The sequence below is a fragment of the Populus alba genome, chromosome 17 (genome assembly GCF_005239225.2).
Source record: "Populus alba chromosome 17, ASM523922v2, whole genome shotgun sequence".
NCBI lineage: Eukaryota > Viridiplantae > Streptophyta > Magnoliopsida > Malpighiales > Salicaceae > Populus > Populus alba.
This window is the reverse complement of record NC_133300.1, coordinates 9,845,218-9,917,306: the sequence shown is the minus strand read 5'-3', so window position 1 is coordinate 9,917,306 and position 72,089 is coordinate 9,845,218. Positions and strand designations below refer to the sequence as shown.

General features: G+C 35.6%; 3 protein-coding genes across 9 annotated transcripts; 2 read left to right on the top strand and 1 right to left on the bottom strand.

Annotated features, from left to right (window-relative positions):
- Positions 1 to 5,692: 5,692 nt before the first annotated feature.
- LOC118052487 (sister chromatid cohesion 1 protein 2) lies at positions 5,693 to 14,587 on the bottom strand. 4 transcript variants are annotated; one of them, XM_035063469.2, is made up of 13 exons: positions 14,341 to 14,586; positions 12,006 to 12,270; positions 11,871 to 11,908; positions 11,651 to 11,697; positions 11,325 to 11,428; positions 10,474 to 11,183; positions 9,911 to 10,022; positions 9,160 to 9,296; positions 8,421 to 9,088; positions 8,241 to 8,274; positions 8,120 to 8,141; positions 7,897 to 8,029; positions 5,700 to 6,954 (listed from the first exon to the last, which is right to left on the bottom strand). In XM_035063469.2, exons 1-13 carry the CDS (start codon positions 14,462 to 14,464, stop codon positions 6,853 to 6,855), a joined length of 2,496 nt encoding a protein of 831 aa, XP_034919360.1. In that variant the 5' UTR covers positions 14,465 to 14,586; the 3' UTR covers positions 5,700 to 6,852. The 4 variants fall into 4 exon arrangements, with proteins under 4 accessions (XP_034919359.1, XP_034919360.1, XP_034919357.1 ...); XM_035063468.2 differs by having other exon boundaries at positions 5,693 to 6,448; positions 8,120 to 8,274; positions 14,341 to 14,587; XM_035063466.2 differs by having other exon boundaries at positions 5,701 to 6,954; positions 8,120 to 8,274.
- Positions 14,588 to 22,114: 7,527 nt separating this feature from the next.
- LOC140954780 (uncharacterized) lies at positions 22,115 to 63,993 on the top strand. The gene is made up of 9 exons (XM_073405535.1): positions 22,115 to 22,170; positions 26,513 to 27,722; positions 28,245 to 28,495; positions 28,929 to 29,403; positions 42,742 to 42,906; positions 43,027 to 43,622; positions 48,269 to 48,439; positions 56,666 to 56,705; positions 63,805 to 63,993. The coding sequence occupies exons 1-9, from the start codon at positions 22,115 to 22,117 to the stop codon at positions 63,991 to 63,993; spliced, it is 3,153 nt and encodes a 1,050-aa protein (XP_073261636.1).
- A 2,239-nt stretch (positions 63,994 to 66,232) lies between these two features.
- Positions 66,233 to 69,566, top strand: LOC118052493 (transcription termination factor MTERF5, chloroplastic). Of its 4 annotated transcripts, XM_035063480.2 has the most exons (5): positions 66,281 to 66,421; positions 66,675 to 66,723; positions 66,835 to 66,884; positions 67,616 to 67,798; positions 67,916 to 69,566. In XM_035063480.2, the coding sequence occupies exons 4-5, from the start codon at positions 67,714 to 67,716 to the stop codon at positions 69,046 to 69,048; spliced, it is 1,218 nt and encodes a 405-aa protein (XP_034919371.1). In that variant the 5' UTR covers positions 66,281 to 66,421; positions 66,675 to 66,723; positions 66,835 to 66,884; positions 67,616 to 67,713; the 3' UTR covers positions 69,049 to 69,566. The 4 variants fall into 4 exon arrangements, with proteins under 4 accessions (XP_034919367.1, XP_034919368.1, XP_034919371.1 ...); XM_035063476.2 differs by lacking the exon at positions 66,675 to 66,723 and having other exon boundaries at positions 66,233 to 66,421; positions 67,558 to 67,809; XM_035063477.2 differs by lacking the exon at positions 66,675 to 66,723 and having other exon boundaries at positions 66,234 to 66,421; positions 67,603 to 67,809.
- The last annotated feature ends 2,523 nt before the right edge of the window (positions 69,567 to 72,089 follow it).

The following is a 72,089-nucleotide window of genomic DNA, read 5'->3' as shown; positions in this document are numbered from 1 at the left end:
GAGAGTGATTCTTGCATTCTTCAGTTCTTGAATGAACTGAATCTGACTTATCGAAGATTAACTGGCTTCGTGGCGTCATTCTACTCATTCCAATTGTGTTGGTGCCTTGGGGCAGGTTTCCATTGTGTCGCACTCATATCAGACCTATTTCGGCTTTCCGGGATCAGATCTCAATCTTGATTGTGGGTTGCGTGATCACGAGGTTCGCATCAGTGGGGATGATGTGGACCAGCCTAGAAACACCAGCAAGGACCCATTACATGTTCCAAATGGTCCAATGACTCGGTCCAAGACAAAGACATTGAAAGAGGCATTGAATGCATTGGTTTTGAAGGTTTCAACCAAGTCAGAATTTAAAGGTCCATTGGAGTATCAAGAGGAGATCGTAGTACATCTTATCCATGTGCAAGAGGGATCCAATGCAACCTTATTTGGGCCATGAGGTGAGGACAGAAAAGGAAACAAAAGAATCCTACTACAACTTGGAAACAATATAGGTGACTACCTTTTCCTGTTGTTTATAGGATTAAAGGGCTGCATGGAAGACTATAAATAAGCCTTGAATCAGTTCTGTAATATTTAGTTCATTATCTTCTTCTCATGGCAGAACATGGATTTAATGGCCTTATTTTATTTTGTTAGCTACAGCCCAAGGCTTGTTAGGGCTTAATTAAAACTTTGTTTTAAGCTAGGATCCAAGGCTTGTTTGGATTAAGTTATGGGCTTTTTAGTTTAGGGTTTTGGATCAATTTTGAGTGGACCTCATATAAGTCCACATAAGGGGTCCATTTCTCAAAAACTATTTAAACTCATGTAACCAAAATTTTGACAGCTTTGATGATTATTACTTTTGAATTTTTCAGTTTTAACATGTGAGCATGATTCTTGCATTCTTCAGTTCTTAAACGAACTAAATCTGACTTATCAAAGATTAACTGGCATCATGGTGTCATTCTACTCATTCCAATAATGTTGGTGTCTTGGGGCAGGTTTCCATTGTGTTACACTCTTATCAGACATATTTCAGCCTTTTGGGATTATATCTCAATCTTGATTGTGGGGTGCGTGACCACGTGATCACGAGGTTTGCATCAACCCCTTTGAATACTTAAGTGAGAAGATAGTTGAAGAGTAGAGAGAGAACTGAAAACATGAAAAGAGGAAGGGGATAGAGGGCTAGTTGGAACAGTGAAGGAAGGAGAGAAAAACCAAAAGGAAGAGGAGGAAAACCAAACCTTCCCCATATCTTGTCCAAAAATCATGTGGTAAGAGCAACCTCACTCTTTTACTTGTTATTTTGAGAATTTGAAGCAAGATGAGAAGGAAACCTCAAATGGAATGACCTAGGGTTCTTGCACTTTTAATTTGGAAAGATTAAATGGAATGACTAGAAAATTAAGGATAAAAAGGATGTAATTTGAGAACCTATAACAAAAGAAATTGATGCATGTTGAAGAACAAACCTAACTAAAGTCTGGTATATTGAAAGAATGAAAGAAGCATGGAATGATGAAATGTGTCAATTGTGATCTTGTCATGCTCTTAGGAAAATACTTGAGCTCCAAAAGAATTTTTACATATGCCAATATCTTGTTTTACATCACGAATTGAAGAACTTGCTTGATTATGGACTTGGAAGATTGATGTGTGAATTGATGCATGATAATATAGACATGTTTATTGTGAAAATGATGATTTACATGAGTAAACTAGAATGGGAGAGGATACCATGTTTGGCCAAGAGGAAGAACAATGAAGGAAGCATTTGTATGATGAATATTGTTAGAGAAACATAATAAATTATAGAAATTGAACTCATGTGTGATGTGAAATTAATTATTAGCTTATGTTTTATGATTTGGAATGGAATAATTAAGAATGATGAAATGAACGCTTGATGTCAATGCCTCATGTTTCAACCCCATGGAAGCTTGGATAGAACCCTTGAAAAGTGCATGTTTGAACTTAATTGTACTACTTGACAACATTGAAATGAACTTGATGAGATTATGAAAATGAATATGATTCTTGAACATGCTTGATATGACTTCATAAGTTAGAATGCCTAGAACACCTTATGACATGCTATAATGAAAGATAATTAATGATATCACATGAAGAACTCAAAGTTTGCTTATTAGGGAAGTGACATAGGCTTTGACCATCTTAGAAGAAAATAACAAAGAAAGACCTTCATGAAGATAATGGTGATTAATAGGTTCTCTTTATTAGTTGATGAATTTGTGATATTGTCATAGCATAGAAACATTACATGTTACCCTCGCTTCATAAGCTTTGGAAGTGAATTTAGTTGTGATATATGTCTAAAATTAGGTTGAAGTATGGTCTTTAGTTGAAAAACCTGGTATTGACCATATACATGAACTTAGGGAAAAGTGACTTAATTTTGTTGATGATTTTTAGTGTTAGAATGACTTAGTTTTCGATGATGATTTTCAATGTCAGAATAACTTGGGGCACAAGTATTTTTGAAGATTGATTTAAGGTCATGATGCGAATCTCGTGGTCAAGCAACCTACAATCAAGATTGAGAGATCAGATCTCGAAAATCCAACATAGATTTCATAGGAGTGTGACACAATGGAAACCTGCCCCAAGACACCAACACTATTGGATTGAGTAGAATAACGTCATGAAGCCAATTGATATTCGATAAGTCAAATTTAGTTTGTTCAAGAATTGAAGAATGCAAGAATCACTCACACATTAAAATTGAAAAATTCAGAAATAATCATCATCAAAGCTGCCAAAATTTTGGCTTACATGAGTTTAAATAGTTCTTAAAAAATTAACCCTAATGGACCCCTTATGTGGACTTATAGAAGGTCCACTCAGAACTGACCCAAAACCTTAAACTGAAAAGCCTATAACTTAATTCAAACAAGCTTTGGATCCTAACTGAAAGCAAATTATTAATTAAGCCCAAACAAGCCTCGGGTTGTAACTAACAAAATAGAATAAAGCCCCTAATATTAAATCCATGTTCTGCCATGAATGAAGTAAAATTTTACATAACTGATTCAAGGCTTATTTATAGCCTTCCATGCAGCCCTTTAATTCTAGAAACAAAAGAAAAAGGTAGCCACCCATGTTGTTTCCAAGTTGTAGTAGGATTCTTTTGTTTCCTTTGTTGTCCTCACCTCATGGCCCAAATAAGGTTGTATTGGACCCCTCTTGCATATGGATAAGATGTACTAGGGTTTCCTCTTGATACTCTAATGGACCTTTCAATTCTGACTTGGTTGAAACATTCAAAACCAATGCATTCAATGCCTCTTTCAATGCCTTTGTCTTAGACCGAGTCATTGGACCATTTGGAACATGTAATGGGTCATTGTTGGTGTTTCTAGGCTAGTACACATCAGGTCGGGTACCACCAATTAAGAATTAAGAAACAAGACATTCAGAAGACGGCTTTCAAGACTCATTATGGGCACTACGAGTTTTTAGTAATGGCTTTTGAATTAATGAACGCTCCAATAATGTTTATGGACTTAATGAATAGGGTCTTCTGACCGTATCTAGATAAGTGTGTGGTAGTATTTATTGATAACATCCTAGTTTACTCCCATTCCCTAGAAGAGCAGGAGTAACATCTGTGGATAGTATTGGAAATGTTAGGAAGGAATCAGTCGTATGTGAAGTTGAGCAAGTGTGAGTTTTGGCTATCCGAAGTGGTATTTTTAGGCCATATGATATCTAAGGAGGTGTTCTATATAGACCCTAGGAAAGTAGAAGTCATTTTGAAATGGGAACAACCCACAAATGAGATAGAGATTTAGAGCTTCTTAGGATTGGTTGGGTACCATCAAAGATTTATCGAGGGATTCTAAAAAATAGCTTACCTAATGACCTAATTGACTTGTAAGGGAGTTAGATTCAATTGGACAAGGGAGTGTTAATAGAGTTTTCAAGACCTTAAGAAAAGATTGACTTCGGCCCCGATGTTGGCCCTCCTAAAAGGATAAGAAGGGTTTGTATTATATAGTGGTGCTTCTAAGAAAGGACTGGGGTGCGTACTAATGCAGCATGATAGGTAATTGTCTTCGCCTCGAGAGACAACTAAAAACACACGAGATGAACAATCTAGTACACAATTTAGCATTAGTCGCGGTTGTATTTGTCTTACGGATTTGGAGACATTATTTGTACGAGGCTCAAGTTTACCGACCACAAAAACCTTAAGTACTTGATGACACAGAAGGAGTTGAATATGCTCCAAAGAAGGTAGCTAGAACTAATTAAGGATTACGACTGCATAATTGATTATCACCTAGGAAAGACAAATGTCGTAGCTATTGCCTTAAGCTAAAAAAGCAAGGAAGTGATTAATGGGTTAATAGTGCGAGATTTTAGGGAACTTTTGGAGTTGGGAGGTTTACTAGTCCAATTAAATATAAGGGTAAGCGGCTCGCTATTGGCTAACTTGAGGGCCTAACTAGTTTTTTGGGATAAGATTTGAAAAGCATAAAAGCAAGATGTGAATGTACTTAGAGAGAAGGACATGATGAAAGGGAGTAAGGATTCATTGTTTAGAATGATAGAAAATGGAATAGTAAGGATGGGAAATAGAGTATATCTACCCGATAACAAGGAGCTGAAGGAATAAATACTTAAAGAGGCTCACAAATCGAAACTAGAAATCCATCCGAGTAGTACCAAGATGCATAGATATTTGAAGAGTTTTTATTGGTGGCCTAATATGAAAAAGGAAATAGTGGATTTTATGGCTAAATATGCAAGGTGTCAACAGGTAAAGATCAAACATCAAAAGCCTACCGGCAGGTTGCAACCTCTCCTAATTCCGGAATGGAAGTGAGGGGAGATCACAATAGATTTTGTGATGGGACTGCCGAAAAGTAAGAAAGGAAATGAAGCAATGTGGGTGATTATAGATAGACTAACAAAGTTTGCTTTATTCCTACCCGTAAAAATGACATACTCGGTAGATAAACCGACCAGGATACATATGAATGAGGTGGTTAGGTTACATGGTATTTCAATTTCTAGTGTCAAACAAAGACCCACGATATACTTCTAAACCATGGCCTAGTCTTTAAAATGCCCTAGGTACAAGATTGAAATTGAGCCCGGCTTACCAGGATACAAATAGATGGTCAATTAGAGAGGACCATTCAGATATTAGAAGACTTATTAAGGGGGCATACATCCTAAAATTTAGAGGACATTAAAAAAATCATTTACCCCTGGCGGAGTTCACTTACAATAATAGGTACCAAGCCACTATATTGGTATGGAACCATACAAGGCCTTATATGAGAGAAAATGTCATACTCTAGTGTGTTGGGATGAAATTAGAAAAAGAAAACTATTAGGACCGGAATTTGTTCAAATCACCACTGATAAGGTGAGAGCTACAAGGGAGAGAATGAAGGAAGCTTATGATAGGCAAAAAAGCTCTTATACTTGTTCGCAATGGATGGGGGTTCATTTCCAATAAAGCTAGTATTTTTATATTATATTTTTATCAAATCTGATTTACTTGGCTTTTTGAGAATTAATATCTTAGCATATGAGTTGCTTAACAATGTTATCAAGACTTTTGCATCACAAATTCCATTGAATGATATGTATTCTTATGGATTTAGAACATGGATGCACTCAATTTTGTGGAGTCCAGCAATAGCTCACCACCATAAACAGTAAGATAGCTCACCACCATAAACAAAAGAACCCATTGTCAATTACAGAGGCATTGAATTGGAACAAACTAACAGCTCAAGTAGCAACAATTGATTGCTACAAATTAAAAGATGAATTTATAAATTGGAAATTAATATTAACTACAAGCTCTTTATGCGTCCATGGACCCCTACCCTAAGAAAACAAAAATACTCTCCTTTCCATGTAAAGCTTCATTACAAGTCACCAATAAACTAAACAAACATATACACGGAAACCCATATCCATCTAATAAATGAACAATGCGAAAAAAGAAAAAAGAAAAAAGAAATGAAGGTTGAATCAAGATCATTCTCCTGAAAGAACAAGCAGGTTGGAATCCATCAAAATTCGAACAAGCGGATATCCGGTTGATTTGGATACCATTGTCATCCAAAGGACAAGGGAACTTTAGATGCACGCCCATCTATATGTTTGCATCCAAAGTCTTCAAATTTTTTAGTCTCAGGATTTTGAAGATCTCGCCTTCTAATCATGTCTTCAGAGATTTTTTTTATGCTGAAACGGTAAGCCGTCTATGTGCTGATTAAGTCAATTTCTTTTTTCATTTATAGCGGCTGAAAAAGGATCCATGAAGAAAATTTGGTATGAAACAGAGGCAGGTGACATACATGCTTGCCAACAGCCCCATGTTTCGCATGGGTAACTTGTTCAGAAAAGGCAGACCGCGGTGTACTCTCATCACATCAGGTTCAAAATATTACAAAATCAGAATCTCAAAAGCCTACATTTGAAAAAATAAATTACATATATGAAACACGCAGACCAAAAGAATTCTGAGAACATCTACTAGTAGTTTCGGTGGCTTAACTGCTGATGATATTTTGCAAACTAGGCAGCAATTTGGTTCAAGGAAAGAGAAAAGGAGATTCATTCTTTCAAAGGAAAGCTATAACTACTTAAAGATCAGTCGAGGCTTATTGTTTTGACAGCAATCTCTCTTTCATTTCACCTGTCATTACAACGCCCTCTGCTCTTCTCTTTCTTTTCCTAGCATGTAGGCTGAATCACTCTAAAGAGAGAAAAGAAGAGCTATTCCTACAAAATGAAACTACTACATCTGCAGAAACCCTACAACCTAAAATGATTAAGATCTGTGAATAAATTCACACTCCCGAGAAATTACATTTACGATCTACAAGCTTGGTCCCATTGAGGGGTTTTCCAGATGAGAATGTCACCGTAAAAATTTTCTTCCTTCACGTCCACATATCCTTTACTTTTTAATACCTACAAGGTTAATTACAATTACGACTTAGCTTTTGCTTCCACCTTGCCAAAGATGTTTAAAGTTTTGACAGTGTAAAGATCTTTCTTGCTTGCGTGGATAACCCAATATCAAAGATTTAAATAGTCAATACCTATCCTCTCACAGATTATCTAAACATTGGTTTAAATCCCTTTTTTAAGTAGAAAGCAGCAAATATCAGTTCTTGACAATGAAAATCAGTTGATCAGTTTACCTACAATAAATTCACAACATGATTTTCTCCTCTACAAATATTTAATCCCACTAAGTGTATTAAACTTGATGTATATGACTACTTTTTTCGAATTTGCACTTGATTATTAACCTTCTCATTCAAAAAGAAAAGGCCAAACCAGAAAGTAAATGCTTAAAGAACACAGGATATATTTACACAGCACCCACAACAAAAGAACAAAAAAAACTTACATGAACGATATTTCAAATCAGATTGCCTAATAAGCAAATAAAGGAAACATAAGGGGCTCTTTGGATTGTGGTTATGAAAACAAGTCTACGTAGGATTCCATAACTAGAATTATCAAACAATTTATACAGCAAGAATTTTAGGTAGAGGCTTTTGGTGTTAATTTCCACATGCTTCTTAGTTTTTACTACTATTACTTGAGAAAAAAAGGCAAAACAGTATTTCCATAAATTTTATAATCTATTCATTTTAATTAAACATCATTTTTATCATTTAGAAAAACAAACAAACAAACAAACAAACACTCTCAATGACACATTACCGAACTATTTTCACACCCATGCCACAACAATGACTACAGCAACAAGCAAGACAAAAGCCAACATCTTTTGGACCAAAGTGCTATGTTTGAAAAAAATTTCATCCTACTCAAAAAAATGACAGACAATATAGCCGTGAGTCAATCAGATAAAGCACTGGAGAGCACTAAGGTACATACCAGTATCTCATAGAAGAGCCTGGCACTCTCTCTCTTGGTTCTTCCTTCCAAAATTCGCAATAAATTTAGAACTTCCTCCTGTCTTCTTTTCTTCTGTATCAGAAAACTTGCATGCAAGCATTTCACTGCCACTCTGTCAAGTAAATTCAATGGAAAAAAATTGAAGCAAGAATCAGACATTGACGCTTCAGATGAATGAGAATATTGCAAACCTTTATCATACCTGGTTCTTTCTGACCACCCATCTGCAATACATACAAAGATGAGAATCCCATGTGTGGTGATCTGAATGGTCAAAACAAAACAAAAAAGTGGACAAAAAATTGACTTGTCATAGTTCTTACAATGCTCCTGGTTATCTCCAGATGTATTCATGTCCTGGAGAAAATAGAAAAAATATAATATATCAGTTCAATAAGCTTACACCCAGATGTATAAGAATCTGAGAAGGATATTAATGCACATAATGCCTGGCATGATATTTTGACTTGTCTTCGTAAACTTTACCATTGTCACTGCTTTACCTCATTAAGCAGATTGAAATCAAGTTCTTGATCCAGGCTACGGCAAATTTCTTTCTCAACAGTTTTGGACCTTAGTCCATCTGCATCATAAATATCAGGTCTCTCAGGGCTCTCAAAAGACCTCACCAATGTTGTGCACTGAATAGGTGTTTCTGGAGCAATTGCCATTTGCTCTAAAGAGCCACCAGCAGCGGGAGATTCTGCTATATCTAACTTTCCAGGACGTTCCAAAGTTTCAGTAAATCTAATAGCAGAAGGAGATCCAGACACATTTGACTTCTCTAGAGTCTCCACAGTTTCAACTGATCTTCCAACAGTATAAGATTCTGACATGTCCGAAAGTTCCATGGTCTCAACCAATCTAGCACTAGTAGGATATTCAGACACAAACTTTTGTGGAGATTCCAAGATCCCAGCTGATTCTTGAATCAACATATTTTCTGCAGTTTCCACAGTTTCATCTAATCTGCCAACAAGAGGAGATCCTGAAACATTTAACTTTTCCAGATGCTCTGTATTTTCCACTGTCCCTCCAATGTTTTGAGACTCTGAAGCATCCAACTTTTTGGAAGGTTCCTCGATTTCAACTGATCCACCAACACTCTTGACTGTTTCTGGAATTTGTAATTTCTTTGTGCGAAAGAGGGATCCAAGCTCTAGTGAAGCACCTGTTCAAAACAAAGTTAAAGAGGACAGCACAAGTACTATGCTACAGAGGAAATGACAATGCTTAACTTACAAGGAATCAGAGGTTCCAGGAAAAACTTGTCATGATTGGAAAATCGACAGGCTTTCCAGACAGCAAAAGCAGTACGAGGAAGCTTTCTTCGTTTGGACACCAAGTCACCTGTGTTTTCTATGCATTCCTTAATTACGCTGTAAAGTTGAACAGGAATGTTATCCACCCTAACATTGGTCATTTGACTTTTCAGCAACTTAATTCCTCATAACACTCCCATTGTGTTCTTAAAAGTCAAGTTTTAAGTGTGCAATCATGTCTTTCTAATTGATGGTGTTAAGTTAAACAGAAATGGCAGGACATAGGACTAAAAGTAATATCATTTTTTGTTCAGAAACATATTATATAATCAGTTCTACATGGATACCCAACTTAAATTGTATGACACACATGAAAGCTTTAGAGCTTTAACTATGGAAGAATTTAGTTGATGTGAGAACAGCCTTGTAAACATTCGAAATCCATACCTCCTACATATTAAAAACCATCATTTAATATACTGCAACATAATATTTTATTGTACCAACTTGTCTCACCAGAGCATGATATTTGTGTTCAAAGGAAAAGGAGTAGCCATATTCAATAATGATAATCCATATTTTCTTTCATGATGTAATATAGCAGAAGACAATTGATATGGACAAGGCATTGAATCAGACAATAACTCTAGTCACATCCATAGATTAACAATCAGAAATAACCTCGATTGAACACATGAAAAAAATGCAAGTATGAATGAAAAATGACATACTTATTAGGAAACACTACCACATCATCAAAGAAACACTTTCTTTTCCTGAGAACACGAGCATGCTCCTTAGCAGCCGGTGTAGAAATAACCATAAACTCTGGTGTGTTAGCTCCTGCATGGAGGAGATTTTTTGAATAAACATATTTGTCAAGAACTTAGCCAACAAAGATATACTATAATTGTGCAACCATTTTCACCTAGATCTGCAAACTACCACCCACATCCTCTTCCCATCTCCCAATCTACTCCACCACAAACAAAAAGGGTAAGCAAAAAGAGTCCATCTATGCTATAACAGGCATAAAATATGTGATTTAAGACATACAACAATCCAATTATTAATGCTGGTAAGTTATTTATACCTCACATGTTCACAAAATAAATGTTGCAAAAATCCCAGCTCAAAAAGATAAGATTAAATTGTGTATTAAAATTGTTAGGCAATTATAGAAAATTATCAGTTATTCCTTCCCAATAAATTTTTTATTTCTATCAGGAAAAAAAAATTAGAGGAATTAGATCCTGAAAGGTTATGAGAAACATGAACTCAAAATCCTCTTCACCTGAAACATCTTTGAACTTGGATTGAGGAGTAGCGTCAAGTTTTATATACAATGGGTGATCTTCCGAGACAAGTTGCTGCTTTCTTTTTCCCAATGTTGTTGTTTCTGGTAAACTTGTGTTCCCTGCATTGCTCTGATGCTCTTCATTAAATGGTCTAGCATGTTCTGGAGGCTCCTCAGCCGCAAGAAATGTATTAGCATCCATACATTCTTCTTGAAAAAATCTACTCTCTAGAAGCTTCTCTATGGATACTTCTACATCAGACACATTACCATCATTTAAAACACTTTGCGTTTCATTTTCTGATTGTTCCACACCAGGAACCTCTTTTTGCTGCTCCTCAGATTGGTGATATAGCTTAGCAAGCTTTCCAGGTTCTTCCTCTACCCCACCAAACATTTCAAGGTTCAGAGATGCTTCCTGACAGACACTGTCATCACATAGCTTCAGCACACTCATTCCTGTATGTGTTTCATCCGAACCTATCTTATCTGGAACCTTTGAGTCCTCCTCATCAGTTAGATGATCTTCAACAAATGATTTTCTAGTGTTTGTAGGCTCCTCCTCAACCTCAAGAAACATTTCAGGGTCCTCACATTCATGATGAGAGAGCATACTGCCTTGAAGCTTCTCCATGCTTGCTTGTAGAGTGCTTCCACTACACAATGTGCCTTGCTCCATAACATCCACCAAATGAGATGAAAAAACACTGCAACATGAGTATAAAGTGAGTAAATGTTGAAAACATTGTAACATCCTAATTGACATATGAACAGGGGGTGGGGTGATGGAATTGCAGGAAGGCATCTAGAACAACAGAAAAAGGAAACTTTAAGTTCAAGTTTCATACTCTTCATTCATACTGTAACCTGCAGACCAAGTATCTCCACAGACAGCAAATTCCTCACAGTGATCCTTCAAATACGATAATATTAGTATTATAGGTACACAGATCTGTAGGAATTTAAAAGAGAAAGTAAATGTACAAATCTTATGAAAACTATCAAGTTGGAGTAGTAATGCTGATCAGAAAAAATTTACAGCCTTTAAAAATCGTTAACACAAACAAAAAGAAGCACCTTGCAAGAAGCCAAAATGGAAGGACTGACCTATAGATGTTAAACGCTCAAAATTCAGATATAATCTTTTAAGATAATCTGATTGTCTAGCAGATACCTGGTTTAGAGAATATTTCCCTACACCCCTAGTTTTCCACATGCCATCTGTTGCATTAACAATTAAAAGGGTTAATATCTGAAGTAGAAAGAAGCATAAGAATTAACTAAACTAAAACATTCAAAAATTTTAAAGAATTATTTACATGGAGATTCTCACTGATGTTATGTAAACAACTGAAATAGACTGAAGTATTAATTAAACAAGGAAACTCCAATACCTTTAAGTGTAATTTCTTCACGGGGCATCACATTGCCTCTGGGAGGTAGAAGAAATATGAATATAAAAACCAATCAATAGAACAAAGAAATGATTAAGCTCTTCAGCCCACAGATAAATAGACCATATAGCTTACCCACTAGTATCTTCAATAATCTCCAGATCAAAAGCATCAAGTTCAAATCTTTCTGGTAGAGTAATAGAGAAGTAAGGTGCTTGCAAGGTTTCCACAAGTATCCCATCTTTATTACAGAGCACAAAGTCCTTGACGTTAAGAAGAACTTTGTTGCAGTCATCAAACAGATATTCAACTTTTTTGGAGTATATTCTGACTACACCAAGAAGAAGGTAGGCCAGTACTCTATATGTAACAACATCAAACCCATCTTGCAAAATTTTATCTGTTTAAAAAGACATAATGGAAAGCCAGGATGTTATACAGAAATAATGACCACAATCATAACTTTTGAGACCAGCATTCAAACAGTAACTGTCATATCTACAGCCATATTCCAAATATGTTATTTTGGGTTTAGTTTATGAAGAATTTGTTATTTTACGACCACATATTTAGGAAGAAACTTGAAACTTAAATGGAAGAAAATTTTTCCTCAATATATTATCTATTGGGTTTAGCTTTTTTCCATTTTGGCACCTAATATAAAGCAGCCTAATTTAAAAAATAAAAGTTTGAAGATAGGGTTCTTATTCTTTAATCAAATAAATAGAAATTTCAGTATTTTTTGGTTGTGTTGTGTTCCTCATCACTTGGCTCTATGCTAATATCAGCACACAGACAAGGTGCTTTTACATTAGAATCAATGTCTTGTGAATGTCTACAATCCTGCAAGAGATACCAAAGGATATTCAACAGATTTAATTCTAAACAAAATCTGACTCACCTTAGATTTGACCACTGCTATTTGCATACAAACAACAGAATATGCAGCTTGAAAAGATAAAAAAATGAAATCATATGAAAAGGTAACTTTTAGCTTACATTTACAGCAGCTGATCTTATAGGCTTTTCCATTCAATAAAATTTAAATGCGCTTGGATTTGCTTTTTTCCTTTTTCCTATAGATTGCTTTCTGATTATAAGTTCTCAAAAAGTGGGCATGTGAAACTGATTGCACCAGCATTTAGACCCCAATATGAATTGATTAAAGCATAAACTCATCCAGGCTTCAACTAAGTGCAGAATAGTTCACATTTTGCCTGTTCATGAACTCAGAGACCTATATATTGAGGTTGATCTATCTCTAGAGCGCTTATAAATTCTCACAGATACTGAACATAGCTTGAAGTTGAGCATATAAGCATATAACTTCATAGTCATACCAATATATAGTGATCCCCATTTGATTACCAAGGCTGCCTATGGACCATTATTGCCTAGCCTACAATATCTCCTCTTTAATTTTGGTTCACTACACTTGGTTATCAACTAGACCACAAACCAGACACTTTTTGAGCATGCTTTGGTCATTGAATCCAAACTTGCTGCCCTTTAATCCTCAAATATTTAAACATGTAAAATGTAAAATTGTGCATGCCTGAACCAAATATTTACTCTTCACTCAATTTGATAGGCTTCTATCTGCTACAAAGTACAAGATAGTTGGAGTAACTTTACATTATAATTCTCCTAAATGAAAAGTAATATAAGAGCATAGAACACCATTTTAACTAGCATAGTCCCAATCCTCTTTTGGTGGACAAAAATCAGTTTTATATGAAATGTGGATCATTGCAGTCTATTATTTATCTCTTCGCATGACAACTATCCACAGCTTGACACAGATAAGAGATTAGCAAAGTCCAGCGGCAAAGATAAACCTTTCCATATTAAACATGTTCATTGATATTGTCCAACATCATCTCCCACACTCTTATATCCACTTCTCTAGGCAGTACCAAGAAAGCAAACAAACTATTGCGGGTTAAATTGGAAGGCAAAAGGCATTTTATTTATTTATTTATTTTGGAACCAATTAAATTACTGAATTGAAAAATTCATTTTAATTAGCATAATCTACAAATATAGAATTAGGACTGGAAAAACCTCCTGTAATTTAGAGTAAGAGAAACACCGAGAAGCCAAAATAATGATAACCTAGATTGCAAAATGTGAGTTTAATTGCCCCAAATCAAAATCATGAGCCAAAAAAAAGTTGTTAAAAGCCCCTAATTCAGCCATTAGAAACAACAACTTGTACAAGTCAATATTCTAAAATGGACACATAAATTGTGGAATAGAACAACAAATAAAGAAAGAAAAACAAAAGATCCCACATAAGCAAAACCTTCCTCATTGTTTTCTCGAGAAACAAACATAAAGTATCAAGCTTTTACAAAACATAAAGTAAGCCCATTTATTCTCTCCTTATAATTATAATTGAGACAAGAGAATATTGTGACGGAAGAGGAAGTATATTAAAATAGTAATATAAAAAGGGAGGGTTGCTTACCAACGGAGGAGGAGATATCAGTGGAAGTGACTTGTGCTTTTTTAAGCTTTTTGAAGTAGTACGCAGCAACCCAAATGGAACCTAATGGACCTTTCCTTGACAGAAGGCAGTGTGAGTAAAACATTCCTTCCCTTCTCACTCTCTATCCACTTGAGATTTTGCTATTCAAAATACTAATATTATTACGCAGAAAGATTGTGGTCAAGAAGAAAAAGAAGAGAAAACGTACGGTAACTGCAAGAAGAAAAAGAGCCGTCTTTCTTTTAAAAAATATCGGTTTTTTATTAATAATAATAATAGTAATAATTATGAGAAAAATTAAATGGTGTAGGAAATCACTGAAAATCCAGAGAGTTTTTACCGTGAATTACATTAGTTTTATTTTTATTTTTTTATTATTTTTCTATATGTTTTTTCTTTTGCTTTTTTTTCTTGACAATTAAATAAAGAATTTGCCTCTTTTTTTTGGGGTCAAATTAAGTATGTTTATCATACCCAAATACCTTAGATCTCACATAATTGTTGTTGTTGTTATTATCATTATCGTTATTATTATTACTTGAGTTATGTATGCTTATCATATCAAAGTAATGTGAGTCTTTATTTTCATTATTATTATTACTTCAGTTAGGTATGTTTGCCAGATCAAAGTAACGCAAATCTAGTATATTGTCAGACTCAAGTAAACTTGGGTTTGGCATACTTGCCAGACTAAAATAACGTGATTCTAGCATGTTGCTAGACTCAAATAACATGAGTCTGGCATGTTGTCAAACCCTACTAAATTTGAGTATAGCATAATTGTTATTATTGTTTTTATTGTTGTTGTTGTTCTTATTATTATTATTATTATTATTATTATTATTATTATTATTATTATTATTATTATCATTTTCGTTATTATTATTACTTGGACCAGGCATGGTTGTCGAACCCAGGGGTATAATTGTTGTTGTTGTTATGATTATTCAAGTAAACTTGGATCAAGCATATATGTCAGACTCAAGTAATGTGGATCTAAAAATTATTTATAAACAACAAATCATTATAAAAATCTAATTTAACGTTTTAGATCTAAAAATTCAAATTATATCTTCCTATTGAAATAATTCATTTTTTATATTTATAAATTTGATATTCCTTCAATAGAAAATCTATCTTCTTTCTCCTTTTCTCTTTCTTTTTTTTTCTTTCTCTCTCTTTTAACTATGATTTTTTAAGTCAATGCTTGGGTCTAGCATAACCCAAGCACCTAGGCCTGACAACCATACCAAACCCAAGCATCTGGGCCTGGCGGCCATGCTAGATCCATGCGACAGGTCTTTAGGTCATGCCCAAGAGACTTGGGTCTTATATTTTTTTTTTTTAAAAAAAAAAAAAAAACCTCCTTTGCAACATAAGTCCACATAAAGAGTTTAAATAAGCATGATAAAAAGTTAAAAAAACTACATAAACTGTATAATGAAACTAAACATATATAGTCTAATATTGTAAAAAAAAAAAAATAAGATGATATTGTCGTCGGTTAAAAATCACGAACAACCACCTATTAAGTAAATGTTTTTTTGTAATGAGTTTGAGTTAAAAAAATATATACAAATGATTCAAATTCATTTAAAAAGAGAGAGAGAGAAGATAAAATCTCTATTGAAACAATAATGAATTCATAAGCATAAAAAATTAAATATTTCAATAGGAAGATATGATTTAAATTTTTAAATCTAAAACATTAGATTAGATTTTTGTGATGATTTGTTGTTTATAAATAATTACTAAACTTGAATTTTTGTTTAGGACACTTCAATGATAGTTTACATGTTTTTTTTAAAAAAAATTAAAAAAAAAATAATAAGGATTTTTATTTAGGATACTTCAATGATAGTTCAAATTTTTTTATATAAAAAAATAAAAAAAATATTTATAAAAATATTAATTAGACATGACTACTAGACTCAAGTCAGTTAGGTCTAGCAAGGCTATTAACCTAAGGCAGTTGGGTCTGTCATAACTGTCGGACCCAAGACTCTTGGATGTGGCATGATTGTTGTTGTTGTTTTTGTTATTTGTATTATTATTGTTGTTGTTGTTATGATTATTCATTGTTATTATTATGATTATTGAAGTAAACTTAGGTTAGACATGTTTGACATACTCAAGTAACGTGAGTCTAAAAATTATTTATAAACGAAATATAAATAATTTATAAACAATAAATCATTAAAAAAAAATCTAATTTAATGTTTTAGATCTAAAAATTCAAATAATATCTTTCCATTGAAATAATCTATTTTTTTATGTTTATGAATTTGTTATTCCTTCAATAGAAATTCTATCTTCTCTCTTTTTTAACTATATTTTTTGTCAATGCTGACATTATCCAAGCGCCTGAGTTTGGCAGCCATGCCAAACCCAAGGCTCTTGAGTCTAACATGACTACCAAACACTCTTAATTTTTTATTTTTTTTTACATTTTAAAAAGAAAATGATATTGACTTGCTGTAGAGTATGAACCAATATACTAGTAATTTATATATTTAGAAACATTTTATTTGCTCTTTTATTTTCTTAAAATTTGTTGAGGAAAAAAAAAAGACAAGAACAAAATTTATGTGAGGGAATGACAATAATGTCTTTTATTTTATGTTCCTGCCCTTTGATGGACATATGAAGTTTGATTTTGATACGGTTCAGCCATGTGATACGACCTAAGTAAGGTCAGATTCGGATTTTGGCGTAAAAAGCGCAACAGTCCAGGTTTACGAAACAATTATAATTCTCAATCTGACTGTTGGATTGGGATAATATTTTATATGGACTCTCTAGACATATCTTACTACCTTAGGTTAAAAATTCAGGTCAATCGGAGTTCGGGAAGGAACCGCAATACTGGTCAACGGAGGCTGTACGGATTTTGTTATTTACTTCCATTTGACTTATGGACTTCCTATTTTGTTAGGATCCTTTTCCTACAAGGATGTGGCAGTTGGCTTTGGGAATTTCCTAGTTCCATTAGGATCTTTAATGAGCTGCAATATAATCTACAAGTGTGGTAGTGATTCATTAATGTTTCAGAATCCTTTTCTTATAAGGATTCCTTATTCATTCTAGCTACACAAGGAAAGAAGGGCTGGTAGTATTTAATGACATATTAGTTATTTTTATTATTTTCTTTAATGTTTGGGCTTAATTAAAACTTTGTTTTGAGCTAGAGTCCAAGGCTTGTTTGGATCAGGTTATGGGCTTTTCAGTTTAGGGTTTTTGGCCAGTTTTGAGTGGACCTCATGTAAGTCCACATAAGGGGTCCATTAGGGTTAACTTTTCAAGAACTATTTAAACTCATGTAAGCCACAATTTCGGCAGCTTTGATGATTATTATTCTGAATTTTTCAGTTTTAACGTGTGAGTGATTCTTGCATTATTCAGTTCTTGAACGAACTGAATATGACTTATCGAAGATTAACTGGCTTCGTGGCGTCATTCTACTCATTCCAATAGTGTTGGTGCCTTGGGTCAGGTTTTCATTATGTCACACTCATATCAGACTTATTTCGGCTTTCTGGGATCAGATCTCAATCTTGATTGTGGGTTGCGTGACCACGTGATCACAAGGTTCGCATAAGATTTTTTGTTGTAAGTAATTTATTTGTATCATTGTTGATTTGTTACTAGGTGAGAAATTTATCTAGTGTTTTGCCTATGTTTTATATATAAAATGTCTTGATATTCCTTATTTTATGTTTTGAAGGCACTTTTGAATATATGATTCAAAAAGATGTAAATTGCAGATAATTGGCAGATCTGACCCCCGATCAATGTTTGTGTAGAGCTTAAGCTCTAGAAGTTGAAATGAAGTGATTCTAGTGGCATTAGAGAGCTAACATCCATACCTTTTTATACATAAATGGAAAGAAAAATAAAAAAGAGAAAGAGCATGGAGATCACAGGCTTCAAAGTCAAATCTTGTATTTTACCAGTGTTGAACTTCGGCCATTCCGACTTGAATATCTTGAGCTACAGAAATCCATTTGACGCAAACTCAAATTTGTTAGATTCTTGACTCGAAGGCCTATCAGTCTACCAAATTTAAGTAGAACATGAGCTCACATGAGAGAGATATGAGTTTCTAAGATGACACATGAATTATACCATTAGACAAGTTTTGTGATGAAACGTGTCCAAATTATATCCCAAAGCATCCAAAACAACATCCAAGTCTTTATTTCGACAATTTAGCTCCTCTAAGTCAAAAGTGAAAGCTTGAAGATTTTATACAAGGCTATTTCTTATTTTTTAGAAAAATAGTTATTTAAATATAAACTGTCTATTTATAAAAGGACTATTTTGAGAAAATGGATTAAGGTTTCCTAGGATATAAAAAGAAAGAGAGAACGGCCAGCCAAGAGAGAAAAACACATCCCTCAAACAGAACCTAAAATCATGTTTTCTTCCTTCTTTTTGATAAATTATTCAGTAGAAATATAAGGCTAAACTCTTTTTCTTTGTTGCAAGGACATGGAAACCTTTAAATTTCAAGAATTGTGATATTTATTTTACCTTTTATTTTTTTTTTATATGATGAATGAATATGTTTATTCTTTTATACTTATTTTCTATAATTGTTTATTTTAATTGTTAGAGCAGACTTTAAGTTATTATTGTGAATAATCTATTGCTAAGTTAGCTATCAAAACCGGAGTTGTGGTATATAAACTTGGGAAGCAACTAAGATTAATAATTTTGGTGGATCAAGATTAATTATCTTAGGGAGAACATTTGATTGATCAAATCAAACATGGTGATGCGGACCAGCCTAGAAACACCAGTAAGGACCCATTACATGTTCCAAATGGACCAATGACTCGGTCCAAGACAAAGACATTGAAAGACGCATTGAATGCATTGGTTTTGAAGGTTTCCATCAAGTCAGAATTGGAAGGTCCATTGGAGTATCAAGAGGAGACCCTAGTACATCTTATCCATGTGCAAGAGGGGTCTAATACAACCGTATTTGGGCCATGAAGTGAAGACATCAAAGGAAACAAAAGAATCCTACTACAACTTCGAAACAACATGGCTTGTTTGGATTAAGCTAGGATCCAAGGCTTGTTTGGATTAAGTTATGGGCCTTTTAGATTAGGGTTTTGGGCCAGTTTTGAGTGGACCTCATGTAAGTCCACATAAGGGGTCCATTAGGGTTAATTCTTCAGGAACTATTTAAACCCATGTAAGCCAAAATTTCAGCAGCTTGGATGATTATTATTCTGAATTTTTCAGTTTTAACGTGTGAGAGTGATTCTTGCATTCTTCAGTTCTTGAACGAACTGAATCTGACTTATCGAAGATTAACTGTCTTCGTGGCGTCATTCTACTCATTCCAATAGTGTTGGTGCCTTGGGGCAGGTTTCCATTGTGTCACACTCCTATCAGACCTATTTCGGGTTTCCGGGATCAGATCTCAATCTTGATTGTGGGTTGCGTGACCACGTGATCACGAGGTTCGCATCACATGGATTGTGGACAATTATGTTGTCTAGATTAATCAACTCATCTAGTTCTTAAGGCTACCATTGAATTAAATTACTAATGCGAACACTGTGGTTGTTTGATGGTTATGATTAGTTATACAACAGATCTGTTAATTAATCAACATGAGAAAAGATAAATATTATGGGTATAAATTGACATTTCATTTCCATAATTAGTTCTGATTTCTGCATGTGGATGTTTACTTGCGACCAAGGTTTGTTTTTCTTTGATTTAGCATTGAATGCTTCTTTTTGTTTATTATAGCATATCATATATAACTCCAAACCCCCCCTCCAAATTGCATATCATCTAGCATACAAATCTGACTTGGACCTTCATCGTGAGATCAACCCCTTGCTTGCTTTATATTATCTTGTTTATTTAAGCCAGAGTAATTAATTTGTAAGATTGCGACATCGCAACATAATTTATATGGATTTTGTATGTTTAGTAAGATTGATTTGAAAATTGGTTATCATCAAAGTAAGATGAAAGAAGGGGACGAAGGGAATAATAACTTTAAGACTAAATGTACATTATTTGAATGGTTATTTATGTTGTTTAGTCTTGCTATTCCACATTGTAATTTAATGAGATTGATAATCATAAATTGTGTGCATTCATAAGTAATTTTGTTCTTGATTAAATTAATGATATTCATAGTAAGAATTTAGAGGAGCATATTGAGCATTTACCATTTTTCCACATTATAATTTAATGAGATTGATAATCATAAATTGTGTGCATTTATAAGTACTTTTATTGTTAATTACATTCATGATATTCATAGTAAGAATTTAAGTGAGCATTTACCATTTTTTTTAAATATGCTACAAAAGAAATCGACATGTGCTATTCTATTAAATTGGAAAAATTATTCACTATTTAAAATATTTTATGGTTTAACTCTATTATATTTGAATTTTGTACCTGTTGATGAAAGAGTTTGTCTTACTGGTTATCATGGGGCGTGCGCAGGGCGTCAAGCGAAGACAACAGGTTTACCTCCTAAGAGTGTGTGTTGAAAAAAGGTTTTGAATATAATCATAAAATTATGATTATAAGATTCAGGAGTTGTGTAAACCCCGGGAAAAAATAAAGGTTGCTTAAATTGCAACCTAACTACATAGAAAATAAAAGTGAAGAAATTCATGCATAGCGTTAAATAAAAACAAGAATTTATAAATTTTTGGATATAAATTTTTGATCAAAATAATTTGAGATGTTATAAATCAACCTGATAATGTTGAGGGTTGGATTTAATTGAAGGGTGGAGTTATAAGAAATGAAAAGAATAAAGCTTGATTTTAAGAAGAAAAAAAAATATATGGGGGTAAAAAAGTAATATACTTAAAGGAAATGGGGCCTAAGTACAACTAAGAGAAATTATAGAGTATAAATACTCCTCTCCTCACCAAAAATCTGCAACAACCAAAAGGAAAGAAAAGATGGAGTTTTTGTATTCATTCTTGCAAAATCAAGAGAGAAACACTAAAATTTCAAGAACCCATCCAAGATTAAGGGTTTATAGATGAAATAAACACTTATGGGCAAGAGATTAATAAGAAAATTGAACAAAAAAGAAGAAGGACCCGATTGTCATAAGAAAAGAAAAGAGGGAGTTGAAGATCTTTAACTAGTTGAAGATCAAAATCTTAATTCGTACCGGGTAAGGTGTTCTAAACATGATCTTATAATTCATTTTAAATTTGATAATAAATTGATGCCTTGATGTTGAATTACAGATTAGGGTTCTTAGACTTGATTGGGAAAAAAAGTATTTGTTGTTAAAATTAAGTTAATTCATGTGTGGTATGTCATTGGGGACGTGAAACCATGATAATATATCCAAAAAATATAGTTTGTGAAAGTAATATGAGAAGGGAAGGGGGTGACAAATCTGGACAGACTTGTCTCCTGACTTTTGGTAAGATTTTGGATAAGAGGATGAGGGAATGAGGACCAGGTTCCTTCATAGAAATTGTAGTTTTGGATGTTATCGAATTAAAGAAATTGGTCTTGTTCAATTTGAAGCTGTAGAACTCCAATTATGGGTTATCAACAAGACTGGGTCATCACAAACCCTATAGGGTAGTAAGTCTAATTTCTTGATGAGCAATTTTAACTATCTTAGAGGCAGAACTGGGTTCTCCTTCCTTCAAAGGACTTGTAGCCCCATGTCATAGCTTTCCAATGTGACTAACCTTCCTTGAAACGGAGTCCTAGAACTATAAATAAAGTTAAAAATATGAGGGGAGGTCGAAATGCGACCTCTGCAAGGAGTAATAGTTCAATGTCTAGACAGTATGTAATGACCCAGCTTTTTCAAGGCCAAAATCAATGGATTTTTTTTAGTCCGGTTCTAGATGTTTTCACCCTATCATTTTGTAGATTTATAATTGCATTCCATTCATTAATAAGACATAATCCATGTAGGATAATGTCAATCAATGTTCCCATAAAACGAATTCTTAATACATGGGCATATTTTATATTTTCATACTCATAGGTTTACATTACATCATATTGACATACTCACAAATTCACATTCCTATTCAAGTCTCACTAACATAACGAGTTCATACAAAAGTGTCAAACAACAAGTTACACAATTAGTAATTTTGTTATCCTGATCTCATGTAATCTCATGTAATTTCACAACATGACATCCTCATAAAATTAATACCTCATATGTATATGTATATTCATACACATCATATCAACTTGTTTGTACATTCACATTTGTGTTCCATTTTAATTTTTCGTTACTAGTTTCTACAAAAGGGGTCGGACAACTAATTTAGTAATTAACACGTTCGTTCATATAGAACTCATATCACCCATAACATGCGAACATATAGTTCTTTTCAAAATGTGATCTGTGAAATGGATTTTCGTACACACCATGTTGGTATGATGTCCCTATTATAGCAGAAGATAATTTTAAGCATTATAGGCAATTTAGGGAAACATAATAAAGCAATATTAGCATTACATTTCATTCATGGACCAAAAGAGCGTAATTCTATCATTTCTCCTTACTTGTGTAAATACCACCATTAATAATTCATCAATTACCGAGGCTAATTACAATACTCAAACCCGATCATTCATCTCGAATATCGGTGGCCAAACTAACATTATTCTCTGTTTAAAGCATAACAATCATAGTTCTTTCGTATACTTACTATATACAAAACCTAGTATACATGAACACATCAATTGTTGAAAACTAATTTATAACTCTCAAATTCTGCTATCCTCTTAGGATGCCATTAGCCAAAGTAAATCATTTATTCATCCCGGTCCATCCACTTAGTATGCAATGCTGGTAATTTATTTAGCCGAAGCTAGTCATTTATTGATCATAGTCATCCACTTAGAGTGCCATTAGTTGAAGTTATTCATTTATTCATCCGGGGCATCCACTTTGGATGCCATTAGCCATTGTGATGCGATCCAACCATCAAAGGATCCATTGGAGGTTCCAGTTGGTCCTGTTACTAGGCTTAGGGTTAAGAAGTTCAAAGAAGCTTTTAATGGACTTCTTCAAGATACATGAGCTAATATGGACTTCAAGAGGATTTGTAATAATAAAGAGCAAGCCTTGATTAATCTAATTCATGTTCAAGAGGAGCTTGTTGGTGGAACTGACACGACCAAAAGATTGATGTCTTCTCCGAAGTGTAGGAGTGTCAAAGTAATAAATAACCTGGCAAGACTGGGGTCGAACCACATAGAGGTTAACTATATAAATATAACAACACAACAACAACAACAACAATAATAATAGTAATAGTAATAATAAAGAGGACTTTGAGATGTAAGATTAATATGTGAGGATTAAACAATGATAAAAACAAATGTTAAGGTTAGGGGATCTACTAATGGTATTCCAAACAAGTATAGTATAAACTTTTATTACTCAAGTGGAAACCACACACAAAGGAGGTTCCAATCAGATTATAAATTGTTAACATGATTACATTAATTATCTTATTCGAGTAATGCCAATACTTGTAAATATTATCAGGTATTCATGGTGATAACTTATGCTAACAACGAATCAAGTTCTTTTCATAGCACAAGTGTCGGTTATACCATATAGTTGGGCTATGAAAGTGCCAAGTATTTGTTGTACCAAGGGTTGTTCAACACAAATCTATATTAACCATTTAACAAGCAAGGCATTAAGAGTGAGCAAGATAATAAATATAAAACATATTAGTATCAAGCATTAAAGTCCATGTTGAGTTTATACTATACTTATTCTTACACCATTAGTGTAACCTTTTCACCTTGACATAATACATTTAGCTAAACATAATGAAAGAGAGAAACATAAATAAACAAGATAAGAACATGAATAATATATAAGTTAACTAAGTAAAGGAAAGGAAATGAAAAGCATAAACATGAGATTATGATGCGGACCAGCCCAGAAACACCAGCAAGAACCCATTACATGTTCCAAATGGACCAATGACTCGGTCCAAGACAAAGACATTGAAAGACGCATTGAATGCATTGGTTTTGAAGGTTTCCACCAAGTCAGAATTGGAAGGTCCATTGGAGTATCAAGAGGAGATCCTAGTACATCTTATCCATGTGCAAGAGGGGTCCAATACAACCTTATTTGGGCCATGAGATAAGGGCTTCATTTTATTTTGTTAGCTACAGCCCAAGGCTTGTTTGGGCTTAATTCATACTTTGTTTTAAACTAGGATCCAAGGCTTGTTTGTATTAAGTTATGGGTTTTTCATTTTAGGGTTTTGGGTCAGTTTTGAGTGGACCTCATATAAGTCCACAAAAAGGGTCCATTAGGGTTAACTTTTCAAGAACTATTTAAACTCATGTAGGCTAAAATTTCGGCAGCTTTGATAATTATTATTCTGAATTTTTCAGTTTTAACGTATGAGAGTGATTCTTGCATTCTTCAGTTCTTGAACGAACTGAATCTGACTTATCGAAGATTAACTGGCTTCGTGGCGTCCTTCTACTTATTCCAATAGTGTTGGTGCCTTGGGGCAGGTTTCCATTGTGTCACACTCCTATCAGACCTATTTCGGCTTTCCGGGATTAGATCTCAATCTTGATTGTGGGTTGCGTGATCATTTGATCACGAGGTTCGCATCAGTTGGTATCAGAGCTAGGCTCCGAAACAAGGTCATATCATTCTGTTATTTTCGTTTTTTTTTTAATGTCCCTAAAGTTTTTCAGTGTTTGCATCCATCTTCTTGTTCTTCATGTTTGTGTCATCTAAGAAAAAAAAAAAAAGTTTATATTTCATCTTGTTACTGTCTCTAATAATCATATCAGTTTGTTAAAAAAAAAATCAGAAAGAAATAGAGAAAAGAGTGATTAGTTGAAATTTGAAGGATCATTCAATTTGAAACACAAATCTTGGTGAACCATAAGCAAACCACCTCGGAATCAATTTAAACTTCATATTCAGTCTATTGGGGGTGGGATCGCATGATATATCAAAGTTGGGCTTATTTTGATATTATTTGCTTGAGGTTTTAATTCGAGTTTCAATTCTGCCGCAAAACACTACTCTTAGTGAACCCTAGGTAAAACACCTTGGAATCTATTGAAACTTCATATTATGAGTATTGGGTATGCGATTGCACCACATATTAAATTTGGGATTATTTTGATATCGGTTTCTGGAGGTTTTAATTGGAGGTTCAATTCTGCCGCAAACTGATTATACAAGGGGTTTGGGTACCTAGACATAAGAGAACAACCTATAAATTGTTTATTAGTGTTTTCATAGTCTTGTATTACCAAATATTGAATTTGAGGTCATTTCGAGATCGTTTTCAATTCTGTTACGTAAAAATTGCGTAATAGGATAGATTTGCGTCAAGTTTAATCTTTTTATTTCTATTATATTTGGGTTATCTAGGAGTCAAGTAATTGTTTTCGCTAATATTCGCTTTTGTTTTATTTCGTGTCTTCGTTTCGTCCACAATTCGCACGAATTTGCATTGCTACTCGCAAAATCGTAATCGTAGTTTCGTTCTGGTTTGTTTTCAGTATATTGTTTTGCTTCTTGATTCTGAAAATTATAATTAGAGTGCGCCGCGAAAGCTACTGACTTTGATTTGTTGATTTCAGTTCCTAAAGAACCAAAAGAAAGCAAGTTGTGAGGTAAAAGGCGTAGAGAGCTTAATAGAGTGAAAAGCCTTGATTTTATTTTGTGTGATACACGAGAGGAGTGAGGATATATTTGTGCTACTGACCAAATTTTGCAGATTCAAAGAATGTCTGAAAACAACGAATCAGCGACACAAAACGTTGACGTAGCTTTCCAATTGCGATCCATAGGCCAGCAACTTGAGCTGTTGTCTAGGACATACAAGGATCTGAAAGATGAGGTGAATTCGATAAAGCAACAGAATAGTGGGGCTGATCGCCGGGGAAATACGGTCCGTATGGCGGCACGGAATGTCAGATCTGATTTTGAAGAGTTTGTTGATGAAAACGTAGATGGGGGTGAAGATGACTATGATTTTGCATCAGCCGGCCAAGGAATCAGGTCTGGACCGAACAGGGCTAGGAGGAATGTGAATTTCCGTGGCATGAACACTTATGAAGATATGGATGGGGACTTGGACACCATTAAACTGAAAATTCCTAGCTTTCAAGGTAAAAACGATCCGGAGGCTTCTTTGGAGTGGGAGAAAAAGGTGGATTGGATTTTTGATTGCCATAGCTATTCTGAACAAAAAAAGGTGAAATTGGTGATAATTGAGTTTACGGAGTATGCATTGATTTGGTGGGATCAGATTGTGATCAGTAGGAGGAGGAATGGCGAGCGACCCGTTCAGACTTGGGGGGAGGTGAAAGTCTTAATGAGGAGACGATTTGTGACAAACCACTATTATAGAGACTTATATCTGAAGCTCCAAGGTCTGAATCAAGGTTATAAGACAGTAGATGAATACCACAAAGAGATGGAGATAGCAATGATTCAGGCTAATGTTGTTGAGGATAGAGAAGCCACCATGGCTAGATTTCTTAATGGGTTGAATCGGGACATTGCTAATGTGGTTGAGCTACAGCACTATGTGGAGCTAGAGGACATGGTTCACATGGCGACGAAGGTGGAGAGACAACTTAGGAGGGGGCATGCTCGGCCAGCGTTTAATTCGGGTTCTTCATCATCTTGGAAGCCGAATCTAAAGAGAGAGGGCACTGTCCGCCCAAGATCCTTTGGTCCTTCTAGAACTGAACCACCAAAGGCTAAAGTTGATGTCCCTACTCATGCCAAAGGTAAATCTGAAACTCAACCTAAACGTACTCGTGATGTTAAATGTTTCAGGTGTCAGGGACATGGACATTATGCTTCAGAGTGTCCAAACAAGAGAATCATGATGATTAGAGATAATGGTGATGTGGAATCTGAAAGTGACAGTTATGATTGCGAAGGCATGCCACTATTGGAGGATAGTGATGGGGATGAGTTAGCATTACCGGTTGAGGAGTCCTTGGTTATAAGGCAAACACTTCAGGTTCAGGTCAAAGAAGATGATACTAATGAACAAAGGGAGAACATCTTCCATACGCGTTGTTACGTACAAAGAAAGGTGTGTGGTTTAGTTATAGATAATGGAAGCTGTGTTAATGTTTGCAGTGCCACCCTTATTAGTAAACTGAATTTGTGTACTGCTAAGCATGCTAAACCATATAGATTGCAATGGCTGAATGATGGTGGTGAAGTGAAAGTGACTAAACAGGTTGTGGTTCCATTTTCGATTGGGAAATATGTTGATGAAGTTCTATGCGACGTGGTACCAATGCAAGCAAGTCACATCTTGTTGGGGAGACCATGGCAATATGATAGGAAGGCAATTCATGATGGGGTTAAAAATAGGTATACCATTGTAAAAGATGGTAAAACCATCACTCTTGTACCTCTTACACCCAAACAAGTGTATGATGATCAAATAAAGCTAAAAAGTGAGCATGAGGCGATGGGGAGAGAAAATCAAGCTGAGGAACAAGGGGAGAGAAGACCATCAGATTCGGCTAGAACCCAAACCACTACAACCCATTCGGCCACCCATCCAAACACAAGCAAATATTCGGCCAACACTCCAAACAAATCAAACCATTCGACCACAACTCAAAAACACCCAAATCTGGCCGAGAGTGGAGGTAAGACAAGAGGAGTGAAGAAAGTCAGCAAGTGTGATGAGAATTGTGTGGAAAAACTAAAGAAACAACCCAATTTTTATGCTAGAGAGGGTGAGGTCAGATCTGCATTTTTCACTAACAAGCCAATGATCTTACTTGTGTACAAAGAGGCTTACTTTAATACTAATGATCTTGATCATATTGTGCCTAGTGTTGCTATTTCTTTGTTGCAGGGATTTGATGATGTGTTCCCCGACGATACTCCTAGCGGATTACCACCATTGAGGGGGATAGAGCATCAGATTGATTTCGTACCCGGAGCTTCAATTCCTAACCGACCAGCTTATAGAAGCAATCCCGAGGAGAAGAAGGAGCTTCAAAGGCAAGTTGATGAGCTGATGGAAAAGGGCTACATTCGTGAGAGTATGAGCCCGTGTGCTGTACCCGTGCTACTTGTGCCAAAGAAGGATGGAACATGGAGGATGTGTGTTGATTGTCGGGCCATCAACAACATAACGGTAAAATATAGACATCTCATTCCTAGGCTTGATGACATGTTAGATGAGTTACATGGATCCTGTATTTTCTCTAAAATTGACTTGAAAAGTGGGTACCATCAAATTAGGATGAAAGAAGGTGATGAGTGGAAAACAGCATTTAAAACTAAACATGGTTTGTATGAATGGTTAGTAATGCTGTTTGAACTTACAAATGCACCTAGTACATTTATGCGCTTAATGAATCATGTTTTGCATGCATTTATAGGTAAGTTTGTGGTTGTGTATTTTGATATATAGCAAGAACTTAACTGAGCATCTTGATCATTTGCGTAATGTACTTAGTGTCTTGCGTAGTGAGAAATTGTATGCTAATTTTACGAAGTGTGCCTTTTGCATGGAAAACATTGTGTTTCTTAGCTATGTTGTAACTGCACAGGGTATCGAGGTGGATGAGGAGAAAGTTAAGGCCATTCGGGATTGGCCTACACCCAAATCGGTAAGTGAGGTAAGGAGTTTTCATGGGTTAACTAGTTTTTACAGGCGTTTTGTGAAAGATTTCAGTACAATAGCAGCCCCTTTAAATGAAGTTGTTAAAAAATCAGTTGGGTTTAAATGGGGGAAGGAACAAGAATTGGCATTTGTTCTTTTGAAAGAGAAATTATGTTCTGCACCTGTTTTGGGTTTACCTGACTTTACAAAAGCATTTGAAATAGAATGTGATGCGTCAGGAATAGGAATAGGTGCTGTTTTGATGCAAGATCGGAGACCTATTGCGTATTTCAGTGAGAAGTTAAGTGGACCGACCTTGAACTATCCAACTTACGATAAAGAACTCTATGCATTGGTAAGAGCACTTGAGACATGGCAGCATTACTTGTGGCCAAAAGAGTTCGTAATCCATTCGGATCAGGAGTCTTTGAAACATCTGAAAGACAAGGTAAGTTGAATAGGAGGCATGCAAAATGGGTTGAATTCATTGAAACTTTCCCTTACGTAATCAAGTATAAGCAAGGGAAAGAGAACATCGTAGCTGATGCACTCTCGCGCAGGTATGTTCTTTTACACACCATGAATACTAGATTGTTAGGTTTTGAATATGTGAAGGAATTGTATGATAATGAGTCTGACTTTGCTGAGATTTATAATGCATGTGGACATTCGGCTTTCGGTAAGTTTTATTTGATGGATGGTTATTTGTTCAAAGAGAATAGATTGTGTGTTCCTGCTAGTTCTTTGCGTGAATTGCTTGTTCGTGAAGCACATGGGGGTGGTTTAATGGGTCATTTTGGGGTCGCAAAAACCTTGGATGTATTGCATGAGCATTTCTATTGGCCAAATATGAAAAGAGATGTGCAACGAATTTGTGAACAGTGCATTGCTTGTAGAAAGGAAAAATCTAGAGTACAACCGCATGGACTATATACGCCACTACCTGTGCCTACTGATCCTTGGATAGATATCACTATGGACTTTTTTTTAGGTTTACCTAGGTCAAAGAAAGGTAGAGACTCTATCTTTGTTGTGGTTGATAGGTTTTCTAAAATGGCGCATTTCATTGCATGCCATAAAACAGATGATGCATCTCATATTGCAGACTTGTTCTTTAGAGAGATTGTATGTTTGCATGGCATTCCTAAGAGTATAGTGTCAGATCGTGATGTTAAGTTCCTTAGCTACTTTTGGAAGACCTTATGGGGAAAGTTGAGAACTAAACTCTTATTTGTAAGTTCTTGCTATATATCAAAATGTCATCAAAATACACAACCACAAACTTACTTATAAATGCACGCAAAACATGATTCATTAAGCGCATAAATGTACTAGGTGCATTTGTAAGTCCAAACAGCATTACTAACCATTCATACAAACCATGTTTAGTCTTAAATGTTGTTTTCCACTCATCACCTTCTTTCATCCTAATTTGATGGTACTCACTTTTCAAGTCAATTTTAGAGAAAATACAGGATCCATGTAACTCATCTAACATGTCATCAAGCCTAGGAATGGGATGCCTATATTTTACCGTTATGTTGTTGATGGCCCGACAATCAACACACATCCTTCATGTTCCATCCTTCTTTGGCACAAGTAGCACGGGTACAGCACACGGGCTCATACTCTCACGAATGTAGCCCTTTTCCATCAGCTCATCAACTTGCCTTTGAAGCTCCTTCGTCTCCTCGGGATTGCTTCTATAAGCTGGTCGGTTAGGAATTGAAGCTCCGGGTACGAAATCAATCTGATGCTCTATCCCAATCCGCTAGGAGTATCGTCGGGGAACACATCATCAAATCCCTGCAACAAAGAAATAGCAACACTAGGCACAATATGATCAAGATCATTAGTATTAAAGTAAGCCTCTTTGTACACAAGTAAGATCATTGGCTTGTTAGTGAAAAATGCAGATCTGACCTCACCCTCTCTAGCATAAAAATTAGGTTATTCTTTAGTTTTTCCACACAATTCTCATCACACTTGCTGACTTTCTTCACTCCTCTTGTCTTACCTCCACTCTCGGCCAGATTTGGGTGTTTTTGAGTTGTGGTCAAATGGTTTGATTTGTTTGGAGTGTTGGCCGAATATTTGCTTGTGTTTGGATGGGTGGCCGAATGGGTTGTAGTGGTTTGGGTTCTAGCCGAATCTGATGGTCTTCTCTCCCCTTGTTCCTCAGCTTGATTTTCTCTCCCCATCGCCTCATGCTCACTTTTTAGCTTTATTTGATCATCATACACTTGTTTGGGTGTAAGAGGTACAAGAGTGATGGTTTTACCATCTTTTACAATGGTATACCTATTTTTAACCCCATCATGAATTGCCTTCCTATCATATTGCCATGGTCTCCCCAACAAGATGTGACTTGCTTGCATTGGTACCACGTCGCATAGAACTTCATCAACATATTTCCCAATCGAAAATGGAACCACAACCTGTTTAGTCACTTTCACTTCACCACCATCATTCAGCCATTGCAATCTATATGGTTTAGCATGCTTAGCAGTACACAAATTCAGTTTACTAACAAGGGTGGCACTGCAAACATTAACACAGCTTCCATTATCTATAACTAAACCACACACCTTTCTTTGTACGTAACAACGCGTATGGAAGATGTTCTCCCTTTGTTCATTAGTATCATCTTCTTTGACCTGAACCTGAAGTGTTTGCCTTATAACCAAGGACTCCTCAACCGGTAATGCTAACTCATCCCCATCACTATCCTCCAATAGTGGCATGCCTTCACAATCATAACTGTCACTTTCAGATTCCACATCACCATTATCTCTAATCATCATGATTCTCTTGTTTGGACACTCTGAAGCATAATGTCCATGTCCCTGACACCTGAAACATTTAACATCACGAGTACGTTTAGGTTGAGTTTCAGATTTACCTTTGGCATGAGTAGGGACATCAACTTTAGCCTTTGGTGGTTCAGTTCTAGAAGGACCAAAGGATCTTGGGCGGACAGTGCCCTCTCTCTTTAGATTCGGCTTCCAAGATGATGAAGAACCCGAATTAAACGCTGGCCGAGCATGCCCCCTCCTAAGTTGTCTCTCCACCTTCGTCGCCATGTGAACCATGTCCTCTAGCTCCACATAGTGCTGTAGCTCAACCACATTAGCAATGTCCCGATTCAACCCATTAAGAAATCTAGCCATGGTGGCTTCTCTATCCTCAACAACATTAGCCTGAATCATTGCTATCTCCATCTCTTTGTGGTATTCATCTACTGTCTTATAACCTTGATTCAGACCTTGGAGCTTCAGATATAAAGTCTCTATAATAGTGGTTTGTCACAAATCGTCTCCTCATTAAGACTTTCACCTCCCCCCAAGTCTGAACGGGTCGCTCGCCATTCCTCCTCCTACTGATCACAATATGATCCCACCAAATCAATGCATACTCCGTAAACTCAATTATCACCAATTTCACCTTTTTTTGTTCAGAATAGCTATGGCAATCAAAAATCCAATCCACCTTTTTCTCCCACTCCAAAGAAGCCTCCGGATCGTTTTTACCTTGAAAGCTAGGAATTTTCAGTTTAATGGTGTCCAAGTCCCCATCCATATCTTCATAAGTGTTCATGCCACGGAAATTCACATTCCTCCTAGCCCTGTTCGGTCCAGACCTGATTCCTTGGCCGGCTGATGCAAAATCATAGTCATCTTCACCCCCATCTACGTTTTCATCAACAAACTCTTCAAAATCAGATCTGACATTCCGTGCCGCCATACGGACCGTATTTCCCCGGCGATCAGCCCCACTATTCTGTTGCTTTATCGAATTCACCTCATCTTTCAGATCCTTGTATGTCCTAGACAACAGCTCAAGTTGCTGGCCTATGGATCGCAATTGGAAAGCTACGTCAACGTTTTGTGTCGCTGATTCGTTGTTTTCAGACATTCTTTGAATCTGCAAAATTTGGTCAGTAGCACAAATATATCCTCACACCTCTCGTGTATCACACAAAATAAATCAAGGCTTTTCACTCTATTAAGCTCTCTACGCCTTTTACCTCACAACTTGCTTTCTTTTGGTTCTTTAGGAACTGAAATCAACAAATCAAAGTCAGTAGCTTTCGCGGCGCACTCTAATTGTAATTTTCAGACTCAAGAAGCAAAACAATATACTGAAAACAAACCACAACAAAACTACAATTACGATTTTGCGAGTAGCAATGCAAATTCATGCGAATTGTGGACGAAACGAAGACACGAAATAAAACAAAAGCGAATATTAGCGAAAACAATTACTTGACTCCTAGATAAACCAAATATAATAGAAATAAAAAGATTAAGACAAACCTAAACAGTATAGATCATGTTCTCAAACTTGACGCAAATCTATCCTATTACGCAATTTTTACGTAACAGAATTGAAACCCAGACCAAACGATCTCGAAATGACCTCAAATTCAATATTTGGTAATACAAGACCATAACACTAATACTCAATTTATAGGTCGTTCTCTTATGTCTAGGTACCCAAACCCCTTGTATGATCAGTTTGCGGCAGAATTGAACCTCCAATTAAAACCTCCAGAAACCGATATCAAAATAATCCCAAATTTAATATGTTGTGCAATCACATACCCAATACTCAGAATATGAATTTTCAATAGATTCCAAGGTGTTTTACCTAGGGTTCACTAAGAGTAGTGTTTTGCGGCAGAATTGAAACTCGAATTAAAACCTCAAGCAAATAATATCAAAATAAGCCCAACTTTGATATATCATGCGATCCCACCCCCAATAGACTGAATATGAAGTTTAAATTGATTCCGAGGTGGTTTGTTTATGGTTCACCAAGATTTGTGTTTCTGCGGCAAAATTTGAATGATCCTTCAAATTTCAACTAATCACTCTTTTTCTCTATTTCTTTCTGATTTTTTTTTTCTTTTTAACAAACTGATATGATTAGAGACAGTAACAAGATGAAATATAAACTTTTTTTTTTTGCTTAGATGACACAAACACGAAGAACAAGAAGATCGATGCAAACACTGAAAAACTTAAGGGACACTAAAAAAAAAACGAAAATAAAAGAATGATATGACCTTGTTTCGGAGCCTAGCTCTGATACCAACTGATGCGAACCTCGTGATCACGTGGTCCGCAACCCACAATCAAGATTGAGATCTGATCCCGGAAAGCCGAAATAGGTCTGATATGAGTGCGACACGATGGAAACCTGCTCCAAGGCACCAACACTATTGGAATGAGTAGAATGACGCCACGAAGCCAGTGAATCTTCGATAAGTCAGATTCAGTTCGTTTAAGAACTGAAGAATGCAAGAATCACTCTCACACGTTAAAACTGAAAAATTCAAAATAATAATCATTAAAGATGCCGAAATTTTGGCCTACATGAGTTTAAATAGTTCTTGAAAGGTTAACCCTAATGGACCCTTTATGTGGACTTATATGAGGTCCACTCAAAACTGGGCCCAAAACCCTAAAATGAAAAGCCCATAGCTTAATCCAAACAAGCCTTGGATCCTAGCTTAAAACAAAGTATGAATTAAGCCCAAACAAGCCTTGGGTTGTAGCTAACAAAATAAAATAAAACCCTTATCTCATGGCCCAAATAAGGTTGTATTGGACCCCTCTTGAACATGGATAAGATGTATTAGGATCTCCTCTTGATAAGTCGTTTTCAATTCCTTAGAGAACCAAGGAAGGGATATTATCCCACCAACACACAAGTGCTGCAAAGAAGTTTATTGATCTAAAAATTGCGTAACCTTACATGTTTGGTTATGCCTCTATTTATACTGACTCTAGACTTAAAGAAACCCTAATGGACCCCCCCTTAGGTGGACTTATATGAAGCCCACTTACAATTGACCCAAATAAGTAATAATAACCCAAAAACTAAGAAGAAAATAATAAAAATAATAAAAATCCGAAAATTACCATCCTAAATATGCTAGAATCAAATTTGTGTTGCTGCCCCCTTTCCTTTGATGTCCTTGATTAGCTTGGATAAATTTCCTCCTTTGTTGCTGATTTAATTACTTTCCTTCCTATGTTAGGAAAAGCATTAAATAGTCCTCCCCTCTTTAGGTATAAGATATGGCCAACTTCCTTACTTAATTAGGAGAATAAATTGCTGGCTTTTTATCCTTGTAGCATTAGGAAATAAAACAAGCCTAACAAGGCTGGTATTGGGCTGGACATATCAACCCCTTATTCCATATGAATTGGGCTCTTCTTAGACCTGAACTAGATGAATTAAAGGCTGTCCTTCATTCTCCTTAAATGTCCCAAGCCCTTCTAGGTCCATCTTGCTCCATAAGTTCTGAACAAGCCCATTCAATGCTTCTTTAAGCTTCTTTGCCTTAGCTCTTGTGATTGGCCCAATTGGCACCTCCAATGGATCGTTGGCATGATTACGCTTGGTGTTGGGCTGATCCACATCAGTCCTAGTAGGCGATATGGAATCTATTGCTAACAGCATTGCAGTCCTTGGATTGTTTGTTGACAAGGTACCCACACCTTGCTCAGGCATGGAACTGCTCTGGTTTTTCACTAATGGGGTTTGCATATTTTTTGGTTCACCAAGCCAATGCTAGAGATACATGAGACTCTTCTTCAGGTACTCTCTTAGTATTAAGGTCTTGGAGAAGCTGTTGGTGTTCTATTTTTTGGCATAAACTTGTGAATTCTTCTTTATGTGCTTGTGGAGGTTATAGGATGTCTCCTACCCCTCCTTGATGTCTCTATCTACTAGATTTTCAGAGGGCTTTGTATCCTCTACATCAACATAAGGCTCTTAACCTCATGGTGTTTGGTTTGTATATTGTTTACTACTTCTATGAAGCTAGTTTTCTCTTTGTCTTGCACAATTAAGTTAGCTTGTGTTTGTTGGTTGAGATATTTGTATGTTGGAGCTTAATATGTTTGCTTCAGTTTTGTGTCATATGGGATTTTTTTGCTATGATGCAGCTCTATGTATGCAACTTGACTTGCAGTATATCACCCTTCCTAAAGCTGGCTGGACTTCCTTGCTACAATTTGCTACTATCTTGCCAGTATATGTTAAAGTGTGTCAGTGGCAGCCATCACTCATGTAGAGTATTCTGTTGTGTTGACATATTTGCCATAGAGGAGCTTCCTAGAGCATGTTCTGGTGGCACTATTGCCACCACTGTAGATCTGCTTGACTTGACGTAGGCCTCTGTTGATACTAGCCTCTAAGCTGACAAGTAATGAGGATATCCTGCTATTGCTTGGGCTATGGTTTGATTGCTGGAGCTGCGTGGCTTCTAGCCAGCCTTGCTGTTTCATTGTCCAGACCTGCAGGTTTTCTGCAGATTGCTTGTGTTGTTGTCCCTTTTAGGGCTGGTCTTGGTTGCTAAGATTTGTTAGCACTCTCCCCGCTCTAACCTTGCTGTTTGCAGTACTTTGTTTGGGATGTATGTTGTAATCCTCGTCGGTGTGCTGGAGTTAATTAATGGCTCTCTGTGTCACTATTCTGGAATGGGGATTCCTCTCCTACTAGCCAGTTGTTGAATCTTGCTTAGTGATAGGCAATTGTGGGGTCCTGTTTGGGTGAGGTTCTCTCCCCAAATGCTGGTCCGCTTGGATGGAGTCTCTCGGTTTTACTCTCTGGCTTTATGCAACTGCATTGTGCATCTTGGTAGCGTACTCCTTAAAGCTGGATAGTTAGTTTGATTGTTGCTGCTTTATGCAACTTGTTGTTTTATTCGACTGTATGGAAAGTTGGAGGGCTTTTAGGTTCTGCTCCACGTAGCTTGGTTTGTTGTCCCTGGTAGGCTATGGACTGCCAGGATTCTACTGGTTTGTAGGCTTATACATGTGTCTGTTGGTTGGGTAGCCTGATGTTACTGATTTTGCTGCAAAGGATTTCATTGCCTGCTGCCTTGTTAAGGGGTTGCCTCTATCTGTTGGCACACGACTGCTTTGTTGGGGATTTGTCTGTTTGGGCGAGGTTCTCTCCCCATTCCAGACCATATGCTTTTTGTTCCATACTGGTTCCTCTGCAAGTCTAATTCGGTTGGCCTCCCTAGATAGTTGCTATGAACCTTAATAGTTTGGGTGAGGCTCTCTCCCCACACAGTTATGTGGTGCAGGGTTCGTCTGCTGGTGATAATGTGCGGATGCTTTCTCATGATTGCTTGGAATAGGGATCCACTTGGCTGCTGTTGCTGCCAATCTGCTGGGTTGGAAGGAGATACATCTCTCTGATGTTGCCGGTTTCTGAGTTTCCAGGCAAATGCTCCTTTGTCTGCTAGGTTGGCTTTTATGTATGTTTATTGCCATATGGCTTTGATGCTTGTTCAAGGGAGCTTGTTCCTTTTGACTTTAGGTTGTTCAAGGGAGTTTGTTCCCTTTGCTTTCTGTTATACAAGCTTATCTTGCTAAGGTTTGTTTAAGGGAGTCTGTTCCCTTTGCCTGGCTATGTATGTCTATATGTACTGCTGGTTTCCAGCTTGTTTCGCAAGCTTGTCTTGCTATTTTTGATCTATACGATTCTTACATTTGATTAAAAAAAAAAAACTTAGGTGTGTATGCTGATTTTGATCAACGAAGCATAAAAAGAACACTAACTTATGATTAAGTGTTCAACAAAGCAATAAGTAAGATCCCTAATTTTTTTAAAAAAATAGGTGGTTGAATCTATCAATAATAAAACAAGAAACAACAAAGACTCAAATTGAAGGATATAACCTGTGATTAGATCAGCTCTGATACCAATTGATGCGAACCCTAGCGGAATTTAATGGAATTCGGGTCCCCAAGATCAATCTAATCAAAGTTTGTTGAGATTTGAATGAGCTTATCACAATGGAAGACTTGCTCCAAGGCAACAAGACTATAAACCAACTCAATCACAACGCTCACACTTGGAAACGAGCAAAAGAAGTATAAATTCACAACAAAGAATTGTCAATTCTTTGAAGAGTTGAAAGTTCAATCAAGAATCAAGATTGAGCAACCAAAAGTCGACTACAATGCTGAAAATATCATCAAAAGTCTAACCTAAATTTATTCCTAAAGAGTATTTAAACTCCAAGCCAAAACCCTATTTTCCCTAACGGGTCTCACATAAGTCCAATTTAAATAATAATCAACCCAAACTAATTAAAGTAAACAAAATAAACAAGTATAAGACCCAAATAAAATGTCTCCTCTCAAAATAAATAAATTTTAATAGCCCAATTAATTAAATAAGACAAGTTCGTTGTTTCTGCATTATGTCTAGCAACAACGAAAGCCCAACTTAAAATGAAAGGTTATTTCTTGTCTTAATGAATTAGAAGGCGTGCCATATACCGTTAGATAAGTATGGAAGTCTAGTTTCCAACTCAACTGGAATCACATCAAAATGCTATATGTAGCTATAATTATGACTTAAAGAGTAACGAAAGGTCAAACTGTCCGAATCTAGTTACTTCTCCCAATCCTTGTGTAATGGTCTTGGTTCCTGATTAGTATTTAAAAGTGCATTTTTATCAAGGTTTTATATCATCATTTTGCACTTGAAGTATCAATAACTTCTTAACTAAAACATGTTTTATAATAATAAGTCTGATACTATAAGATACCTTAATTTATGGTAAATGCCATCTTAAATGGAGGACTATCACATAAATTAAAGGATTGATTGATGAATTTAACTACTGAAATTGAGAACATAAAGAGAGGGAGAAGCTTAAAAAAGTGATGTTGATTCTATCCAAACTAGAACACTGTTCAATTAGTGAATCATAACTAGAGCTGTAGAACTTGGATTTAGGTATACTATATATGAATAGAAAGCTAAGACATAGGCCTAAAACATTCATATGGCGTGCAAGACCCTATTATGTTTTTTAAAAGTCCAAATCTTAGCAACAACGGAGAAGTCAGAATCTGTCTGTAGCCTAAACACTGTTTAGTGTTTCGCCCATATCTTGAGTTCTAGAAGTCCAAATGATCTCAATTTTTTTTGTTGGAAAGCTCAGACAATTTCCTATAACTTTCATGATTTAAGTATGTTCGAATTCTGATGTTAGCAATGACATTTTGTTCAGACAAGAAGATAAGGATTGTTATCAAGTCAAGATGTGGCCACCCACTCAACAATTAGTCATCAAATCAATAATTTCAAATTTTGGCCTATAAAAGGAGGCATTTGCCATGCATTTAAGCATCTTGGTGTTCAGATCAAGATCATGCTTGATGCGAACCTCATGATCACGTGGTCACGCAACCCACAATCAAGATTGAGATCTGATCCCGGAAAGCTGAAATAGGTCTGATACGCAATAGGTCTCCGATCCTGCATCAAAACAGCACCTATTCCTATTCCAGACGCATCACATTCTATTTCAAATGCTTTTGTAAAATCAGGTAAACCCAAAACAGGTGCAGAACATAATTTCTCTTTCAAAAAAGCAAAAGCCAACTCCTCTTACTCTCTTTCTTTGTATTTTGTAATGCTCAAGTTTTATTTTATGTTATATTAATCTCGTGTTTATACTTTTCATTTCCTTTCCTTTACGTAGTTAACTTATAACTTATTCATATTTCTTATCCTGTTTATTTATGTTTCTCTTTTTCTTTATGTTTAGCTAAATTTATTATGTCAAGGTAAAAACGTTACACTAATGGTGTAAGAATAAGAATAGTATAAACTCAATATGGACTTTAATGCTTGATACTAACATATTTTATATTTATTATCTTGCACACTCTTCATACCTTTTGCTTGTTAAATGGTTACTCTAGATTTTTGTTGAACAACCCTTGATACAACAAATACTTGGCACTTTCATAGCCCAACGGTATGGTATAACCAACACCTATGCTATGAAAGGAACTTGATTTGTTGTTAACATAAGTTATCACCATGAATACCTGATAATATTTACAAGTATTGGCATTACTTGAATAAGATAATTAATATAATCATATTAACAATTTATAATCCGAATGGAACCTCCTTTATGTGTGGTTTCTAGTTGAGTAATAAGAGTTTATACTATACTTGTTTAAAAAACTATTAGTGGATCCCTTAACCTTGACAGTTGTTTTTATCATTGTTTAATCCTCACATTAATCTTACATCTCAAAGTCCTCTTTATTATTGTTGTTGTTGTTGTGATTTTTATTATTGTTGTTGTTGTGTATAATTTATATAGTAACCTCCATGTGGTTCGACCCCGGTCTTGCCGGGTTATTTATTACTTTGACACTCCTGCACTTGGGAGAAAACATCAATCTTTTGGTCATGTCAATTTTTTGGCGCCGTTGCTGGGGAAGGTAAATTCTTATATAAATTATAATATTTATTTGTCAAGACTGACAACAAATTTGAAATTTGACATCACACCAATCGATGACTACTTTCCTAATGAATCTTTACTCTCCATTTCTACAATGCCTTGGTTTGCTAATATTGTTAATTTTCTTGTTTCAGGACAATTGCCAACTCATTGGAGTACCTAAGATAAAAGAAAGTTCTTGAACGAAGTGAAGAACTTTTATTGGGATGACCCATATTTATTTAAATATTGTCTTGATCAAATATTTTGAAGATGCATTCCTGACAAAGTAGTGTCATTAAATTTTGTCATTCTGAGACATGTAGGGATCATTTCTCATTAGGAAAGACAACTACAAAAATTTTACAAAGTGGATTATACTTGCCCACCATGTTCAAAGACTCACATATATTCTGCAAAACTTGTGAAAATTATCAAAAGTTGGGATCTATTTTAAAACGTCACATGATGCCTTTAAATCATATTCTTATCATTGAGATCTTTTACTATTGAGGTATAGATTTCATGGGTCCATTTCCTCCATCACTTGGTTTCTTATACATATTAGTCACAGTAGATGATGTTTCAAAATGGATAGAGGCAATTCCAAGTCAAAATAATGATCACAAAACAGTGATAAAGTTTTTGAAAGACAATATTTTGAGTTGATTCGGAATCCTTCGAGCCATGATAAGTGATGGTGGAACACATTTCTGCAACAAGCCATTTGAGTCTGTAATGAAGAAATATGAAATCACATACAAAGTTGTCACCCCTTATCACCCTCAGACACGTTGACAAGTAGAGCTTGCTAATAGGGAGATCAAACAGATCTTTGAGAAAATAGTGAACCATAATAGGAAAGACTGGTCTTTAAAACTTAATGATGCACTTTGGGCTTATCAAATTGCTTATAAAACATCATTACGTATGTCACCTTATAGACTAGTCTATGGAAAACCTTGTCACTTACCTATGGAACTTGAACATAAAGTTTATTGGGCTATTAAAGCTTTCAATTCAAACCATGATGATGCTTGGTAGTTGCAAAAATTGAAAATAAATAAGCTTGAGAAGATAAGAAATGATGCATATGAAAATTCAAGAATTCATAAAGCAAGAATCAAAGAGTTTTATCACAAGAAAATACAGAGAAAAACATTCAATATTGGTCAAAAAGTCTTGCTTTATAATTCTTGACTTCATTTATTTCTTAGAAAATTAAGATCAAGATGGAGCGATTCTTTTATTGTGAAACATATGTACCCATATGGGGCTTGTGATGTCGAGAATCCAAAGAATGACAATGTTTTCAAGATAAATGGGCATCGTTTGAAAGTTTATTTTGTCAATTTTTTGAATTGAGTGATCTTGTATATAAAGATTGATTCTTTTTCTCACATTGTTTTGTGTTTTGTTTTGGTGTAATGATACGGACCAGGCCAGAAACACCAGCAAGGACCCATTACATGTTCAAAATGGACCAATGACTCGGTCCAAGACAAAGACATTGAAAGACGCATTGAATGCATTGGTTTTGTTTCCACCAAGTAGGTCCTTGGGGCAGGTTTCCATTGTGTCACACTCCTATCAGACCTATTTCGGCTTTCCTAAGATAAGATCTTCAATCTTGATGTGGGTTGCGTGACCACGTGATCACGAGGTTCGCATCAATTGGTATCAGAGCATCTTCCATACTAAGGCATTGAAAGATGCAATGTGATACGGTTTAACCATTAAGATAATCGCATCACGTTTGGACTTACAAATGCACCTCGTACGTTTATGCGTTTAATGAATCATGTGTTGCATGCATTCATATGTAAGTTTGTGGTTGTGTATTTTGATGACATTTTGATATATAGCAAGAACTTAACTGAGCATCTTGATCATTTACGGAATGTACTTAGTGTGTTGCGTAGTGAGAAATTGTATGCTAATCTTAAAAATTGTGCCTTTTACATGGAGAAAATTGTGTTTCTTGGCTATGCTGTAACTGCACAGGGTATTGAGATGGATGAAGAGAAATTTAAGGCCATCCAGGATTGGCCTACACCCAAATCTGTAAGTGAGGTAAGGAGTTTTCATGGGTTAGCTAGTTTTTACAGGCGTTTTGTGAAAGATTTCAGCACAATAGCTGCGCCCTTGAATGAAGTTGTTAAAAAGTCAGTTGGGTTTAGATAGGGGGAGGAACAAGAGTTGGCTTTTGTTTTTTTGAAAGACAAATGATGTTCTGCACCTGTTTTGGCTTTACCTGACTTTACAAAAGCATTTGAAATAGAATGTGATGCGTCTGGAATAGGAATAGGTGCTGTTTTGATGAAGGATCGGAGAGCTATTGTGTATTTCAGTGAGAAGTTAAGTGGCGCGACCTTGAACTATCCCACTTACGACAAAGAACTCTATGCTTTGGTAAGAGCACTTGAGACATGGCATCATTACTTGTGGCTAAAAGAGTTCGTAGTCCATTCAGATCATGAGTCCTTGAAACATCTGAAAGGACAAGGTAAGTTGAATAGGAGGCATGCAAAATGGGTTGAATTCATTGAAACTTTTCCTTACGTAATCAAGTATAAGCAAGGGAAAAAGAACATCGTAGCTGATGCACTCTCGCGCAAGTATGTTCTTTTACACACCATGAATACTAGATTGTTAGGTTTTGAATATGTGAAGGAATTATATGATAATGAGTCTGACTTTGCTGAGATTTATAATGCATGTGGACATTCGGCTTTTAGTAAGTTTTATTTGATGGATGGTTATTTGTTCAAAGAGAATAGATTGTGTGTTCTTGCTAGTTCTTTGCGTGAATTGCTTGTTCGTGAAGCACATGGGGGTGGTTTAATGGGTCATTTTGGGGTCGCAAAAACCTTGGATGTATTGCATGAGCATTTCTATTGGCCAAATATGAAAAGAGATGTGCAACGAATTTGTGAAAAGTGCATTGCTTGTAGAAAGGCAAAATCTAGAGTACAACCGCATGGACTATATACACCATTACCTGTGCCTACTGAACCTTGGGTAGATATCTCTATGGACTTTGTTTTAGGTTTACCTAGGTCAAGAAAGGTAGAGACTATTTTTGTTGTGGTTGATAGGTTTTCTAAAATGGCGCATTTCATTGCATGCCATAAAACAGATGATGCATTTCATATCACAGACTTGTTCTTTAGGGAGATTGTACATTTGCATGGCATTCCTAAGAGTGTAGTGTCAGATCGTGATGTTAAGTTCCTTAGTTACTTTTGGAAGACCTTATGGGGAAAGTTGGGAACTAAACTCTTATTTTCGACAACATGCCATCCTCAAACAGATGGACAAATTGAGGTAGTGATACGGTTCAGCCCTGTGATACGACCCAAGTAAGGTCAAATTCAGATTTTGGCATAAAAAGCGCAACAGTCCAGGTTTACAGCAACAATTATAATTCTCAATCCGACCGTTGGATCGGGCTCATATTTTATGTGAACTCTCCAAACATATCTTACTGCCTTGGGTTAAAAATTCAGGTCAATCGAAGTTCGGGAAGGAACCGCAATACTGGTCAACGGAGGCTGTACGGATTTTGTTATTTACTTCCATTTGACTTGTGGACTTGCTATTTGGTTAGGATTCTTTCCCTACAAGGATGTGGCAGCTGGTTTTGGGAATTTTCTAGTTCCACAAGGATCTTTAATGAGCTGCAATATAGTCTACAAGTGTGGCAGTGATTCATTAATGTTTCAGAATCCTTTTCTTATAAGGATTCCGTATTCATCCTAGCTACACAAGCAAAGAAGGGCTGGTGGTATTTAATGACATATTAGTTATTTTTATTATTTTCTTTCATGTTTGGGCTTAATTAAAACTTTGTTTTGAGCTAGGGTCCAAAGCTTGTTTGGATCAGGTTATGGGCTTTTCAGTTTAGGGTTTTGGGGCCAGTTTTGAGTGGACCTCATCTAAGTCCACATAAGAGGTCCATTAGGGTTAATTTTTCAAGAACTATTTAAACTCATGTAAGCCAAAATTTCAGCAGCTTTGATGATTATTATTCTAAAATTTTCAGTTTTAACGTGTGAGAGTGATTCTTGCATTCTTCAGTTCTTGAACGAACTGAATATGACTTATCGAAGATTAATTGGCTTCTTGGCGTCATTCTACTCATTCCAATAGTGTTGGTGCCTTGGGGCAGGTTTCCATTATGTCCCACTCCTATCAGACCTATTTCGGCTTTCCAGAATCAGATCTCAATCTTGATTATGGGTTGCGTGACCACGTGATCACGAGGTTCGCATCAGGTAGTGAATTGATGTGAACCTCATGATCACGTGGTCATACAACCCACAATCAAGATTGAGATCTGATCTCGGAAAGCCGAAAGAGGTCTGATAAGAGTGTGATACAAAGATAACTTGTACCTAGGCACCAGCACTATTGGAAATGGAGACCCCCACCCAACAAATATTGATTCGCGAACGAGAAGTATAAGGATGACGCCACGAAGACAGTTATTCATCGATATGTCATTTTTCAGTTCTTTAGAGAACCATGGAAGGGAGATTATCTCACCAACATACACACGCAAAGTGCGGCAAACAACAAGTTTTATTAATCTGAATTGTCTTCCTTACATGTCTGATTATGCCCTTATTTATAGTGACTGCAAACTAAAATAAACCCTAATGGACCCCTTATGCGGACTTATATGATGCCCATTTACAATTAAACCCAAATAATATAAATAAACCCTAAACTAAGAAGAAAATAACAATAAAAATAAATAAATCCGAATTTAATATCCTAAATATGATAGGATCAGATTTGTAGCCCTTTAGAAGTCCTATATAAGCTAGGAGAATCAAATCTGAAAGTAGAATTAGTTCTGAAATCTTCTTTACTTTTTGTAACTAGGATGAATAAGGAATCCTTGTAAGAAAAGGATTCTAAAACATTTATGAATCATTGCCACACTTGGAAACTATGTTGCAGCCCACTAAAGATCTTTGTAGAATTAGGAGATTCCCAAAATAAGCTGTCGCATCTTTTTAGGAAAAGAATCCTAGCCAAATAGAAAGTCCACAAGTCAAAAGGAAGTAAATAACAAAACTCGTACAGCCTCTGTTGACCCGTGTTTGGATGCCTTGCTGAACTCTGATTGACATGATATTTTAACCCAAGGTACGAAAACATGTGAGGAGCCTCCACGTAAACTTTCAGACCGATCTAGCTGTAGGATTGAGAATTATGACTATTTCCGTAAAACTGGATAGTTGCGCATTTTACGTCAAAATCCGAATTTGACCTTGCCTGGATTGTATCATTCCCTCTCTCTTCAAGATGATTCATCCTTGAATCACCAACAAGTTGAATGGAAAATTCCTTAGCCTCATTTTGAAGCCTTTGGAGTTCTTTTCTTGCCAAAAATCGTCGCCAACCACTTTGGATGAAAGTAGCACCCATTCTCTTTCGTATTTCATCATTGCAACATTTTTTCTCCTCTCTTTTTGAAGCTTGCTGAGCATTGACGGCTGCCGTTAACACATCAAGTTCTTGCTTCATCTCCCTGAGAATACAAGATAGACTCTTTGGAATTTTAATCCCTTTATTTCAGTCCCTTTGATACCACCTCTCCTTTTGAATCCTCCTTTTCTTTTGCCATAACACCTCATCAAAATACATGAAATCCCTTCGATTTCTAGGCTGCCGAAAACCTTCCCAATAGCCTATGGTCTCATCCTTAAAACCACCAACACCATTATCATCAACGTCCTCCTCAAAATCCTCATAATCATCCCACTTTGGCCTTTCAGCCCCACTACCATGGTTTGATTTCAATTCAGCACTAACCTTCCTCACATCTTGAGTACATGTTCCAGCCAAGTTACCATGTATTGCCACCCTCTTAAGTCTGTCACACACGTCCCCCATCGTGAAATTCATTTTTTCCATCATCTTTGTCATGGCTTGCATTTGGAATTTAAGTTCTACATTGGGGAGGGTGTGGTGTTTTTTTATCTGACATGATAGTACCTGTAAAAATTGGTTAGTGGTAAAAACAAATCCTCATATCACTCGTGTTTCACTCAAACACTCTTAATATCCTCACACCCTCACACCTCTCGTCTCGCCTTGCGGTTCTTGCGAAACTGAAACCTACACCAAATAAAACCAACTTGGCAGCGCAATCCAAATATATATATGACTCAAGAAGCAATAAAAACCAGAAAACAAGCAAAAACGAAACTGAGATGATAGTCTCGCGAGTAGCAAGCGAATCTATCCGAAATACAAACAAAACTGAAGACTCGAATAACAATAGAATCGAAATATGCAAAATATGATGAAACAACACCCAAATATGCAACAGAAAAAAAAATGAAAACAATAGAAAGAAAGCGAATTTCAAAACTTGACGCAAAACAGACTCGTTTACGACGAGTTAAGTCCGAATCTGGAACCTAAAGTCAATGATGTCCAATTGAGCTAAAATTTCAGATATAGTGCTCTTCCATCCCAAATAGACAGAATATGAAATTTGAGCAATTTATGATAAGGTTTGATAGACTGACACAAAAACATTATGAATCAGACCTAATTAGACCTGAATTTGAAACCCAAAGCAAACGATATCCAATTGACCCCAAAATAAATATGTGGTGCGCTTAGGGTCCCAGTAATGAGTGTATCAAATTTGAGCTAATTCCGAGTTGATTTGGTCCAATTTGCCCTTCTTAAGTTTTCTACGGCAGAAACCAATAAACATCTTTTTGAACGATTTTTTTTTCTTTTTTTGTATTTTTTTCTACTGATATATTTTGGACTATAACAAAAAAAAATAACTAATTTTTGTTTTTGTTTTTTTTTTTATATGCTGCGAAATCAAGGAGAAGAAGAAATTGGACACTAAGGAATATTTGCGGAAACAACAAGAACGAAAATTTAAGAAGGATATAACCTGATTAATGGAGCCAAGCTCTGATACCAAATGATGCGAACCTCGTGATCACGTGGTCACGCAACCCACAATCAAGATTGAGATCTGATCTCGGAAAGCCGAAAGAGGTCTGATAAGAGTGTGACACAAAGATAACTTGTACCTAGGCACCATACACAAACGGAGACCCCCACCCAACGAATATTGATGCGCGAACGAGAAGTATAAGGATGATGCCATGAAGACAATTATTCTTCGATAAGTCGTTTTTCAGTTCTTTAGAGAACCATGGAAGGGGGATTACCTCACCAACACACACACACACACAAAGTGCGGCAAATAAGAAGTTTTATTAATCTAAATTGTCTTCCTTACATGTCTGATTATGCCCTTATTTATAGTGACTGCAAACTAAAATAAACCCTAATGGACCCCTTATGTGGACTTATATGATGCCCACTTACAATTAAACCCAAATAATATAAATAAACCCTAAACTAAGAAGAAAATAACAATAAAATAAATAAATCCGAATTTAATATCCTAAGTATGATAGGATCAGATTTGTAGCCCATTAGAAGGTCCTATATAAGCTAGGAGAATCAAATCTGAAGGTAGAATTAGTTCTGAAATCTTCTTTCCTTTTTGTAGCTAGGATGAATAAGGAATCCTTGTAAAAAAAGGATTCTGAAACATTTATCAATCCTTGCCACACTTGGAAACTATGTTGCAGCCCATTAAAGATCTTTGTAGAATTAGGAGATTCCCAAAATAAGCTGTCGCATCCTTTTAGGAAAAAAATCCTAGCCAAATAGGAAGTCCACAAGTCAAACGGAAGTAAATAACAAAACTCGTACAGCCTCTGTTGACCCATGTTTGGATGCCTTGCTGAACTCCGATTGACATGATATTTTAACCCAAGGTACAAAAACATGTCAGGAGCCTCCACGTAAACTTTCAGACCGATCCAACGATAGGATTGAGAATTATAACTATTTCCGTAAAATTGGATAGTTGCGCATTTTACGTTAAAATCCGAATTTGACCTTGCCTAGATCGTATCATGAATAGAACATTATCCCAAATTTTACGTGTTGTAAGTCAAAAGAATTTGAAAACTTGGGAAGAATGTTTGCCTTTTGTTGAGTTTGCTTATAATAGAATTGTGCATTCACTAAATGCTTCGCAAATAGGAGCTGTGAACTCTAAACATGCAGATAATAAGCAGAATCAGCTTCAATGGCAGGTAGTTGGTAAACGAAATAAGGGTGTTACGATTGGTGAGAATGATTGTTTGGCATCTAAAGAGCTTAATTGTAATGAGAATGGTTGTTTAGCATCTGCTTTACATATTGCTGGTTGTTTAGCATCTGTTTTCGTTGTTTAGCATCTGCTTTACATATTACGATTGGCAAGTGATTGTGATCCAATCTCTTGCGAGGTAGGAATTTCTGGACAATCAAGGCGCCAGGAAGCTGCTCTTGGGCTTGGGGAAAGATTCTAAAGCTCAGATCCTTAGCATGGCCGAAAATGAAGCACATCATCGGAGATGGAATGACAACCTCTCTATGGTTTGACAATTGGCATCCTCACAGCCCGCTTGCTGATACTTACGGTGAACGTTTCATCTATGATTCAGGTATGGAACACAACGCGAGAGTGAACGTGCTGATTAATAACTTAGAATGGAGAATTCCTATCACTCATGCTATTGGCTGGCACCCCATTATAGAAGCTATTCCTTCCACATCTACTCCTAAGGGGCAAAAGGATGAGATTGTTTGGTTGGATTCGCCAAATCAGAGTTTCTCGGTCAAAGTAGCTTGGGAACAACTAAGAATTCATCATCAAATGGTTGATTGGCATGACATCGTGTCGTTCAAGAATGTTGTCCCAAGACATGCATTTCTTCTTTGGGTGGCTATCCAACGAAAACTCTCAACGCAGGATAGACTTCATCGGTTTGGTATTCATGGTCCCAATAGGTGCTCACTCTGTCTCCGCAATAATGAAGATCACAATCACTTGTTCTTTGAATGCTCCTTTAAGAAGGCATTATGGTGGAATGTTTGTGACAGATGCGACATTCCAAGAATGACAAAAAGCTTGGATGAATGGATTCGATTGGCCACTGTCTCTTGGCATGGCAAATGTTTCGTCAACTTTTCTCGTAAACTGGGTTTCGCAGCTACAGTGTATTGTATCTGGCAAGAACGGAACACAAGGATCTTTGCAGATGTGTCTAAAGCTTTGAATTTGGTTTTTGATCAAATCGAATGTATCATTCGCGATAAGCTTGTTTTGATGAGGAATGTTCAACAAACAGATGAAAACATAAGGATCCAAAGACTTTGGAGGCTCAATAACATAGACTTTTAATTTGATGTTTAGCTGGTTGTTTTTGTACCCCTAGCATATCTAGTTGGTAGGTTTTTGTTTGGTTATGTGGCTAGCCTGTAGCCATTTGTTGGTTTTCGTTTCTGTCCACATTGTAAATCTTGGGTATGCCCATTATATTCTTTGTATCATTTTCTTTTAATACATAAGTCAGCTTACCAAAAAAAAAATACGAATGAAACTGCGACATCAGATGTGCCCAATGCTGGTTGTTATGAAGATGAAAATCCTACCTCTCCTTTTATTTTGAAGAGCTTACGAGCAGACATGGTGCCGGAGGAAGGGGATGCATGTACTTCTTTAGATCAAAGTTCAACCATCTGTAATACAATTGCTTATGCAACCATGAACCCTATTAGTCATGAGGTGAATGTTGATATTGGAGCTATGGGAGGTGGTACAGGTAAGGAAGATGATGATAACGAGTCGACGTCATTGATCCCAACAAGTCCGCAAAGTCCGATTTCTTCTGACGGGGAAACTTTTATTAATCAGTTAGCTAGCAAGGCTAGAGACTCTCTAGAGAAAAAGAAAACGGGTTCTCCAGGCTTTTCAAAGAAGAGTAAGAAATCTGGCTCCTCAAGGGGGGGCAAGTCAAGGTAATCAGTGTGCTGCTGTTTGGTACTCCCTATGATTATTGGATGTTGGAATGTTAGAGGTTTGAATGATCCCATAAAGCATTCAGAACTGCGTCAGCTCATCCATCAAGAGAGGATGGTTTTTTTGATTTGGTTGAAACTCGGGTTAGAGACAGAAATAAAGATAATGTTTCGCAACTTCTTCTGCGTAATTGGTCATTCTTGTATAATTATGATTTCTCTTGTCGTGGTCGTATTTGGGTTTGTTGGAATGCTGATTTGGTGAAGGTGGATGTTCTGGGAATGTCAGACCAGGCTATCCATGTTTCTGTCATGATATTAGCTACCAATATCTGTTTTAATACTTCAATCATTTACGGAGACAATAATGCATCCGTACGTGAGGCTTTATGGTCTGATATTGTGAGTCGTAGTGATGGATGGGAGTCAACCCCATGGATTCTTATGGGCAACTTTAATGCTATCCGCAACCAGTCAGAGAGGTTAGAAGGGTCTTTTACGTGGGCTAGTCATATGGACAGATTGGAAACATGTATACGTGAAGCGAAAGTGGATGATCTTCGGTATTCAGGTATGCATTATACTTGGACGAACCAATGTCTTGAGAATATGATTATGCGGAAACTAGATAGAGTGCTTGTGAATGAGAAGTGGAATATGCGCTTCCCATTGTCGGAAGCGAGATTCTTGCCTGCTGGTATGTCAGATCATTCTCCCATGGTGGTAAAAGTCACTGGCAATGTTCAGAACATAAAGAAACCATTCAGATTCTTCGATATGTGGATGGATCATGACTAGTTCATGCCCTTGGTGAAGAAAGTATGGGATCAGCATTCGGGAGGTTGTCCAATGTATCAACTGTGTTGCAAACTAAGGAAGCTAAAGCAGGAACTTAAACATTTCAATAAGACTCACTTCTCCAATATTTCTGATAGAGTCAAAGATGCAAAAGATCACATGGATAAGGCTCAACAAGCTTTGCATACAGCGCCTGAGAATCCAACAATGTGTATGCGAGAAAGAGATGTTGTTCGTAACTATGCTTCTACTGTCAGGACGGAAGAGAGTTTTTTCAAACAAAAGGCAAGGATACAATGGCTTAGCTTGGGGGATCAGAATACTAGCTACTTTCACAAATCAGTAAATGGTAGACAGAATAGAAATAAGTTTCTCTCGGTTACAAGGGAGGATGGAGAAGTCGCTGAAGGACACGAGGCAGTCAAATCAGAAGTAATTGCATACTTCCAGCGTGTATTGGGAGTGAAACAGATGCCTAGGGTCCTGAACGAGGAAGTGATGCAATCGGCAATTAATTACAAACTGTCGTCAACTCAACAGAATGTACTAGAACAAGATGTAACAAGAGAGGAGATTAAGCATGCTATGTTTAGTTTGAAAAACAACAAAGCTCCTGGTCCGGATGGCTTCAACGCAGGTTTCTTCAAAAGAATGTGGCACATAGTGGGGGAAGATGTAATCAACGCTGTTAGCTCCTTCTTCCAGACTCGTAGAATGCTTAAAGAAATGAATGCTACATCCATTTCCCTTATCCCTAAAGTTGCTAATCCTACGAGGTTGACAGATTTTCGTCCTATATCTTGCTGCAATACATTATACAAATGCATCGCAAAGATTCTATCTGGGAGAATGAAAGTTGTTTTACCATCCTTAGTAGGTCCGTATCAAACAGCTTTTATCTCTGGACGGAGAATGAGCGACAATATTCTTTTGTCTCAGGAACTAATGAAAGGCTATCATACAACTACGGGTCCTGCTCGTTGTGCTATGAAAGTAGACCTGATGAAGGCTTATGACTCGGTTCGGTGGGATTTCGTTGATGCTACGTTAATAAAAATGGGATTCCCTAGAACAGTCATTGATTGGATCATGGTTTGTGTTACATCATGTCAATTCTCAATCAACATCAACGGTGAACTTGCGGGTTACTTCCAAGGGGGGAGAGGGCTGAGACAAGGTGATCCATTATCTCCATATTTGTTTGTCCTATGCATGGAAATCCTGTCAGGGCTGTTCTGCAAAATGAGTGCCAACCAAAACTTCAAGTTCCACTGGAGATGTAAGAAGGATAGAATTTCTCATCTTTGCTTTGCCGACGACTTGATGATATTCAGCAAAGGGGATGTACATTCAATTCGTATGATCAAAAATGTACTCACAGAGTTTTAAGTTCTATCAGGTCTATATCCAAATCCAAACAAAAGTGACATCTTCTTGAGCGGTCCGTTAGGTGCTGAGAGGGAACATATTATCAGTATTATTGGGTTTAGAGAGGGGGAGCTTCCTATGAAATATTTGGGAGTGCCTCTTATCTCGTCCAGACTAAAGGCTGTTAATTGTAAGGGCCTCATGGATCGAATTACCGCCAAAGTTCGACATTGGACCTGCAGAACACTCTCTTTCACAGGGCGAGTACAACTGATTAACTCAGTCTTATTCTCCATCCAGGTCTATTGGGCATCTCTATTCCTATTACCTAGGGAAGTAGTGAAAAATGTTGAGCAAATTATGAGATCCTTTCTTTGGTCAGGTTCAGATATGAGCACTACTAGGGCTAAAGTGGATTGGGATCAGGTATGTTGATGCGAACCTCGTGATCACGTGGTCACGCAACCCACAATCAAGATTGAGATATGATCCCGGAAAGCCGAAATAGGTCTGATATGAGTGCGACACATTAAAGGTAGCACTAACACTATACTCACCTGGAAGGTCAATTTTGTATGCGTTGTCATTGATTCTTTCTAAAACCTGAAAAGGACCATCACCACGAGGCTGTAATTTTGATTTCCTTTGGTTAGGAAATCGTTCCTTACGCATGTGCACCCATACCCAATCACCGGGTTGGAAAACAACCAGTTTACGTCCCTTATTTGCTTTAGAAGCGTAAAGTCTGTTCTTTTTCTCTATTTGTAGTCGAACTCCCTCATGGAGTTCTCTCACCATCTTTGCCTTCTTTTCACCATCTAAACTTACCCTTTCTTCAAAAGGTAAAGGAATTAAGTCCATAGGAGTTAGTGGATTAAAACCATAAACAATTTCAAAAGGAGAAAAAGTAGTAGTTGAATGCATAGTTCTATTATAAGCAAACTCAACAAAAGGCAAACATTCTTCCCAACTTTTCAAATTCTTTTGAATTACAGCACGTAAAAGTTGGGATAATATTCTATTCACTACCTCAGTTTGTCCATCTGTTTGAGGATGGCATGTTGTCGAAAATAAGAGTTTAGTTCCCAACTTTCCCCATAAGGTCTTCCAAAAGTAACTAAGGAACTTAACATCATGATCTGACACTATACTCTTAGGAATGCCATGCAAACGTACAATCTCTCTAAAGAACAAGTCTGCGATATGAGATGCATCATCTGTTTTATGGCATGCAATGAAATGCACCATTTTAGAAAACGTATCTACCACAACAAAGATAGAGTCTCTACCTTTCTTTGACCTGGGTAAACCTAAAACAAAGTCCATAGAGATATCTACCCAAGGTTCAGTAGGCACAGGTAGTGGTGTATATAGTCCATGCGGTTGTACTCTAGATTTTACCTTTTTACAAGCAATGCACTGTTCACAAATTCGTTGCACATCTCTTTTCATCTTTGGCCAATAGAAATGCTCATGCAATACATCCAAGGTTTTCGCAACCCCAAAGTGACCCATTAAACCACCCCCATGTGCTTCACGAACAACCAATTCACGCAAAGAACTAGCAGGAACACACAATCTATTCTCTTTGAACAAATAACCATCCATCAAATAAAACTTACCGAAAGCCGAATGTCCACATGCATTATAAATCTCAACAAAGTTAGAATCATTATCATACAATTCCTTCACATATTCAAAACCTAACAATCTAGTATTCATGGTGCGTAAAAGAACATACCTGCGCGAGAGTGCATCAGCTATTATGTTCTCTTTCCCTTGCTTATACTTGATTACGTAAGGAAAAGTTTCAATGAATTCAACCCATTTTGCATGCCTCCTATTCAACTTACCTTGTCCTTTCAGATGTTTCAAGGACTCATGATCCGAATGGATTACGAACTCTTTTGGCCACAAGTAATGTTGCCATGTCTCTAGTGCTCTTACCAAAGCATAGAGTTCTTTGTCGTAAGTGGGATAGTTCAAAGTCGCTCCACTTAACTTCTCACTGAAATACGCAATAGGTCTCCGATCCTGCATCAAAACAGCACCTATTCCTATTCCAGACGCATCACATTCTATTTCAAATGCTTTTGTAAAATCAGGTAAACCCAAAACAGGTGCAGAACATAATTTCTCTTTCAAAAGAACAAATGCCAATTCTTGTTCCTCCCCCCATTTAAACCCAACTGATTTTTTAACAACTTCATTTAAAGGGGCAGCTATTGTACTGAAATCTTTCACAAAACGCCGGTAAAAACTAGCTAACCCATGAAAACTCCTTACCTCACTTACCGATTTGGGTGTAGGCCAATCCCGGATGGCGTTAACTTTCTCATCATCCATCTCGATACCCTGTGCAGTTACAACATAGCCAAGAAACACAATTTTTTCATGCAAAAGGCATACTTTGTAAAATTAGCATACAATTTCTCACTACGCAACACACTAAGTACATTACGCAAATGATCAAGATGCTCAGTTAAGTTCTTGCTATATATCAAAATGTCATCAAAATACACAACCACAAACTTACCTATAAATGCACGCAAAACATGATTCATTAAGCGCATAAATGTACTAGGTGCATTTGTAAGTCCAAACGGCATTACTAACCATTCATACAAACCATGTTTAGTTTTAAATGTTGTTTTCCACTCATCACCTTCTTTCATCCTAATTTGATGGTACCCATTTTTTAAGTCAATTTTAGAGAAAAAAAAAGGATCCATGTAACTCATCTAACATGTCATCAAGCCTAGGGATGGGATGTCTATATTTTACCGTTATGTTGTTGATGGCCCGACAATCAACACACATCCTCCATGTTCCATCCTTCTTTGGCACAAGTAGCACGGGTACAACAGACGGGCTCATACTCTCACGAATGTAGCCCTTTTCCATCAGCTCATCAACTTGCCTTTGAAGCTCCTTCGTCTCCTCGGGATTGCTTCTATAGCTGGTCGGTTAGGAATTGAAGCTCCGGGTACGAAATCAATCTGATGCTCTATCCCCCTCAATGGTGGTAATCCGCTAGAAGTATCGTCGGGGAACACATCATCAAATCCCTGCAACAAAGAAATAACAACACTAGGCACAATATGATCAAGATCATTAGTATTAAAGCAAGCCTCTTTGTACACAAGTAAGTTCATTGGCTTGTTAGTGAAAAATGCAGATCTGACCTCACCCTCTCTAGCATAAAAATTGGGTTGTTTCTTTAGTTTTTCCACACAATTCTCATCACACTTGCTGACTTTCTTCACTCCTCTTGTCTTACCTCCACTCTCGGCCAGATTTGGGTGTTTTTGAGTTGTGGTCGAATGGTTTGATTTGTTTGGAGTGTTGGCCGAATATTTGCTTGTGTTTGGATGGGTGGCCAAATGGGTTGTAGTGGTTTGGGTTCTAGCCGAATCTGATGGTCTTCTCTCCCCTTGTTCCTCACCTTGATTTTCTCTCCCCATCGCCTCATGCTCACTTTTTAGTTTTATTTGATCATCATACACCTGTTTGGGTGTAAGAGGTACAAGAGTGATGGTTTTACCATCTTTTACAATGGTATACCTATTTTTAACCCCATCATGAATTACCTTCCTATCATATTGCCATGGTCTCCCCAACAAGATGTGACTTGCTTGCATTGGTACCACGTCGCACAGAACTTCATCAACATATTTCCCAATCGAAAATGGAAGCACAACCTGTTTAGTCACTTTCACTTCACCACTATCATTCAGTCATTGCAATCTATATGGTTTAGCATGCTTAGCAGTACACAAATTCAGTTTACTAACAAGGGTGGCACTGCAAACATTAACACAGCTTCCACTATCTATAATTAAACCACACACCTTTCTTTGTACGTAACAACGCGTATGGAAGATGTTCTCCCTTTGCTCATTAGTATCATCTTCTTTGACCTGAACCTGAAGTGTTCGCCTTATAACCAAGGACTCCTCAACCGGTAATGCTAACTCATCCCCATCACTATCCTCCAATGGTGGCATGCCTTCACAATCAGAACTGTCACTTTCAGATTCCACATCACCATTATCTCTAATCATCATGATTCTCTTGTTTGGACACTCTGAAGCATAATGTTTATGTCCCTGACACCTGAAACATTTAACATCACGAGTACGTTTAGGTTGAGTTTCAGATTTACCTTTGGCATGAGTAGGGACATCAACTTTAGCCTTTGGTGGTTCAGTTCTAGAAGGACCAAAGGATCTTGGGCGGACAATGCCCTCTCTCTTTAGATTCGGCTTCCAAGATGATGACGAACCCGAATTAAACGCTGGCCGAGCATGCCCCCTCCTAAGTTGTCTCTCCACCTTCGTCGCCATGTGAACCATGTCCTCTAGCTCCACATAGTGTTGTAGCTCAACCACATTAGCAATGTCCCGATTCAACCTATTAAGAAATCTAGCCATGATGGCTTCTCTATCCTCAACAACATTAGCCCGAATCATTGCTATCTCCATCTCTTTGTGATATTCATCTACTGTCTTATAACCTTGATTCAGACCTTGGAGCTTCAGATATAAGTCTCTATAATAGTGGTTTGGCACAAATCGTCTCCTCATTAAGACTTTCATCTCCCCCCAAGTCTGAACAGGTCGCTCGCCATTCCTCCTCCTACTGATCACAATCTGATCCCACCAAATTAACGCATACTCCGTAAACTCAATTATCACCAATTTCACCTTTTTCTGTTCAGAATAGCTATGGCAATTAAAAATCCAATCTACCTTTTTCTCCCACTCCAAATAAGCCTCGGGATCGTTTTTACCTTGAAAGGTAGGAATTTTCAGTTTAATGGTGTCCAAGTCCCCATCCATATCTTCATAAGTGCTCATGCCACGGAAATTCACATTCCTCCTAGCCCTGTTCGATCTAGACCTGATTCCTTGGCCAGCTGATGCAAAATCATAGTCATCTTCACCCCCATCTGCGTTTTCATCAACAAACTCTTCAAAATCAGATCTGACATTCCGTTACCCAGTATTAAGGTTATTAAGAAACCTATGGTCTATGAGAGTCTGGGTAAGGAACTGGTTGTGCAAGGGAAAGACTTGTCACCTCTAGAGCACCCTACCTAAGATAAGTTGCATTATTGTTTGATTGTTTTTCCAAGTTGCATTTCTATCTATTGGTCTTTTTCTAAGGTTAAAGGTAAATTTTTCTTTGTGAAAGAGTCTCCACTTTATTGGGTGAAATCCTAATTGTTCTAAAGTCCAAATATAGCATTGCATTTATTTCCTAAATATAACTAATTCCTAACATTCCAAACAAAATAATTGTTATGAGTTTTTTGTATTTTAACCAAACCTTAATGGATAATCATAAACTGGTTACGATATCCATCTTTTTTAAGAAAACCATGATAAAAAAATATTGTGATTTTTATCTTTTAAAAAATAAGCTTGGAAAACTTTCAGGATTTGGCTGTATGCAAAAACAAAATATTTGTTTTTTAGAGGAAATTAATTTTAAAACAAATTTGATATATTTTTTTTAATTTTCAAGTTCTTTTTAGAATTGTTTCATAGAAAATCAGGTATTTTTAATATCAGATATGTATCTTACAGTGCAAGTCTACAACCTAATATTATGCAAAATTATTGGGAAAACATTTGAGGGGCCCACAAATATTTTTGAAATGACCCTTTGAATTTTTTTTTTTTTTTTTTTGTTTTTTAAATTATTATTATTATTATTAAATATAGCGGGTTAAGTTGAGCTTAACGCAGCTGAGTTGGGTTGGGCTGACTAGCAGCCGAACTAACCTAGCCTTTTTTAAGAGGGATGGACTAGACCCGGCCCAACCATTTATGCTAGGCCAAAACAAGTTCAGCCCATGGGCCACATGGTTGTTGGCCCATCCTATAGACTGTTTCGTCGCTCCATGCACAATGAATTCTGCATGCAGCGGCGGGGGGTAGAAGGGAGGTTGAAGAAGAAGGGAAGGTTACCTAGCGTGAAGGCTTTAGTTGTGATGAGGAGGTTCGACTGGTGCCTCAAAAGGCGTTGGTGGAAGAAATGATGGTTGGTGTTAACATCTGGAGGAGGAAAGAGAAGAAGCTACAGAGGAGAGAGAAGCTAGAAGATGAATTGGTGGAGGAGGTTGTGTTGTAGTTGTTCATGATGGTTTTGAGGTTGTGGGGGCTGAAGAGGCGGCGGAGATAGAGAGAGAAGAAATTTGCATGGAAAAAAAAGGAAGGAGATGATTTTCTCCTAACTTGGCACCCGATTTTCTTCATCCTCTTGCTATGGAATTCACCCCTATTTATAGGGGGTGGAAGATGGACATTTTCTCTCAACTATTGGCTAAAAGTTTCCATCATGGTCTGAAAACGTTGTTGCGGAAAGGCTGGTTAGGTTGGCCACTTTAAGGTGACGTCGAGGCTGCTGTAGTGTCAATTGGCTAGAAAGAACCATACTAGGGTTTAGTCGGATGTCAAGTCATCGTGTGCATGCAAGTTTTGTCAAATTTGGTGGAGAGATGAATATTAAATGCCCTAAAAGGGAGGCCACCCGAGCAACTTTCAAGCAAAACCAATGATGAAGAAGATGAATAGTTCTAGACAACACGATGTCTGATATGTCCTTTTTATTTTACTATTTAGTCAAAACAACGTCATTTTGGTCAAAACACATCATTTTCATTTAAATAAAACAACGTTGTTTTGGTTCTTAAGGTTTTAATTTAGGGATTTGTGATTAGTATTTAAAAGTGCATTTTTATCAAGGTTTTATATCATTATTTTGCACTTGAGGTATCAATAACTCCTTAACTAAAGCATGTTTTATAATAACATATCTAATAATATAAGATACCTTTAATTTATGGTAAATATTCATCTTAAATGCAGGCCTATCACCTAAATGAAATGATTGATTGATGAGTTTAAATACTGAAATTGAAAGAACAAAGAGAGCGCCAAACTTAGAAAAGAGATGCTGGTTTAGTCCAAACTAGAATATTGTTTGATAATTGGGTCATATCTGGAGTTGTAAAAGTCTAAATGCACCAATTCTTTTTTTGTTGGAAAGTTGAGACAATTTCCTAGAACTTTCATGCATAAATTTGTTCAAATTCTGATGTTAGCAATGATGTTTTGTTTAGACAAGAAGATAAGGATTGTCACCAAGTCAAGATGTGGCCACCCATTCAACAATTAGTCATCAAATCAATAGTTTCAAATTTTGGCCTACAAAAAGAGGCATTTATCATGCATTTAGGCATCTTAGTTGTTCAGATCAAGATCATGCTCTTTATTTCTCTCTTTATATTTTTGTAATGCTTAAGTTTTGCTTTCATTAATATCTTGCTTGTGCTTTTCATTTCCTTTCCTTTACTTAATTAACTTGTATCTTATTTATATTCTTATCTTATTTATTTATGTTTCTCTTCTTCATTATGTTTAGCTAAGTTTATTATGTCAAGGTGAAAAGGTTACACTAATGGTGTAAGAATAAGTATAATATAAACTTAATATGGACTTTAATGCTTATATCTTAAACAACTTGCTATTAACATGTCTTATCATTTTTACTTATTAATTCTTAATACCTTACTTGTTAAATAGTTAATCTAGATTTGTGTTGTATTAAACTTGGTACAATTAATGCTTGACACTTTCATAACCTACACCTATGCTATGAAAGGAACTTGATTTGTTGTTAACATAAATTAGCATCATGAATTCCTGATAATATTTAAAAGTTTGGTGTTACTTAAATAAGATAATTAATATGATCATGTTAACAATTTATAATGAGCTATTAATGACAAATCATCCGATTGGAAACCTCATTGTGTGTGGTTTCTAGTTGAGTAATAAAAAGAGTTTATACTATACTTGTTTGAAATACCATTAGTGGATCCTCTAACCTTGACATTTGTTTTTATCATTATTTAATCGTCACATTAATCTTACATCTCAAAGTCCTCTTTAACTTATCATCATCATCATCATCATTATTATTTATAATTTATATAGTTAACCTCCCTGTGGTTCGACCCCGGTCTTGTCGGGTTATTTATTACTTCGACATTCTTACACTTGGGAGAAGACATCAATTTTTTGGTCGTGTCAAGTTTTTGAAAAGAAAGCTTTGAGATAATAATAATAGTAGTAGTATTGGTAGTAGTAGTATTAGTAACAACAACAACAACAACAATAATAATAAGTTGAAGAGAGCTTTGAGATATGATATTGATATAAGAATTAAACAATGATAAAAACAATTGTCAAGGTTAGAGAATCTACTAATGCTATTTCAAACAAGTATAATATAAACTCTTATTACTCTCACTTAGAAACCACAAACAAAGGAGGTTTCAATCGGGTTATAAATTGTTAACATGATTACATTAGTTATGTTATTCGAATAATGTTAATACTTGTAAATATTGTTAGGTATTCATGATTATAACTTATGTTAACAACAAATCAAGTTCCTTTCATAGCATAGGTGTTTGTTATACCATACGGTTGAGCTATGAAAGTGCCAAGTAATTTTTTTACCAAGGGTTATACAATATAAATCTAGATTAACCATTTAACAAGCAAAGTATTAAAAGTGAGCAAGATAACAAATACAAAACATGTTAGTATCAAGCATTAAAGTCCATGTTGAGTTTATACTATACTTATTCTTACACCATTAGTGTAACCTTTTCACCTTGAGATAATAAATTTAGCTAAACATAATGAAAGAGAGAAACATAAATAAACAAGATAAGAACATGAATAAGATATAATAAGTTAACTAAGTAAAGGAAAGGAAATGAAAAATATAAACAAGAGATTAATATAACATAAAATAAAACTTGAGCATTACAAAAATATAAAGAAAGAGAGCAAGAGTATGATCTTGATCTGAATACCAAGATGCCTAAATGCATGGCAAATGCCTCCTTTTATAGGCCAAAATTTGAAATTATCGATTTGATGACTAGTTGTTGAGTGGGTGCCCACATCTTGACTTGGTGACAATCCTTATCTTCTTGTCTGATCAAAACATCATTGCTAACATCAGAATTTAAACATATTTATGCATGAAAGTTCTAGGAAATTTTCTCAGCTTTCCAACCAAAAAAGAATCAGTGCATTTGGACTTCTAAAACTCGAGATATGGGTTAAACACTAAACAATGTTTATGCTGCAGAACAAATTCTGACTTCTCCGTTGTTGCTAAGATTTGGACTTCTAAACAGCAGAATTGGGTCTTGCACTCTATATGAATATTTTAGGCCTATATCTTAACTTTCCATCCATATAGAGTAAACCTAAATCCAAGTTCTACAGCTCTAGTTATGATCCAATGACTGAACAGTGTTCCAGTTTGGACTGAATCAACATCTCTTTTCTAAGTTTGGCCCTCTCTTTTTCTTCTCAATTTCAATAGTTAAATTCATCAATTAATCCTTTTATTTATGTGATATGCCTGCATTTAAGATGGACATTTACCATAAATTAAAGGTATATTATAGTATCAGACTTGTTATTATAAAACATGCTTTAGTTAAGGAGCTATTGATACTTTAAGTGCAAAATGATGATATAAAACCTTGATAAAAATGCACTTTTAAGTATTAATCAGAAATTCATTATTTTACTATTTTGGTAAAAGCGTGAAGTGATATTTTATTGGTTAGAGAACCAGTCTTCAAAGCATTAATTTTATTTGTATGAATAATGTAGTTTGCTTCTTATGGAGAAGCAATGCCTACCGATCCAGATTGTCTGTCTTTGATAAAAAAGAGCTTAATTGGACACATAACACAGGCTTTGGCTCGTGGTTATGATGAAAAATGATATTTATAGTCTTAAAAGGTGTTTAAAAGATTTCAAAACTAAGAAGGATCACTAGTGTTTATTTCCTAACCTCTTTTGGTCCATGTATTTCTAGACCTTGCAAAATGGTCCATCATGCCCCCTAATATCAGGGTTAGGCCTTTTGTCTTTGTTATTTTTATGGCATGCTTACACATTTTGATCCCTTTGGATTCTTTCATGCCCCCTTGCTTTGTTTAAGCACTTTTAATCATTGGGGATTTTTTCCCCTATATTTCACGCACTTTTCCCCTAGTGCAGGGTATAATCTTAGTCAAGGTTAATTTTCTCAATAAAAATGTATTAGGATAAAAAAAGGACCGCTAAAGGTATATTCTAGCCTTGTGAAAGGAGCATCAAAGATTACTTTTTCTCATTTCAAATGTTTGCACTTAGGAATGGTAAGCTTTGCTTTCTTTTATGTGAATATGAAAAATAGTTTCTCAATATTCATTCAACTAAAACTCAAATTTGAAGTCATCTCATGGTGTTTGGGTTACTTTTCAAGTTTTGTAAGTCTCTTTTCCAGGAGATCACTTGAATTCCTAGAACTTATTTGTTAAAACAAAAGCCAATTTGATTTCTATTTTTGTACTAAAACCTTGATTTTCCAAAAATTCTTGTGAAAACTTATCATGCATAGTTTTTTGAGAAAAAAGGAACATGCCAAAGAATTCATGGTGTAATGGTTTCGTGAGTAAATGGTGTGCTCATGTAGGTATGTCATTTGCATGGAACAACAACAAAAATAAAGGCTCATTTGATAGAGAAAGTCTTGTTAAATTATGAGCCAAATTACCATAAGACTAAAATAGGTTGAAACATGATAAAATCAAAATAATTTTGCAGGCATGATTAGACAAGGGCAATTATTTTTTAAACACAATAGGATCAGGCTCCATTTTCCAACTTCGATACACTTCCCTTTCGGCTAGCCTCCTAATAAAAGCTCTTGTAGGGATCTTATTGATGGTGTGGATGAAAAAACTATGGTAGAACTTCATCCTCTATGGATACCCCTTTAAATTCGATTCCTTCAAGAATTCATGCTACCTTCTTCGCACCATACTCTTACCATTAGTGCTTTTAAATTTCCCAGACATTTCACCTCTAGTGCATTTACCGATCCACTACCTAAAGCATGATTAGGTTAAAGGTTTGTACTTACGTTCGAAGTTTCTTCAAACGTTATCCATTCAACTTTAATCAACTGCATGAGTTTCTTCTTGAAGGCACTACAAGTATGAATCTATATTGCCTCTTTAGTTTTGGGAATAATAGGGGTACAATTATGCTCTCAATTCCATCTAAAAATTATAGCTTGATCTTCCTCTATATTTGAAATCCTCTCAACTTGTTTTTGTTAAAATACCAATCTTCTTGATATTATTATTTATTTTATTATTTTGGAAAGAAAGAAGATGAATTTGAGGAATAACCCAAAAATGAGTTATGACAATGGTAATAGAAAAGCACAAGTGGTGAAAGATTTGCATGAAAAGGTACGGAATCACATAGTGAAGAAGAATGAGAAATATGCATGAAAAGGTACGGAATCACATAGTGAAGAAGAATGAGAAATATGCATATGTAAAAAGAGAGGTTTCATAAGCAAAAGAGATCTAAGTTAATGTCAAGAGGAGATGGTCCTTTTCGTATCATTGAAAAGATCAATAATAATGCTTATAAAGTGGATCTTCAATGTTACTATGAAGTTAATGCTACTTTTAATGTATATGATCTCTTTTTGTTTGATGTATATGATGATTCGAGGTTGAATTTTTTTTAAGGAGAGAGGAGATGATGTAATCTTGGCTATGATATCAAAGGATCCATTAGGAGTGTCCATTGGGTGGTATTCTAAGACCTAAAACAAAATGGATCTAAAAAGAGTTTAACGGGTTAAGTCAAGAGGCTTGAGTTAAAAAGGTTCAAATCTTTCAATTTAGAACTTTGTTTACTTTTTTGGTCATATCTAAAGCTACAAAAAGAGTCTAGATGCCATTTTTATTGGGTTGAAAACTAGACATTTGTACATTTTCAATGATATATGATAGGCCCACTAATTCATCCGCAAGAGAGAATGACTTATTTAAAGTTGGGTCTAGAATCTGCAAGGGTGAAAATGAAAAAGACATTGTTTCCTTAAGAGTTTATGAATTCCATTTACTACAAGGAGTCCTTAATGCTATTGCAAACTTAAGTGACAGTCTTTGGCTTTTTTAGTTTACAAGGATTTCATAACAAACAAGAAGTATAAATTAATTCTTATTTTACAAGGCATTAGGCTTTTATTTAGTAAGGAATCAAATAATTATTTCTCTTGTATTATTTTTTAGTTATTAGTTGTAGCACCATAGGATAAAATTTTAGAATATTTAATTTATTATTTTCATGTTATTTAGTTAGTTTTTGGGTTGTTTTGAGCCTATTTTCAAATTGGGTCAACTAAGCTCATCAAGTTATCTTAGTGGTTTATTTTCCAAGAGTATAAATAATCTTTTGTAAGAATTAATTTTTAGATTTGAATACACATAAAATTGCCATATATTATAGCATAGAAAATAAGGATTTTCTTGTTTGGTTCTTGATTGAACTACACTCTTCAAAGAATTGATAAATCTTTGTTGTGATTTTATATTTTTTGTGCTCGTCTCTAGATTAGGACATTGTATAGGGATGATTATTATAGTCTCGGTATCTTGAGATATGTCTTCCATCGTGTCAAGCTCAATTATCAATTTTAAAGCCTAAATTAGAGTGATTTTGGTTTGCGAATTCAATAAAATTCCACTAGGATTCTTATCATATTAGATATTCTAGTATCGATATGGATAGTCTTCTCGTGATCAAATTGGAAAGATGAATTTAATAGCAAGCTAGAGAATATCAACTGTCAAAATATGTGAAACCACTACGGTATAGTATGGTCCAATCCTTTTAAATTTTCCAGTAGTAAAGCTTGATACTGGGGTTTAGGCTAACTGTTAAGAAACAATTCCCTATTAAATTTGTAGGCTATGTTCATTATTATCTTCCTTTTAACATAGAACATATGTTAAATACCCACAAAACCTTACTATTAAATCAAAATAGTGTTGTAGTCAAGGCAGATATCTAACAAAAATAAGGAAAGAGATAGTGGAATTGTAAAAAGTAATGTTTGTGTTGTTAAGGGTATTTTTAGAATATTGTTTTTAATGTCAATTCTAATGAGAATTATTGTAGCAAATTAAAGGATTTTTCATCTGATTAGGTTTTTGTTATTTTTTAGTAATTGAATTCCATTTAGAATTTAAATCAATACCCTTAAAAGAATTTTAAACTAAAAAAATTTGATTTAACTATTGGAATTGAATTGAATTTCAAATATTCCAAACAACCTAAGACAGATAACTACATTACAAGAATAATGTGAAGTGATACAAAAAGATTGGAAGAACAAAGATTTTAAAGGTTAGAGTTTGAATTCAATTTAAGCTTTTGTTTCTAAGGTGATCATTTTGTATTTAGTAAAGTGACGTGGCACTTGATGATAAACTTATAATGTCAAATATATTCTTTCTTTGAGCTTAAAAAAAAAAGCTTTTATATTTTGGTGGATATATTGTGTTAACAGGCAATTTGCTATGTTGTGGGGTTTCGAAATTGAAATGAGAGAATCTCATTATTTCAAGATAAACCAAGAAATTACTTGGCAAAAATCTCAAGATTTCGGTTTAAAAATGTTTTAAGTTTTTTTTTACTAAAAGAGAATATTCTTGCTGAAAAGAGAAAAGAAGAAGAAAGAGAAGATCCATATGTTGTTGGATTATTTTATATTTAATATATATAAAGATAATTTGATAATTTTGTTAAATTAATTTTTGTTTTGACTTCGGATAAAAATAATAATTTTTCAAACAATAAATGAACCAAACAATTTTTTTATGTAATTCTTATCGTTTCTTTTGTTATCCGGAAACGTGGTCGTCTTCCTTAAGACTAGTTGGCCGCTGAGATTTACAACCAATTACAATATGTAACACCAGATATTTTCCTTACCTTTAAGAAAGCAGTGCCCCCCCCCCCCCGGCTAGCAATTATCACCAACAGACGAGCAGCTCTTCCTCTTCCTCTTCCAGGTTAAATCTTTTGTAGAAAATGAGAGCTTCCAGTACTTCATTTCACTTCTTAGAATCCACTTCTCTCTCTAGAGGACCTGTCGACATTTCCCGGTACTTCTTCTTCTTCTTCTTCTTCTACTATTAAAAAAAAGTATACATGTATTTCCTTATCAAATTTTCCAGTATTTCACTAATGTGTAGTTAGTCTTCATTTTAAGCAAGACAAAAAGGCAACATCTTTCTTTTGTAATATGTTTAGCACTTTTCACTTGCCATCAAGGTAACATTGAGTAATAATAATATCTTATCTAGAGCTTGTTTCATCCTCTGAAGTTTGGTTTCTAAAATTTTTTTGAGGTTTCAGTTTTCTTCTCAGATACCGTCTTTTCGTTGGAGGGTTAATTAGGGGATCGGTGGGTAAATGCATTTAATTATTATTATTTTTAAAATAAAAAAATGCATTTACCCTTCTATACTTGTGAGTTAGTATTATATTGTATTTACTCGGGTTTACATTGCCACAGGTCTCAACTTTCTATTCCTAGGAAGCTCTTTTTTTGCCGAGCAAAATTTGGTAAGGAATTCCATCTTAGAATTTCCTTTCCTTTTCTTTTTATCAAGCATTGCTTTGTGTTCGTGTTTCCATTTTAAATCGAGTTGAAGCCAATACTGCGCACAATTTGCTAGTTTCCTATTTGTCTCTGGTTGCACTGACCAGGTTTTTTTTTTTTTTTTTTTTTCCTGTAGAGAAATTGAGCATTTTGTTTAGGATCCATGTGGACAAAACTTGACATATTATTTTTGGCATGAATGCGAATTTTGGTGTATTTGTTTGCTCTGACAATTAAAAAAAATGCCTGCAGCAAAAAGAATTAAAGTTTATTAATAAATTTTAAATAGTGTAACGGGATCACTAAAAGGGTAGAAATTTCTCGAAGTTGGTGAAAAATACAGTCTGGGAATGCATGAAGCTTACTTAGCAGTAATATAATCAATGATGAACAACCACGAGAAGCCTTATTAACAGTTTGTGGAGAGCAAATGAGCTTATAATAGATGACTTGTAACTAAACCTTGAAGGTTGCACATTTTTTTTGCTCTCGATTTCTTCTGGAAAGGTTTCATTCTGGACTATATAATGATCTACAGGGAAGTTCCTGGCGGTTCTTCAATTTTTGACTTTATGTTGTGTTATTGTTATTGCCATTTACTTCTTTTAGTAGTGTTTTGTACTGGTTCTATTCCAGGAGTGAGTTATAAAGCTATTATAATAAATGCTGATTCTGGGATAGATGGATCCTTCAGCTCGAGAGTGAGAGTGGTGCCAGCAACTCTGGTGGCAGCAGAAAAAGAAGAAGCGAAGGCTGTCCTAAACTTGTTCTTGAAGAAACAAGGTTTGAGCAATGCAGTTGCAGCGAGAACTATCAACAAGTCGGACATTTTCATTGACCACCTTGTCTCAAGGCTTCATTCAGTTCATAAATCTCGGTATCTAGTAGGTTCGGTTGCGTCTGTTTGACCACAAATGTCTTCCATGATTTTTCTTTTTTTCCCATACAGATTCTTAATTGGTCTTTACTAATGAAATTTGACTGAACATTGCAGGGCGAGAGCTAACAACTCTTGAGATCAGGGATGCTCTTATTCCATACCTTGAATCTCTCCATGAAGAGCATGGAAGCATCTTGGTAGATTTGTTGGAAAACTTTCCAAACCCACCTTGTCAAGAAAAACCAATCGGACATGTTTCTCCATCCCATTTGACCCCCGAGTCCAAGAAGCAAAGGGCCGTGTCTAGAGTGAGTGAGACAGGCCCTGCTGGGCACCTTCCTCCTCACATTCTATATCTCATAGATCTTGGCATGGATCTTGAGCAGATCAAAGGAATTACACGCAAATTTCCTGCTTTTGCCTACTACAGCTTGGAAAGGAAAATCAAACCGGTGGTTGAATTCCTTCTTGATCTTGGAATACCTAAATCAGACCTTCCTACTGTTCTAACAAAAAGGCCTCAATTGTGTGGAATCAGTCTCTCTGAAAATCTTATACCTACTATGACATTCTTAGAAAATTTGGGTGTAGACAAGAAACAATGGGCAAAAGTCATTTATCGATTTCCAGCACTTCTTACATACAGCAGGCAGAAGGTTGAGGTGACTGTAGATTTTCTCTCTGAGATGGGTCTCTCAGCGGAGAGCATTGGTAAGATTCTAACACGATATCCAAATATTGTAAGTTACAATGTGGATGACAAGCTGCGGCCCACTGCTGAGTACTTTCGTTCCTTGGGAGTTGATATCGCTATACTTCTTCATCGATGCCCGCAGACATTTGGTCTTAGTATCGAGGCCAATTTGAAACCTGTGACAGAATTCTTCTTGGAAAGGGGATACAGTATAGAGGATATTGGAACTATGATATCACGATATGGAGCTCTATATACTTTCAGCCTGGCAGAGAATGTGATACCTAAGTGGGAGTTCTTTTTGACCATGGATTATCCAAAACAAGAGCTTGTTAAATTCCCACAGTATTTTGGCTACAGTTTGGAAGCAAGGATAAAACCAAGGTATGCACTAGTGAAGGAAGCTGGAGTGAAACTTCTGCTGAATCAAGTGTTATCCCTGTCATATCACAACTTCGATAAGGTTTTGAAAACAAAAATGAAGAAAATGCATTCGTACAGGGCCTCAAGTGACACAAATAGCTGTCAGGATCTTCAACCAGGAATTGAATGATGAGAGATCTGTGTGGACAGGATGCCATTTTCAAAGAATATCATTGCAGTGCCCTGAATAGGCCCTACACATGGTAGCCTTTTTGATGGACATGCTAAAGCTTCGTTCATGTGCAAAGATTGGCATGCCTAACACAATCCTGGCTAATTAAAGTACATTAACAAATTTTGATCAGCTTGCTTTGCAGAACTTGGAGAGGACTTTCTTGGGTTAAACTATGGTCAACACTAGATATATCGTGTTGATTGACATGTAGAAAGGAAGAAACATCTACCATTCCTGCCAGTCCCTTTTTATCCAAAGGTTTGGTCGATTATAAGCCCTGTTGTATTCTGATTCTCAATTAGATGAGATTATTTGATGCTCTTTCATTTCAAGCAGTTCACAGTTCCACTTTGTTGCTGAATTAGAAAAACTGACTTTATGTTTTAACAGCAGCCTAGTAGAAGAATATATTTGTTTTGGGGGACCAACAGTGGAAATGACAATGTTATCAAATGTATTTTGTATTTCTTGAACCTGTCTTGTTGGTTCTTTAATTTACGAGTTAACTGTAGGGGGGAAAAAAAAGAGGAAAATCTCGTTTGCTAATTCTGCGAAACTCTTTGGAGAATGTTGTCCCTTGGATAATTTAGCAAATCCTGTGATGATATGTGATGACTGTGACCCCTTAGAGTGTGGATATTGATGATATTCCGCCAGATGTTGATTTGCTGCGGTCTTAAATAGTTGCTTGTATTTCTTTCTCCGCTCATTCACGGATAAAATTAAAGTGAGAAAAATATATTTAATTTATAAACATGTAATATAATAAAAATGTAGTAACTTGTAATTATAATAAAAATAGTAAAAATGTTCACTAAACAAAAATAAAAATTTACATTGCATAAATAATTGAATCATAATTATAATATGCATGTTAACGTACAAAACAAAAAAAAAAAAAAAGATATTTGTTAAAGCATTTTTAAAAATTAATCAAGCTTTGTTATTGTCCATGATTAATTATTTCTTTAAGGGTTTTTCTTTATTATTATTTTGGTGCAAAAGAGTATTTTTCATCAAGTCTTTTAAGATTCCACTAACATTACCTTATTTAAATACACTTTTAAATAAAATTCAACAAACTAAAAAAAATAATAGTCACTTATTCATCTACAATGATATAAGAAGGAAGTTTGGAGAGGAAACAAATTTCAAAACCAAAAGAGTAATGCTGAAAAATTAGGTGAAGAAAATTGTCAAATTATATAAAAAAAAAATACAGAATTAACCAACCTGAAATACTTTTTTTGGCCTTTTTTATAGAGAACTTTAGGAACCAAAAGTTGATAAACCTTTTCTACTAATAATTTTGATTACCCACTTAAACCTAAATATTTTTTTATATTTAAATTAGGTGATTTTTAGTTGAAAAATTTGTTAAGGTATTATTGAAAAAGTTCTAGAAAAAATGATCAGATTCTAACATTCATTGTCTGGAAGAAATACTTCTTCATGAACTAACCAAACTTAAACCTAAATTTTAGTTGGCAAAAAATAATCTTTTATAGCCCAAAATATTATTTTACAAAAAAAACTAAACCTTTTGGCTTAGTTTTAACTTCTTAACTTCTCATTATATAAATACTAAGAGAGTTTTGTTTCTTTTCTATGTGGGATAAAGTTCTTTTAAAGGGTTTTGATTATCACCAAAATATGCAAACTAAGGGTTCTTTGAGATTAATTACTCATTCACCTATAATTTACTTAAAATATATTAATGTTCCATGTTAAAGAGCTTATGTTGAAAAATAGATTATAACAAAGTTTTTATTCCTAATAGTGAGTGGATCTCATTTTTAAACTTCGCCTCAAATATGCCTATTAGTAATGTTCTCAAATAAAACTTTTAGTAATCCTCCATTTAAATAGAAATTATCTAACTAATTTAAAAATGACTTGGAGATTGATACATAAATATTGATTTGGTAGATCACTATATTAAGAGTATCTTTTGGCTACTATCCTTAATAAAATATTATCGAATTTACTTGGCTAATTAGGGAACATGATGTTTCAAAGTATTCAACTTTTTATATAAATCAAGACAATAATACTCGTATAGTTCTTTACCTAGAGATTTTCTTTAGTTCTCACTGTTGTGTCTATTATATCCCTTAACAACTTCCAGATTCATGAGTGCTTTAAAGAATTTAACTCTTTTTTGAAATTCTAAAAAAGATCACATTCTCACTTATATAAGTGATCTTTCATTAAGAGTATTATATTATATATTATTTGGTATCCCAAAATCATTAAAAGCATTTCTCACATTTTATCTCACTACAACTAACACCTTTTTAAACATGACACATTAAGTAGGAAATAATAATTTCTAACTGCTATCAAGATTTTATATGACTTATTTTTCCAATTTGAACCAAGATTTTGGGGTCAACTAGGTATGATTATCATCATTATAGTATTTTATCTTTAAAGGCCTTAAGCCTATTACCCTTAATGAATTATATACAAGCTCTCTCAATAAACCTTTGGTTAGCGGGTCCATAATATTTTCTATTGATTTTACATAGTCAATATAAATAATATCATTTGAGAGCAAGTTTTTAACAGTATTATGTCTACAAAAAATATATATAGACTTACCATTATACATATTACTTTGTGTCTTTCCAATTGTTGATTGATTATCGCAATAAACATAAATAATTAGCACTAGTTTTTGCCAACATGAAATATTCTCTAGGAAATTCCAAAGTCATTTGACTTCTTCTCTATCTTTATCAAGAGCAATAAACTTTATTCCATTATGGATATTGTGATATATGTTTATTTAGAGGATTTATATGATACAATTACTCCATCAAGTATGAAGACATATCTAATAGTGGATTTTAAATCCTCAGTGTCAAATATTCAATTTGCATCATTATACATTTCTAGTACCATTGAGGGTAATTAGTATAGTGTAGCCCATAGTCTAAGGTATACCTCAAATATATGAGTACCTTTTTTTATTGTTATACAATAATCTATAC

Coding starts and splice junctions, on each gene's coding strand:
- LOC118052487 (XM_035063466.2), bottom strand. CDS start 14,464: ATGTTTTACTCACACTGCCTTCTGTCAAGGAAAGGTCCATTAGGTTCC. Junction 11,184..11,324: donor GGTTACAGTATGAATGAAGA/GTATGAAACTTG, acceptor CTCATGTTGCAG/TGTTTTTTCATCTCATTTGG. Junction 8,275..8,420: donor ATTTCAATCTGCTTAATGAG/GTAAAGCAGTGA, acceptor TATTTTCTCCAG/GACATGAATACATCTGGAGA.
- LOC140954780 (XM_073405535.1), top strand. CDS start 22,115: ATGAGGGGAGGTCGAAATGCGACCTCTGCAAGGAGTAATAGTTCAATG. Junction 43,623..48,268: donor CAAATTGAGGTAGTGATACG/GTTCAGCCCTGT, acceptor TATCATGAATAG/AACATTATCCCAAATTTTAC. Junction 56,706..63,804: donor CTCTCCACCTTCGTCGCCAT/GTGAACCATGTC, acceptor ATGTAAAAAGAG/AGGTTTCATAAGCAAAAGAG.
- LOC118052493 (XM_035063476.2), top strand. CDS start 66,348: ATGAGAGCTTCCAGTACTTCATTTCACTTCTTAGAATCCACTTCTCTC. Junction 66,422..66,834: donor GGACCTGTCGACATTTCCCG/GTACTTCTTCTT, acceptor ACATTGCCACAG/GTCTCAACTTTCTATTCCTA. Junction 67,810..67,915: donor TAAATCTCGGTATCTAGTAG/GTTCGGTTGCGT, acceptor TGAACATTGCAG/GGCGAGAGCTAACAACTCTT.